The 65,148-nt window shown below is 44.8% G+C and overlaps 1 protein-coding gene across 1 annotated transcript; it reads right to left on the reverse strand.

Moving 5' to 3' along the window:
• Window positions 1–29,906: 29,906 nt before the first annotated feature.
• Window positions 29,907–53,854, reverse strand: LOC308669342 (cytochrome P450 2J2-like; the record flags this gene model as incomplete). Its single annotated transcript, XM_081329978.1, has 10 exons — window positions 29,907–29,950; window positions 31,412–31,537; window positions 32,771–32,912; window positions 34,397–34,581; window positions 39,634–39,775; window positions 45,428–45,604; window positions 46,845–47,005; window positions 48,803–49,024; window positions 51,746–51,850; window positions 53,617–53,854. 10 exons carry the CDS (start codon window positions 53,852–53,854, stop codon window positions 29,907–29,909), a joined length of 1,542 nt encoding a protein of 513 aa, XP_081186104.1.
• Between the last annotated feature and the right edge of the window lie 11,294 nt (window positions 53,855–65,148).

Below are 65,148 nucleotides of genomic sequence, written 5' to 3' on the forward strand. Positions count from 1 at the left end.
TGACATGTGTAACACCCGAGTACTTGGGCCTCGATAGCTTTATCTAGCCCTGGCCACCAGAGGTAGCTCCTCGCCAGTGCCTTCCCGGATGGCCTTCATGCAGAGACGGAAGAACCTTGGGCCAGAGTGAGCTGGGGACTATAACTCTACTTCCCCAAAGGATACACCCCTTATGAGCTGACAGCTCATTTTTTCACATAAAAAAAATTTGGAATTCCAGTCCCGGGCTATTGTCAAGCCATCCTGTGTGAAGCTAAGGGTTTTGTCAGCTGCGGTCTCCGCAGCTATGTCCCCAGCATGGAGAGGTAACTCTGGCAAATCCCGTATGACTAAAATGTGTGCAGCCGGAGCCGGATCTGGCTCCACATGTGGCACAGGCAATCTGCTAAGGTTGTCTGTGTGACCAATGTCTTTGCCCAGTTTGTGAACCAGCCTGTAGCTGTAGGCTGAAAGGAATATAGACCACCTCAACATTCTGGGAGACAGAATCTGAGGTCTCTGCCTGTCTGTAGTGAATAATCCTAGCAAGGGCTTGTGGTCAGTGAAGACCATGAATTGGTGGCCATACAAATAGTCATGGAACTTTTTAACCCCGGCCACAATGGCCAAGGCCTCCTTGTCAATCTGCGTGCAATTGCACTCAGCCAAAGACAGGTTCCTCAAATTATAAGCAATGGGAGACTGTATTCCATCAGCCAACAAATGGCTCAACACTACCCCAACCCCATATGGGGATGCATCACATGCAATGCAAACTGGCAGATTTTCACTAAAGTGCGTGAGCACCAAGTTTGAAGACAACAATGATTTTACTGCCTGAAAACTCCTTTCTTGGACATTTGTCCACTTTCACTGAGTGTTTTTGTCTAAGAGCCGGTGTAACGGCTCTGCCACTGCAGCCTTATTGGGGAGGAATGCGTGATAAAAATTTAGAAGGCCCAAGAAAGCTTGGAGCTCCCCTTTGGACCTAGGGCTTGGTGCCAGCTGAATCACCTTTAGCTTTGACTCTGCAGGATGGATGCCATCAGCATTGATACAGAATCCCAGGCATTCAGTCGACTTTACCCCAATCTTACATTTCACTTTTTTTAATTTGAGTCCCGCTGCGTGGAACTGCTGAAGGATGGCTCTAAGCCGTTCAGCCAGGACCTCTGTAGACTCCTTGGCAATGAGTACATCATCGAAGTAGGGGCAGACCCCCGGAACATCCTTGAGCATATGCTCCATCACTCCCTGGGAAATCTCTGGGGCTACACTTAACTGCCTGGAGACAGCAAGTCTAGCTCAGCTCAGTAACCATTACAATATACAGGAAGTAGGTCAACCATTAAGCAACAGTTTAACATAAGCAAGTGAATTATACATACAATGCCAATACATTACAGATACCATCAGTTAAAGAATTACAATTGGTGGGGCCCAGGAAGAGGACCTTCTTTGCCATTACCCCCACTCTCTGGAACACTTCCCCCCCCCGAGGTGAGGCATGCCCCCACTCTCCTGGCCTGTTAAGTGAACCGTGCAGTCATTAAGCCAATCCAGCTGTGCCCATTGACTTTGCTTGTCGGAAACTGGCTGGGAATGTATAAATGCCAATCAATGACTCGGGACATTGCAATTGTCGTAAATACACATGAGTTACCAAGCACTAAAATTTTGGTGTGACTGTGGAGATGCTATGATGGTCGTATGTGCAAGGACCAGTCTCACTTTTTTCAGATTGTTCACTTCGAACAATCACTAAATTGTGCCCTTTGGAACCAGTTACCCATAGAGCTCAGGACTGCCCCTGATTTTCGTTCGTTCCACCGGGACCTGAAGACCTGGCTCTTTGAGCTTTCCGGCCAGGACTGAGAATTTTAATTTTTAACTTATTGTAATTGTGTTTTAAGTAGAGTTACAGGGGTTTTATATTTTACTCAAGGATAATTTAATTATTTTAATTGTTATTAACTTTTTTGTATTGTAGTGTTATTTTTAATTGCCTTGTGAACCGCCCTGAGTCCTATGGGAGAAGGGCGGTATATAAGTTCAATAAATAAAATAAATAAATAAATAAATGGCTGTAATTGAGATTACCTATAATGGCACCCTATTGTTTCCTTATGCCTGAATGTTTACTTGCAGTAAATAGCACCGTATAAACAATCAGGGAAGAAACAATCAAGAAATTATTAAGGAAGAAATCAAGATAGACAGGACAGGCTGCTATAGATAAGCCATCAGAAAATTACATCTTTCCTTTACTGTTGATGTTCCTAGCCTGATGATGTCATCCTATTGCAATCTGAGATATTTGTATTAAATTTTATCAAATCATACACTCTTTCGAAATAGCTTAAATTATCACTGTATATGCTACAGGAAGCAAGGAGTTTACATTCCTTTTATTGGAAAAGACCTTTAATTCCCTTTTTTAGAAAAATAGCTAATCAAATTGTAGGCATATGCCCCAATGCCTACACTAGCTTGATGGAAACTAATCAAGGGGAGAAACGACCTAGAACTAAGGAGAAATTCCCTGACAGTGAGAACAATTAATCAGTGGAATGACTTGCCTCCAGAAGTTGTGGGTGCTCCAACACTTGAGGTTTTTAAGAAGAGATTGGACAGCCACTTGTCTGAAATGATATAGGGTTTCTTGCCTGAGCAGGGGGTTGGACTAGATGACCTCCAAGATCCCTTCCAAATTAGTTATTCTATTAATTCTAATTTTGAATTCAAAAAGTGAATCCAACTCAGAATTTAAGTTTGAATGGAAACTTTCATAATATTAAGCATGGAATTGTGTCATACCCCAAATTTGCTTTTAAAGTTTATATTTTAACACTGTATAATTAATAGAATTGGTAGAGCAGATTGTTTACTACTTCTGATTTTAATCATTTGAATAATGTTAACCAAATATTTTTCTAAAAGAAATTCAATAGGGATACTGCATTTTCACAGGCAAATGGGTATAAAAATGCTATAAACCTCTGATAATGAAATTTGGATATATTAGTGTCATGAAATTTCAGATTTGCTATTTATCCACTTGTATTTTGTATTCTGTACTTGATTTTTATCTGCTTATTTCTTGTACATGTTAAAGAACTTTTAAAACCCCTAAAATCAGTTCCTATAGAAAGAATCTTTGCACTGGTCCACAATTTAAGGATAATGCAAATTTATTTCTGTAATTTCTGAGAGAAATACTGGAATAGTGAGGGGCAAATGAAGAATTAAGTTACATGAAAAGTGTTATAATCTCTTTAGGCTTTTAATCTGAATGCAACATCATGTAATGCTGTTCTAGTTATGGTTGAAGGATTACTAAACAGAATGAAAGGAACAGCCTTGAATAGTGCTATCGGGCTTTACTTGTTTTTAATACTTTAATAGTATTTCATTCATTCATTCATTCATTCATTCATTCATTCATTCATTCAGTGAGAGAGAGAGAGAGATGATAGATTAATCAAATAACTCTGCCCAGCTAACCAACATAAAAATAGAAAACCAACTTGTTAAACCAAATTATTAAACTATAAAATCGTAATGGCAGGATAAAATTGAACAAAATTAGTTTACACATGTTTACACACAACTTACTTCCATTTGAATATATACGTTAATCATAGTGAAATATGCAGGCAGTCATTTTGTTACTTTATAAGAAAATAACTGATTATTGCTAGACAGGTAGAGTAGCAGAAGGGTCATTAAATACCGGTGGGAAGATAATCATGATTAAATCATGATTAAAGGATATGGAGCCATTTTATCACATTGGTTCAGTATCTGGAGAATGAAACAAGAAGCATTTCTGCTAAGCAAGTTCCCACCAGTAGCTTCCAGAAAATTTTACTGACCTGGCAGGAAAATAATATTCTCTTTGCTAAATAACATCATGATTTAAATCACTGGTTTAGAGACACAGTACCTTAGTTAAAAGTGTCGGAGTTACTCGGATTCCAGTCTGCCATGCGACTCCAATGAATGGAAGTGGAAAGGGCCCAGGAGGATAATTTCTGCGGGACCACAGTTGTTTCAGGAAATACAACATTACCCCAGTCAGGAACAAAGCAAACAACCATTTCCCAACTTCCTCCATTGTTTTTTTTTTAATCTCACTTGTTCTACCTCAAGCTGGCTAAGCTGGATCTCTATCCCCAGTAGATTTTGTCTTCCTGAGAGAGAGTGACTCTGTTTTTCAGCCTTTTATACTCCCTATGTTAAAAATGTAAATAACACTTCTTACACCATATTCAGTTATGAAAGGAATGGCTTGCCTCCAAACCTGTTATAATAGAATAAGATCAACAGCGTGGATGCTTGGATGATCTTTGCATAATTTGCATAATTGAAGGGAAGAGAATTTGACGACATGATTTCACATGCCAGGTACAGTTGGAAGAGTGACGTGATGCTACGTTTACCAAGCCCAAAACACTTGTGTCATCTGATCAGCAAATGGACCAAAATGCCAGCTAGGTGACCAATCCCTCTTGGTTAAAGACCACTGTGTTAGTGGACTTGTGATCTTCAAGTATGAAAGAATCAGATGAGCTGAGAACCATCAACCTCACTAGGGGGATGTCAAGCGCCAGGGAAAACAGAAGATTCAGAAAGTTCAAATGAGTATAAAGATTTATTGCAAGCTAAGGTCGGCAGTTTGGCAGGTCGAATCCTGAGTGCCGCGTAACAGAGTGAGCGCCTGTTACTCTCACAGCTTCTGCCAACCTAGCAGTTCGAAAGCACGTAAAAATGCAAGTAGAAAAATAGGGACCACTACGGTGGGAAGGTAATAGCGTTCCATGCGCCCTTGGCGTGTAGTCATGCCGGCCACATGACCATGGAGACATCCTCGGACAAGCGCTGGCTCTTTGGCTTTGAAATGGAGATGAGCACCGGCCCCTAGAGTCAGAAACTACTAGCACACATGTGCGGGGGAACCTTTACCTTTTACCTAAGTTCTCTACAAGAATCTGAACTACTAATGGCCGAAAGAAAATAGCAGGAGTTATGAAAGGAATTCATAGTGAGCTAAACTTAGATCTTTTGGGGTGCACAGGGACTCATAACTGATGATACATTTGACAATTCCCTCAGTCTCAGCCTGGTCATCTCCTCCATCAGACCAGACCAGGAAATCAATTTCACAGGATAGTTGAAACTACTTTTATTGAGACTGGCTATCACAACAGAGTGGGGCGCGGTGGTCTAGCAGTTTAGATGGAGGGTTTGCTGACAAAAAGGTTGGCAGTTTGAGACCCAAGCACCACATGACTGGGTGAGCTCCCATTCTTGCCCCAGGTCCTGGCAACCTAGCAGTTCGAAAGCATGCAAATGCAAGTAGATAAATAAGTACCACTTTAATGGGAGGTAGCAGCATTCTCTGTACCTCAGATGTATAGCCATGCTGGCCACATGACTATGAAAGCATCTTCGGATGATTCTAGCTTCCTTGGCTAGGAAACAGAGATGAGCACAGCCCCCTAGAGTCAGACATGAAAGACATTGCCTTTTTTTATCATAACAGAATCTTGCAAGTCTAATGCAAGACAAATGTCATTGCATTTCTCTTGCATGCCAGACAAATGCAAATGCATTCTTTCACCAGGTGACAAAATTAGTGGACCAGAGGAATGCTGTGGATATAATTTACTTGGATTTCGGTAAGGCATTTGATAAAGTAGACCACAAGCTACTACTTGACAAGATAGAAAAATGTGGGTTAGACAGCATGACTACAAGATGGATTCGTAGCTGGCTGACTGGCCATACTCAACATGTGGTCCTCAATGGAACTGCATCTACGTGGAAGGAAGGATGTAGTAGGGTGCCCAAGGGCTCTCTTCTGGGCCCAGTGCTCTTCAACATCTTCATCAATGATTTGGATGAGGGGATAGATGGGGAACTCATTAAATTTGCAGATGACATCAAGCTGGCAGGAATAGCCAACACTCCAGAAGATAGGCTTAAGATACAGGAGGAACTTGACAGACTTGAACACTGGGCGCTATCTAACAAAATGAAATTCAGTGGTGAAAAAAAGTAAGGTTCTACATTTAGACAAGAAAAACCAAATGCACAGGTATAGTATAGGAGTAATTTTCTCAATAGTAGCAACCATGAGAGGGATCTTGGAGTCCTAGTAGACAATCACTTAAATATAAGCCAGCAGTATGCTGCAGCTGCCAAAAAAGCCAACACATTGGCAGAGGGATAGAATCAAGATCACGTGAACTGTTAATATCACTTTACAATGCCTTGGTAAGGCCACACTAGGAATACTGCATCCAGTTTTGGTCACCACAATATAAAAAAGATGCTGAGACTCTAAAAAGAGTACAGAGAAGAGCAACAAAGATGTAGAAAGAGTACAGAAAAGAGCAACAAAGATGATTAGGGATTGGAGACTAAAACATATAAGGAATGGTAACTGGAACTGGGTATGTCTAGTTTAATGAAGAGAAGGACGAGGGGTGACACGATAGCAGTGTTCCAATATCTCAGGGGCTGCCACAGAGAGGAGGGAGTCAAGCTATTCTCCAAAGCGCCTGAAGGCAGGACAAGAAGCAATGGATGGAAACTAATCAAGGAGAGAAGCAACCTAGAACTAAGGAGAAATTTCCTGACAGTCAGAACAATTAATCAGTGGAACAACCTGCCTCCGGAAGCTGTGAATGGTCCAATACTGGAAGTTTTTAAGAAGAGACTGGACAGCCATTTGTCTGAAATGGTATAGGCAGTCGTGGGATTCAGATATGTGAAGTGTGGATGCCACTTCCAGAAGTCCATTCTGGGCCTGGGCAACAAAATATTAGCTACCGGTTCTGCTGAAGTGGTGCGAACTGGCTGAATCCCACCACTGGGTTCTCAAAGTTTGGTGAATTAAAGAGGTGTTTTACCAGAGCCTCTTTTGAATGTTATCTCCTTCTAGGCTTGAAATGTGTTGTAGCCTTTTGCCTGGTTAAAGATTCCCACATGTCTCCTTCAAGGTCATCTTCATTATTTCCTACAATTCCTTTGGTATCACCACTGCAAGCAATTTCATATCGCATCGCATAATGAGATGCAAAACAGCTTCAGCATCCTAAGTGCCCATGCCACAGGAAGCGTCTGATTATAAGATCAAAGGAAATGGGATTCAATTTAAAAGAAGACTATATTTAAATGAAATATAGTTAATCTGGTTTCTTTGAACCATGAGAACCGACAGTGCCACGAATAGGAGAGTTTCGTCTTTTTGTAGGGTTCTTGGTGCTCTCTGAGCTTCATGGTTTTCTTGAACATGTTTTACCCAACTAGGTAACGTCATCAACGCTAGAAGGGAGAAAGGATTTGTACTCTGTTTATATAAACGGGTTGCCCTCTCAGTGTTGGCGGCAGCATTGTTTTCTTCTTGGTAGTTCCTTGTTGTTTACTATTTAGTTGTCTAAGTTGATAGTTCCTTGACTGGGATATTATTTACTGCTTAATCGTCAGTCTGATATTATTTTTATTTGTTTATTTTAATTCCATTTATATCCCGCCCTTCTCCGAAGACTCAGGGCGGCTTACAAGCTTAGCAGTAGCCTTCATTCTATGTATATGCCTGCTTATTAGGGCTTTCGCGCCCCCCCCAGCGGCATTATTACAAAGTCAGCTTAATTGCCCCCAACAATCTGGGTCCTCATTTTACCTACCTCGGAAGGATGGAAGGCTGAGTCAACCTTGAGCCTGGTGGGACTCGAACCTGCACTAATTGCAGGCAGCTGGTGTTACTTAAGGAGGCATTAGCCCACTGCTCCACCAAGGCTCTATTATTAATCCTAGTGTTGATCCCTACTTACCCTGGTGTTTCTTTTTCTTTACTGGTTTCTTCTATTTATTTATTTCTGCTTGATTTCTCCTTTTTACTCGTTTTCTTTCTCTGGACATATTCTGGATTTTGAAAGGTTGCTAACACTATCGTGGTAGTTGGATTCTGATGTAGCCTTTCTAGGTGTATGGACCATTTCTACTTGTGCAGAGAGGATTAATTTTCCATCTAACTGACCACGTTTTTTTCTGATATTTCCTATGCTCAAGTAGCATCCAGAATTTTGTTGGCATCCCCTTGAGATCCTCGTGAAATATATCTCCGAATTTAGCTGAGGAAGCTGCCTACATTCTTCATAGTGTAGGTTTCCCAAGTCACATAAACCGAAAACTGTGCCATAAATAGATTTGGTCTACATCCACAGCCTCATTTTCCACAATCAAGGTTGTCTCATATGTCAAGCAGTGGTTAAAGATTTGGTCATACTTTCTTGTCTGTAAAATATCAGGCGTCAGGTAGCACTTTTTCTGACCAACGAATGCAATTAAAAGGCATAGACTTTCAGAGCTGCCACTGTCTTTATCAGATATCTGGAGTAGCTAGAGCAGGATTTAAATTGAGGTGGAGCGTAAAAATGTGGGAAGAGAGAGAATGATGGTTTGGTTATGCAGATGCTGGTTATCTTTTTTTAGGTTTTATGGAAAGTGCTATCCGCTGGTTGAGATGACAGAGAGGCCTAATACAAAAACGTTGCGAGCACAACCACTGTTGTCTCTCCCAGATAAAACTCTCTTCGTTGTGAGTTCAAAATCGAGGCCAAAGATACTTTTGTAAGCAGGTATTGTGGTCGACTGTTATCAGCTGAGATATGTAAGATCAATTTATTTTCATTCTTTGTTCCTTTTTTCTGATAGTCTCACACTGATGATACAAGAGGGAGATGCTTCATTAATTAGATGTAAAGAAGAGGAAAAGTCGGTTACCAAAAGCGCTGTGGCAATAATAGACTTTTGTGAAGATCTGAAGGGGTGCTTTACTTTGATGCTTCCAATAAATACAGCGTTGTGTTACCTCATCAACCCAACATCCAACCAAAACCGGCACACATGTGATATGACACACAAATGCTCCCGGGTGAAAACATCATGAGAAGAAACTCAAAGAATTGTAGATGGTATCATTTGGAAGGGACTTTGAAGACTTCTTGTCCCAACTCCCTGCTCCTATATTTACTGAATTATAGGTAATAAACAAATTCCTTTTTTGCAAATTTCAAGATAGTAGGGAGCCTCCCCTGTTTAGGGCCAGCTATTCCACTGATCAACAAGTCTTACTATCAAGAAATTCCTCTTCCTGTCTTTTAAGTTTAACCTCCTATTTCTGTTCATTGTTTCCATAGGACTATTTGTACATATGTGTGTAAGTTCTGTGAATATGTATGTGTGTGTGTACATGTGTGTGTGCTAATGTAATATAATATAATATAATATAATATAATATAATATAATATAATATAATATAATATAATATAATATAATATAATATAATATAATATAATATAATATAATATAATATAATATAATATAATATAATATAATATAATATAATATAATTAATATAATTAATATAATAATATAATATAATATAATATAATATAATATAATATAATATAATATAATATAATATAATATAATATAATATAATATAATATAATATAATAAATATAATATAATATAATATAATATAATATAATATAATATAATATAATATAATATAATATAATATAATATAATATAATATAATATAATATAATATAATATAATATAATATAATATAATATAATATAATATAATATAATATAATATATATTAGTATAGTATAGTATAGTATAATACACACACACACATATATATAGAGAGAGATGTAAATATAGATATAGATATTACATGTATATATAAGATACGTATGTATGTGTATATACATATGTGTGTAAATAAACAGTCCTGTTGATATATCAAACTGATGTCATATATCAAACTTCTTAACCACCCATCTTCCTCCTAGTTCAGGTAGGAATTACTTCTTCCAGATTGGAATTTTAAAAAGGTGTGGTCATGAAAGATACTGATAATGTGACTAACACTGTGAATTTCACAATCTTTTAAGTTATTCGATTTTATCATACAAGTTAGAGGTTCTACAATGATAATGAATGAAACCAAAGTGCGAAAACAACCGCATTTCTTCATTTAAATGGCTAGGAAATATGGCTATTATTGTTAATGCTGCTTCTACACCCCTTCTGAGGCATAGAAAAAGAAAGAAACGGAATACTCGAACTTTTTAAGTAAGTGAAAGAAGGAATAACAACTTTGAACGTTCACTAAATGGATGGTTGTAAGTTGAGAACTACCTTTGTATGCAAAGACCAAGCAGTGCATGTGATATTAGTGGGCTAATGCCTCCTTAAGTAACACCAGCTGCCTGCAATTAGTGCAGGTTCGAGTCCCACCAGGCTCATGGTTGACTCAGCCTTCCATCCTTCCGAGGTAGGTAAAATGAGGACCCAGATTGTTGGGGGCAATTAAGCTGACTTTGTAATAATGCCGCTTGGGGGTGTGTGTGAAAGCCCTAATAAGCAGGCATATACATAGAATGAAGGCTACTGCTAAGCTTGTAAGCCGCCCTGAGTCTTCGGAGAAGGGCGGGATATAAATGGGATTAAAATAAAATAAAATAAATATTATCCAGTGTAAGAGGAGGAGAAGGAGGAGGAGAAGGAGGGACTTTAAACTTCAGTAGTATGGATGCAGTCCAAATTAATAAATAATCCTCTAAATATAACCAACCCTTGAAGGTGGAACTTTTGTTCAAACAGAAAAATGAGGTGAGCTGTTTTAAAGCATTAAATTGATGTGTCTCATTCCAAGCTGGGACAAACAAACTGTTTTGAGATGTAAAAACTTGCATACCCATTTCCTTTATCAGATTCTTAACCATTCAAAAGTACATATCCATCTATGAAAATTATCTGGTTGAGTCATTGTTATGTTCCCGGTTCGGTGAGGCATTGATGAGGCAGAATGGTGAAACAGCAACACGTTTATTCAGTAACAACCGAAGCAGCCCCAACCGCTGCTTAGCTTCTATTTATACGGACTGCCCCTAGTCGACAGACAATGAGATTAAAATGGTAATTCCCATCTAAAATGCAAACTAACAACTCTGGAGACAAGCAGTCTGAAGTTTAACAGTAATGGCCGTTGTTAGGCATATGGTGTAAGCCTACAATGTTGGGTTGAAAATATATTAACCACGATGTTATGTCTTTAAGTTGTTAATTGGCCAATGGGTGTGTAAGTGTTCTCATGGCCATAAGAGGGAGCTAGTAACGTAGCTTCTTTCTCTCTCTGAATTCACTGCTCTCTACTATTACTGTTTTTGCTCTGTTACTGTGAACTGTGTATTGACCTCTGGACCGGTAAGAAGACTTTGTATTTTGGATTGCTACTTGGACTGTTTATTTTTGACTGTGCATTTTTGTTTTTACACCACCTCAAAAGTAAACTACTTTTTGCTTTTACAACTCAGTGTACTCTTGTGTTTACTGTGTGACTCTTGCTGCTCTCAGTACCCTTCCTTGTCTGTGCAACTCTTTGGTAGCACAAGAAGATCTCTGCACAACAAATTCCTTAACAGCCGTTAACCATTGTATAACAGTTTACAAGCAATTTATCTCAATACATAATACCCCTTCCCCCTAAATAGTGCAATTCTCAAGTAATGAACATAGTCCTGTAAATATGTTGGTGGTGCCTCAGAGTCACTGGGAGTTTCCAGTCTACCAGCTCGCCTGCCACGCTGGGTAGACCAGGGTTTTGAGACCTGATTGCTCCAGGTCAGCCCAAGTCCCTTTGGCTGGTCTGTCCCGGTAGACCCGAGCCAAAGTCCATTGGTGGCAGAATTTCTGCTGGGCTGGAAATCAGAGCCGTTTGCCGATTCACCTGCCACTAGCCCCCCCTCCACGGCCGGGAGTCTCATCAGTGAATGCAGATTCTGCTGTCAGGCCTTTGTCGAGCCACCCCTGGGGTTGGCCATCACAAGAGTCTTGAGCCAGCGATTGGTTCGCTAGCCTCCGGCACAGCTGCTCAATGTGCCGACATATCACTCTGCCATCTTCCAAGACCACTTCATAAGAAAATGGCCCTGACACCTTACCAACCACAGCTACCACCCACAGTGCCCCTTGACCATAATTCTGAGCCCAAAAACAGTCACCAACTTGCAAACTTCGTGGTGGTTTTGGCTGTGTTGTGTCTGAGGCAACTTGGTCTGGATGCAGCCGATCCAGCTTAGTGATTAAGTGCCGTCCCCATCTGAGTTCAGCTGGGCTTCTGCCTGTTGAAGTGGAGTGTGTTGTGTTTTTGGCAGGGTAAGAAATCTGCCAGCCTGTACTGCCAGTCGCCAGTTATGATCCACTTTAAGGATTCTTTCGTCGTTCGGACCATGCATTTCGCTTGGCCATTTCAGGCCAGGTGAAAGGGAGCCGAAGTGGCGTGCCTTATCAGGTTAGCCCTCAGAAAGGACTGAAATTCTGCAGCGGTAAATTGAGCCCCATTGTCTGAGACTAGCATGTCGGGTAACCCGTGTGTTGCAAAGATCCTGCGCAGTTCCTGGATGGTCCTGGCAGTAGTCATATTTGGGACGGGTGCGACCTCTAACCACTTAGACTGACTGTCCACCACAATGAGGAACAGCTGTCCCTGAAATGGCCCAGCAAAGTCAATGTGGATTCTTGACCACGGGGCGTGCGTGGCTTTCCATCGGTGGACAGGGGCTTGAGGCATTTCGGGCCTCAATTGCTGGCATGTGAAACAGCTATGTACTTGGGCCTCAATATCTTTATCCAGCCCAGGCCACCAAAAGTAGCTCCTTGCGAGTGCCTTCATCCGGACTATTCCTGGATGTCCCTCGTGAAGAGATTCTAAAACCCTGGGCCTCAAAGAGCTCAGGACTATGACCTGATTCCTCCAAAGGATGCAACCCTTATGAGCTGAGAGCTCATCTTTTCTCATGTAAAAACTCTGGAAGTTTGGCCCCGGACATTTGTCCAGCCATCCTGTGTACACCCAGTTCAACACGTGGCTAAGCATCTTGTCAGCGGCTGCCTCAGCAGCCACATCCCCAGCGTGAAGGGGAGACTCTGGCAAATCCTGGATAACCAGGATGCATGCAGCCAGAGCGGGGTCTGGGTCTAAATGTGGCAGGGGCAGCCTGCTGAGGCCATCTGCATGGCCCATTTCCCTGCCCGGTTTGTGAATCAGCCTATAATTATAGGCTGAAAGGAAGGTAGACCACCTCAGCATTCATGGAGATAGAATCTGAGGTGTCTGTTTGTTCGTTGTGAACAAACCCAGAAGTGGCTTATGGTCCGTGAAGACCGTGAAATGGTGGCCATACAAGTAATAATGAAACTTCTTTACACCGGCCACTATGGCCAGTGCCTCCTTGTCTATTTGTGCGTAATTGTGTTCCGCTGAAGACAGAGTCCTAGAATAATAAGTGATGGGAACCTGCCTCCTGTCAGCCATTAAATGGCTCAACATGGCCTCTACCCCATACGGAGATGCATCACAAGCGATGCAGATAGGCAGCTTTTCACCAAAATGGGTGAGTACTGAGTTTGAAGACAGCAGTGATTTGACTGCCGAGAAACTTTTCTCATGGACGCTCGTTCACTGCCATTGTGCCTTTTTGTCCAAGAGCCTGTAATGGCTCTGCCACTGTGGCCTTGTGTGGAAGAAAGGCATGGTAAAAATTCAAAAGTCCTAAGAAGGCCTGAAGCTCCCCCTTAGACTTAAAACTGGGAGCCTGCTGGATTGCTCTGAGCTTGGAATCCACCGGATGAATGCCTGTGGCATCTATGTAGAAACCAAGGAATTCAGTTGAATATACCCCAATCTTGCACTTTTCTCTTTTTAGCTTCAGCCCCGCTTCACAGAAATGCTGAAGGACGGCTTTGAGCCATTCAGCCAAAATCTCCACTGACTCCCCAGCTATGAGGACATCATCGAAGTAGGGGCACACACCTGGAATGTTCTTGAGTATGCATGTTGTGACTCAGGGTCAGCCTGTGGGTCCGACAGCCGGCTCCGATGTATCGGAGGACTCAGATGTGGGGGAGGAGGGAAACGAACCGGCTGATGATGATTTGGAGACTTTGCAGAGTCCTCAGCCGGGAACCTCTGCTCAGCTGTGTGAGCCCGAGAGTGCGGAGGATGATGACCCACAGCTGGCCCTGTTCAAGGACGCCCGACGCAGGAGGCAGTCGAGCAGGGACAAACAAAGGAAGGCTATGGGACTCCTCGGAAGGAGGCACAGGGAGACCACGCCCTGAGCTCTCTATAAAAGGAGTGTTTGGGGAGGGGCTGGTTGCTGAAAGCAACTCTTTTGCTTGAGAAGATAAGCTCTTGTGTGTTTACTATTAAATCTTGGCAGAAGCCTTTTAGCCTTGGACGCTTTCCAGTCTCTTCTTTTGATTAGGGGTGCGAGAAGAGGGCTGGTTCAGAACAGTTTGCTTTCAGCCACCCACCCCTTAATACTACGATGGAGCAGCTTCTTGCCGAGAATGCCCAGCTCAACCAGCAACTCACCTTGCTGGCCACTCAGGTGGCACAACTGCAGGCTCAGGTACATGCTGCCCCCCCACCCAGGAGGAAATGTCAGATAGCTATGCCGGATAAATTTGCTGGTAAACCAGAACTGTTTCCTGCCTTCCTGGGACAATGCCAGCTTTATATCAGCGTGAGAGCAGCTGATTTCCCCACTGACCGAGATAAGGTGGGATTCGTGTTGAGCCTTCTGTCGGGAGATGCAGCTCGTTGGGGCACGCCTCTGTTGGCACAGCCTAGCCCTTTGTTGGATAACTTTGGGGGGTTTTGTGACCATATGCGCCTCATGTACGAGGACCCGATTAAGGCGCAGACCGCCACCCGACGCCTGAAAGCTTTGAGGCAGGGTCAGCGCCCTCTACAGGCCTATATCAGCGATTTCCGGCTGCTTAGCCAGGATTCCGCCTGGAATGAGGCTGCGCTCGTGGATGCCTTTCAGGATGGCTTGTCAGAGGAGATGTTGGATGAGCTGGCCCGCGTGGACATTCCCTCAGACCTGAATGGGCTGATCCATCTTTGTCTGCGGATCGATGCCCGGCTGCAGCAGCGTAAGAGTCGCCGTGCCACCCCACAGACCCCTGCCGCCCCTGTTGTGCGTGAGCCCCCAGTCCAGAGGGAGGAGCCAATGGAGCTGGGTGCCGCCAGGTCCCGTCTATCGGTGACGGAAATGGACAGACGACGATCGGAGGGGTTGTGTTTTTACTGTGGGGACCCTGGACATTTGGCTGCTTCTTGCCCGAAGAAGCGTCAGCGGGCGTCAGTGACCAAGCCTGCCCCGAGAAAGTCCCCTGCTTTGCTATCGGGAAACGGCCCGAGCCCGATCTAGACGGTGTGAAAGATCGGGCGACCCACAACGATCACGCCGAGCGACGCCGTTCCGACGGTGCCTGTGAACCTCCACGGCATTTGATTCTGGAGGCACGACTGATCCTCCCTGGCAAGCCAGAGGGGATTCCGGTCCATGCCTTAATTGACTCTGGGGCTACCACTAACTTTATGGATTCGGCCTTTGTGGTCAAATGGGCTGTTCCCCAGTGTCCAGTGGATCCGCCCATGCTTGTGGAGACCATCGATGGTCGAGTGCTCCTGTCCGGGCCTATCACGGCCGCCACGCAACCCGTGTGTATGGCCATCAGTACCCATGTGGAGGCCATTCAGTTCTACGTCACTTCGGATCTGCACTTCCCCGTGGTCTTGGGACTGGCGTGGCTCCGGGCGCATGATCCACAGATCTATTGGTCTCAGAACTTGGTCACCTTCCCAAGTTTGCAGTGCGTGGACCACACCCGCCATCTCTGTGCCGGCCAGGTGGAGGGTTCCCCAGGGGTTTCCTTGCCTCCCGAACTGTCCGACTTTGCTGACGTGTTCAGCGAGTCAGAGGCGGACCAATTACCCCCGCACAGGCCCTACGACTGCTCCATTGACCTAGTCCCTGATGCGCCTCTCCCAGTGGGGCGTTTGTACTCCATGTCGGAGCCCGAGTTGGCTGCATTGCGGGACTTCCTGACAAAGAACTTGGCTCGTGGTTTCATCCGGCCCTCGTCCTCGCCAGTGTCTGCGCCCGTGCTCTTCGTCAAAAAGAAGTCGGGCGAGTTACGGCTTTGCTGTGACTACCGGAAACTCAACGCTATCACGGTGCGTAACCGCTACCCGCTGCCCCTCATCCCCGAGCTCTTGGACCGACTCCGGGAGGCTAAGATCTTCACGAAACTGGACCTGCGTGGAGCTTACAACCTCGTCAGGGTTCGGCCGGGTGATGAGTGGAAGACGGCGTTTGGTACTCGCTATGGACATTTCGAGTACACGGTGATGCCGTTTGGCCTGACCAACGCCCCCGCTGTGTTTCAGCATTTTATGAATGACATCTTTCGGGATCTGTTGGACCAGTTTGTTGTGATTTACCTGGACGACATCCTGATTTACTCCCCGTCGCGTGAAGCGCATCATCAGCATCTCCGTCAGGTCCTGCAGCGCCTCCGGAAACATCGGCTGTTTGCCAAGTTGGAGAAGTGCCAGTTCTACCAGGTGACCATTGATTTCTTGGGTCACCGCATTTCTCCTGAGGGCATCGCCATGGAACCGAGTAAAGTTGAGTCGTTGCAGAGTTGGCAACCCCCGCGTCGCGTGAAGGATATTCAGCGACTTCTTGGATTTGCCAACTACTATCGGACATTCATCCCTGGCTTTGCTGCCTTGACAGCCCCCCTCACCCGGCTCCTGCAGAAGAAGACTCGGTTCCAGTGGAACGCCCCCGAACAACAGGCGTTCCAAGCTTTGAAGGACGCCTTCATGAAGGAGCCCATCTTGAAGCATCCTGACCCGCAACGGCCGTTTGTCGTGGAGGCGGACGCCTCCGACATTGCCATTGGGGCCGTGTTACTCCAGGCAGCGACGCCCAACGGTACCCTTTTCCCTTGCGCGTATCACTCTCGGAAATTGAACCCCTTGGAGCGCAACTATACCATCTGGGAGAAGGAGCTGCTGGCCATCAAGGCAGCGTTCGAGGCTTGGAGGCATCATCTGGAGGGGGCGCGGCATCAGATCGAGGTCCGGACGGACCACAAGAATCTGGAAAGCCTGCAGACCGCTCGGAATTTGAACCAACGCCAGATCCGGTGGTCCCTCTTCTTTGCGAGGTTTGACTTCCGGGTGCGGTACATACCAAGCGGGCACAACCAGAGAGCGGATGCTCTGTCCAGGAAGCCCGAGTACACCCAAGTGGAAGACAAGCTTCCGCCCAGGACAGTGATCCCCGTCGAGTCTTTTGCTGCGGTGCGGGAGCCGGTGGATATACGGGCTCGGATCCGGGAGGCGCAGCAGCAGGAGGCGTGGGTGGCTCAGCGGAAGGAAGAGGTGGGGCCAGATTCGCCTTGGTCGGTCACGGATGGACTCCTGTATTATCGTGACCGGCTCTATGTTCCAGGAGGGCCACTCAGGGGACTCGTCCTCAGCCAATGTCATGATAACCCGGCTGCGGGGCATTTTGGCCTGTTCAAGACTCTGAACCTGGTCTCCCGTACCTTCTGGTGGCCCCGAGTCCGACACGATGTCCAGTCTTATGTCACCTCCTGCGTCCCATGCAGGCAGGCCAAGTCAGCGACAGGGGCCCCGCCTGGTTTACTGCAGCCTTTGCCAACGCCCAAGAGACCCTGGGGGGCTGTGTCCATGGACTTTCTGACGGATCTACCCCCATCCTCCGGCTTCACGACAGTGGTTGTGGTGGTGGACATGTTGACCAAGATGGCGCACTTCATCCCCTGTCGCGGCTTACCGTCAGCTCGCGCCACTAGTCGCATGTTCATCCAACAGGTGTTCCGGCTGCACGGCCTTCCCGATAGAGTCGTCTCCGATAGGGGGGCCCAGTTTACAGCCCGCTTCTGGCAGGAGTTGATGCGGGCGTTGGACATTAAGGTTTGCCTCTCGTCCGCGCATCATCCTCAGACCGACGGGGGTACCGAGAAGGTCATCGGCATTTTAGAGCAGTATCTGCGCTGCTACGTTAACCTGCAGCAGGACAATTGGGTGGACTACTTGGCCATAGCCGAGTTTGCCTTTAACAACTCGCAGCACACCTCCACGCAGATGACACCGTTCTTGGCCAACGTGGGTTATCACCCCCGGTTTTTCCCCCTTTCTCCCGTGGACTCACCGGAGCCGGCAGCGAACGAATTCATGGCGGAGTTACAGGCAATCCATCGGTTGGTGCGACGGCAGCTGGAGAAGGCCAAGGCCGACTACAAGAGGTTCGCCGATCGGTCGAGAAGGGATACGCCTCCACTATCGGTGGGGGATCGGGTCTGGCTGTCCACCAGGAACCTACCATCCACTCGGCCGGCGAGGAAGCTGGACCACCGTTACCTTGGACCGTTCCCAGTCGAGGCCGTCATCAACCCGGTCGCCTATCGTTTAACTCTGCCACGTTCCCTGCGCGTGCACCCCGTCTTCCATCGGTCCTTGTTGGTCCCCGAACAACCGGCTTGTCCACTTCGCCAAGCGGAACCTCCCCCATCAGGACCTCGTGATGGCGACAGCACCCCCGAGTACAAGGTCGCCAGCATCAGGGATTCCCGCTGGCTGAAAGGTCGCTTCCAGTACCTGATCGAGTGGAAAGGGTACGGGCCGGAGGACTTCACATGGGAAGACGCGACCGCCGTTCATGCCCCTGCGTTGGTGACTGCGTTTCACGAACAGTTCCCATCCCGACCGCATCCGGATCGGCAGACCCGGGGGAAGGGCCCTGCGGTGCGGGATAGTGTTGTGACTCAGGGTCAGCCTGTGGGTCCGACAGCCGGCTCCGATGTATCGGAGGACTCAGATGTGGGGGAGGAGGGAAACGAACCGGCTGATGATGATTTGGAGACTTTGCAGAGTCCTCAGCCGGGAACCTCTGCTCAGCTGTGTGAGCCCGAGAGTGCGGAGGATGATGACCCACAGCTGGCCCTGTTCAAGGACGCCCGACGCAGGAGGCAGTCGAGCAGGGACAAACAAAGGAAGGCTATGGGACTCCTCAGAAGGAGGCACAGGGAGACCACACCCTGAGCTCTCTATAAAAGGAGTGTTTGGGGAGGGGCTGGTTGCTGAAAGCAACTCTTTTGCTTGAGAAGATAAGCTCTTGTGTGTTTACTATTAAATCTTGGCAGAAGCCTTTTAGCCTTGGACGCTTTCCAGTCTCTTCTTTTGATTAGGGGTGCGAGAAGAGGGCTGGTTCAGAACAATGCACTCCATCACTCCCTGGAAAAGCCCTGGGGCTACACTGACCCCGAACTGCAGGAACCTAACCCTGAAAGCTCCTCTGTGGGTGACAGTGGTCTGAGCTTCTGCTGTGACATCATCCATGGATAGTTGCTGGTAGGCTTGTGCCAAATCAAATTTGGCAAATACGCAACGTCTCTGTAGTGATGCCAAAATGTGGCTGACTACAGGCACCACATATACATGTTGTTATAGTGCTCTGTTAATAGTGCACTTATAATCCATGCACCTCACCATTGCCTTTAAGTGGCGTGACTATGGGGCTCTCCCACATTCTACTATCTACTGGCTGAAACACCCCTTGTTGCACCAGCTTGTCTAGCTTTGCATTGATTTTGGGTTTGACGGCAAAAGGCACTCTAAGAGGCTTGATCCGTATTGGGGTAATGGAAGGATCAAGGTGGAGGGCAAGGTGAAGTACTTAGGTGTACTTCCCTAAGTTTGGGCTGAACACATCAGCAAATTCCTGGCAAAGTGCCAACAGCTGCTTGTGTTCTGTGAATGCCAGTCACTTGGATGCCCAAGGCATCAAACCAGTCAAGGCTGATGAGGCTTGTGCGGTGGCCCTCGACAACCACGCATCCAATGGACCCTCAAACCCCTTGAACTGCACATTGAGCATAGCTTCCCCTTTAACTGATATGTGGGAGTTTTGGAAGTCCATCAGCAACAGGTTAGACGGCCTGAGTTTAATTCGTTTGCTGCTGCGACTGCAGATGTGATTAAAAGTTCCTTGGGAAACTATAGATAGGGCTGATCCTGTGTCCAGTTCCATATTGCATGGAACTCCCTGAAGCTTGACCTTTAGCCTAAGCTTCTGAAAATGCTCTTCGGCTGGAGCAATAGCCAACTCTGTGTTGTTCCAGGGCCCCGGTATCTTTCCTGAATACTTCTTCTTGCAGTATGTCCCGCTGGCAACCTCTGCAGATGGCGGCAATGTGGCCTTGCTTGCCACATGCCCGGCACAATGCTGTGCAGAACCTGCACTCTGAGTGTCTATTTCAGCCTCCATAGCCCGCACATCGAGTCAAGGGAACTGCCTTCTCAAATGGCTGCTGGTTCCTCTCTGGTTGCTTCTGAAACCAATCGACCTCAAGGTCCATATCGGAGTCTTCTGTTCTTTTGGCGTCCTCGTGGTGGACAGTTTCTGGGCTGGGAATGTTCTTGGAGGGCCGTAAGGCCTTGACGGCTCCTCCGGCAGCTTCGGCGGCCATCACCTCCTTCAGGACATCTTGGAACGTGAGAGTCTCTTTTGCAAATACCTTCTGCTGGAGATCTCAGTTCCTCAACCCACAAACCAATCGGTCTCTCAGTCTTTCTTCGAGATCTGCAAAGTTGCAAAGCCGGAACACCTGTCGTAGAGTGGCTATGAACTCGGCGGCAGACTCTCCTGGCTGCTGCTCCCACTGCTCGAACACATGCCTCCATGCAATGACAGACAGTTTTGGCTCAAAATGGTCCTTGAGCTTCTTCTTAAGATCTGTGTAGGCGACTGACTCGAGTGTAGCCGGACCAACTAGGTTTTCAGCTATATCAAACATCGCCTGGACACACACACACAGGACCATTGTGGCCTTCAAGCTGTCTTCACTAACTTGGTTAGCTCACAGATAGTTGTCAACATGGGAGATGTAAGAACTCCACCTCTTGGGATGTGCCAAATTGAATTCCGCCAATTTGCCGACCTTGGACATGGTGAGTTTTCTTCGTCCTCGCTATCCCTTGTGCTGCTATGCTTCTGTTCTGGCCCTAGGATTGATCCTTGGGGTGTGGTTGTCCCCAGCATGGCTTGCTGGCAGACAGAGGGGGGAACATAGTTCTTGCCGGGGCTCTGATGCCTGGCTTCACCCCCTAGTGACTTCTGGCTGTCTTCTTTAAGCAGCACATCCCACCTTCATCACCACTGTTATGTTCCTGGTTCAGTGAGACATTGACGAGGCAGAATGGTGAAACAGCAACACATTTATTCAGTAACAACAGAAGCAGCCCCAACTGCTGCTTAGCTTCTATTTATACGGACTGCCGCTAGTCGGCAGCCAATGAGATTAAAATGGTAATTCCCACCTAAAATGCAAACTAACAACTCCGGAGACAAGCAGTCTGGAGTTTAAAAGTAACGGCCGTTAACCATTGCACAACAGTTTACAAGCAATTTATCTCAATACATAACAGTCATAAGGAAACCCTGATAACACATAAGCACATTGTACAGACCCATTTTGTAATGTTAGCAATTAGTTGTACTCACTAATTTCTTCTCTCCAAACAGAATAATCTTCAAATAATGTCCTAAAACTTGGTTTCTTTTCACTGTTCCTTCTTGTCCCTTGACTTGTCCCTTCTCACAAAATTCTTCAAAGCTTTAACAAGGATCTTTTCTATATCCAACATAAGATTAGCTGGATCTGTCTGTTGTTGTTTTTCTTTGCATGTCCCATTTAATTTTTAAGACATCAGCCAGCTTCTTTTGAATGTTCAGTGTAGTATCTTTTTCCATGTCATTCTTAAAGCCTGTCATTTTTTTAAACCACTTTCAGATCAGTGTCAATCTTGTCTAGTAATACCTGTTTTTCTTCCTTATCATCTTTTAAACACACTCTATCTATAGAGGCAGAAAATCTTAAAAATAACTTATCTGGGCTTTGCTGGTTTCTACAGGGAGTTTGTCCCTAGTTTTGCAGACCTTATACTGGTAGTCCTCAACTTATGACCATAATGGAGACCAAAATTTCAGTTCTGGTCGTAGGTTGAGGAATACCTGTATGTGGAAAGAAGGATGACATAATAAGAAATGGGTGTCTAGTTTGTCTATAAAGTGCCTAAGCACATTGACTTTGTTTACAAAATAGCAGAGCTGTTGCCTTATTACGATGGGAATCCTAATGGACAATTGTACGCTTTTAGGAAAGATAGTGATAGAAACACCATCTTGAAATCCACACATTTTCAAGATTGAGAAACACTGAGCTCAGGCATCCAAATAAGCAGACTGACCAACTATTCTAGTCATCAATCTTTCTTCCTTGTATTCTGGACTCAAAACACTTAATTTAAGGAACAAGAATCTCAGACCTCTGGTTATTAGTATCCAATGGAAGGAAAATTTAAATTATAACCGATTTATTTATTTAGTGTATATGGCATACCATACATACCATATATTAACATTTCACCCAGACTAGTAAAACACAATAAAATATAAATGTTTAAAAAGATCTATGTTAAAATACCAATGTCTAGGCTAGTGATGGCGAACCTTTTAGAGACTGAGTGCCCAAACTGCAACCCAAAACCCACTTACGTATCATTGGGTGCCAGGTGGGTGTGGCCCATTGGGTGGGCGTGGCCCATTGGGTGGGCGTGGCTGTGGTGGTAACAGCAGACTGGGTGGGACTAAAAAATTCAATCAATTCGAACTTTGCAAGATCTTTTTTTTTTCCTGCGAGAAGTTGAAATTTGATTGATTGATTGATTGAACCTTTTTTTTTTGCACACGGCGGCGGAGGCCTAAAGTGAAAAGGTTTTATGAAACCCAGCTGAAGGCCCAGGACTGGGGCCCCAGGACTGGGGTGAAGGCGCGCGTGCCCACAGAGAGGGCTCTGTGTGCCACCTGTGGCACGCATGCCATAGGTTCGCCACCATGGTTCTAGGCCATCTAAACATTGAAGCACAGCATCATTTATATTTTTTTTAAAAAATCAGATACTGGACTGTTTATATGCCCTCAGAATAACAGAGTTGGAAGGGACCTTGGTGTTCTTCTAGTACACCCCCTTGCTCACTAGGAAACTCTATATCATTTCAGACAAATGGTTGCCAATCGTTTCTTTAAAACCTCCAGTATTGGAGCACCCACAACTTCTGGAGGCAACTGTTCTCCCCTAATCATCCTTGTTGCTCTTCTCTGCACTCTTTCTAGAATCTCAGCATACGGCCAGTCATGATATCCTCTACAGTTTGACATGGGACCCCGCAGTCACATTGAGGGGATACTATGCCCCATTTATACAGAGAGTTCTGGCACTTGGGAGGCAAACTCTGCACCAAGTGGAAGATCAAACAGATTCCTGACAAACCTAGCAGACACCTTTGTCTCCCAAAAGAGATAAAGAGAAGGGAACTAGGGGTTTAGCCATATTGGATTGAATTCTCACTAACAGAGATGAAATGATAGAAGGTGTTGAAGCCACAGGAACCTTGGGCGGAAATGATAATGCAATATTGGAATTCAACATTATGGAAGCACAAGCAATAGAACACAGTCAAACTAGGGCTTTAAGAGCTAATTTCAACAAACTCAGAGATGGCTTGGGAAGGATTCCATGGATGAGAATCCTCAAGGAGAAAACAACACAAGAAGCTTGGGAAATTTTGAAAAGTGAGATAATAAAAGCCAGAAGAATGCTGTGGATATAATTTACTTGGACTTCAGTAAGGCATTTGATAAAGTACAGTAGATCACAACCTACTACTTGATAAGATAGAAAAATGTGGGTTAGATAGCATCACCACCAGATGGATTCATAGCTGGCTGACCAGCCGTACTCAGTGTGTGGTCCTCAATGGAACTGCATCTACATGGAAGGAAGTGTGTAGTGGGGTGCCCCAGGGCTCTGTTCTGGGCCCAGTGCTCTTCAACAACTTCATCAACCATTTGGATGAGGGGATAGATGGGGAACTCATCAAATTTGCAGACGACACCAAGCTGGCAGGAATAGCCAACATTCCAGAAGATAGGCTTAAGATACAGGAAGATCTAAACAAACTGGAACACTGGGTGCTATCTAACAAAATGAAATTCAATGGTGAAAAAAGTGAAGTTCTACATTTAGGCAAGAAAAACCAAATGTACAGCTATAGTATAGATGGTACCTTGCTCAATAGTAGTAACTGTGAGAGGGATCTCAGAGTCCTAGTGGACAATCACTTAGATATGAGCCAGCAGGGTGCTGCAGCTTGCAAAAAAGCCAACACAGTGTTAGGCTGCATTAACAGAGGGATAGAATCAAGATCACGTGAAGTATTAATACCAGTTTACAAAGCATTGGTAAGGCCACAGTTGGAATACTGCATCCACTTTTGGTCACCACGATATAAGAAAGTTGTTGAGACTCTAGAAAGAGTGCAGAGAAGAGCAACAAAGATGATTAGAGGTCTGGAGGCTACAACATATGAGTAACGGTTCCTGGAATTGGCTTTGTCTAGTTTAATGAAGAGAAAGACTAGGGGTGACAACGCTAGAAATTAGATTTTAGGGAACAGATGGAAGCTGCCCTTCACAAACCAACAAGCTCCGAGCCTGATGTACATTTAAAAAAAAGTGGAGGGAGTTTTGACACTTGCTGGAGAGCAAATTTATAACTTCTCTTTTTTTGAAATTGGGTACTTACTGGAATTCTGTTATAATGCCAACCTTCCTCCTTTATCAGCCAGAAGACTCAAATCCAGGAGGCCCCCCACACTGGCATTTGCTGGCAGGACCCCAAAGCCTCTGTGTTTCCCCTTGCGTATATATTCTACTTTGGGGGCTTGCCATTCTGCTGGGGGGAGGGGGAGCCTGGGATAACTTTTGCTTTCTACTTTCCCTCTCCTACCTTCATCCTTGAGAAAGGAATCATCTCCCTTATGAGGGAGACGGTTACAGAGAAATGAAAGCTGGAGAAGACCTTGAGATGCGCGCCAACCGTGCCAGTCACCCGCACATCATACCACCTGTGGAGTGGCTGAATTTCAAAGGGACATTTATGACTGTGGTGGGAGGAGGAATATTGCTTGCTTAACCATACCGTTTGCATGGGATTTTCCCCAGATCTTGCCTTGACTTCCCTACTGTCACTGACCCCTAATAAAAGTATCCTTTTGAGACGATGTCTGTTTCAAGAGTTCTGCTTTCTTGGGTGCTTGAAGTGAGTCCTTACACTTGTTCAACATCTGTCCAAGAACTTTAACATCAATTCCTAATGGAAAGCCAAATGGGTCGCTGAACACCCAGTCATAGGAAGACATATAAATGCCCCCACAAAAAGGCGTTAGGCTTTGAATTACATCAGCAATGGTCACTCCTCAAATGGCATCTAATAATAAAGTTGGAAGGGACCTTGGAGGTCATCTAGTCCAATTTGCTCTCCAGCAAGTGTCAAAACTCCCTCCACTTTTTTTAAAATGTACATCAGGCTCGGAGCTTGTTGGTTTGTGAAGGGCAGCTTCCATCTGTTCCCTAAAATCTAATTTCTAGCGTTGTGGGAAACTATCTAAGCTATCCAGAAATGCTGGTTAGCATTTTTTGGATAGCAGAAACCTGTGGTTGTGTCTCTGGAGGTTGTCTACTGTATATAGGGTACCTGAACTCTTTCATTAAGTTGTGTACTTCCTTTGTTATTTCTGAGCGAGATCTGTTTTGACAAAGCATAGCATTAAAGAGTTGACTCATGTCATACAACTCGATAAGAGCTACTTTTATGTTAATTTGAATGCACTTGATGTTTTCCCAGCATCCCAGAAATAATTATACAATAATGGGACACCTATTTAAATTGCAATGATAAGAAACATTGCATTTTAATGATTTAAATAAAGACCCTACACAAAAAAGTTTTTTTAAAAAAATATATATCTAAAAAAAGGTTAAATCGTGGCAACTGGACCAAAGTTTGTTAAGCTGAGACGTTTCGCTACTCATCCATGTAACTTCATCAGTCAAAATTTAAAAAAATAAAAAAATAGGCAGAGTCAGAGAATCGTTGGAATGTACCAATTCTTGCCACATCAACTGCAGGGATTTCTCTCCAAAATATATTGCAGCATGTCAATGAAAACTCAATCATCCAGGCCAAAAGTATCTTTAAAAAGCTAAATGGACCAAAGTTTGTTATTCTGAGATGTTTTGTTACTCATCAAAGTAACTTCATCAGTCAAAATACATTAAAAAAAAGTAATTGGGGTGCGTAGGGAAACCCTTCGGATGAAACTTTTCAGATTAACAAACTTTGGTTAAGTTGCCATGGATTTAACTTTTTTTTTAGATACTTTTGGTTTTGACGATGGAGTTTTCATTGACATTTTTTTAAATGACAAACTAAACAAGAAAGAAATGACAAAGGATTAAATCATAAGCCTTAAACCTTAAACCATACCTGATTAAATCTTCAGTTTTTTTCAGACTGCTGTGGCTGGAGAATCCATTAATGTTGCTCCATTCACATACCACACTTAACCAGGTTACTGAATTAACCTTTTTTTCAAGACTGGGCTAAATCCTTAAACCCCAACCAAAGGGATCGTTTTGCACAGCACCCTTAGCAGAAAAAAGCTAAGATTGACACAGCTTAAGTTGACATGTTACGCAAATGCAGCTTCTAGGTTTTTATTGGAATGGGTAAAACATGTTGCGTGATTCCAATTTTTTTTCCATAAGTTCACTCTCTTGTTTTTCCATTTCTGTGCCTCATTTCACCCTTCAGCTCCTCGTCACTTTTTCATCTTTTCCACCTCAATCTCTATTTTGTTTTTTTTTTGTTTTTTTTTAAAAAAAAGTTTAACCTGTGGTCTTTCTTCTCCATTCCACCTTTGAATTGAATTGAATTGAATTTATTAAATTTATATGCCGCCCTTCTCTCTAAGGACTCAGGGTGGCTCACAACAATAAAAAGTTAAAAAACATAAAATACAAAATTTAAAAAGAATTAAACCATAAATGTAATAAATACATAACAATTAGCCCAATAAAACCAAATTTAAAACTATAGTCAGTCCAGGCCCGATTGTTGGAACATCCATGTCTTCAGGTCACGGCGGAAGGACCGAAGGTCAGGGGCCGTCCACAAGTCCGGAGGCAGTTCATTCCAGAGGGTCGGTGCGCCCACAGAGAAGGCTCTTCCCCTGGGGGTCGCCAGCTGGCATTGCTTAGCCGACGGAACCCTGAGGAGGCCAACTCTGTGGGAGCAAACCGGGCGATGGGAAGTTGACAATGGCAGCAGGTGGTCTCGCAAGTACCCCAGGCCTAAGCCATGTAGGGCTTTAAAGGTAATTACCAGCACCTTGAATCGCACCCGGAGGGCAACTGGAAGCCAATGCAGCTCGCGCAGGAGTGGTGTAACATGGGAGTATCGAGAAACTCCCATAAGCACCCACGCGGCCGCATTCTGTACCAGCTGATGCCTCCGGGTGCACTTCAAGGGCAGCCCCATGTAGAGAGCATTGTCCCATATTCCATAATGTTAGGATATTAAATTTGAACAGGCAGTCCTCGAATTATGACCACAATTGAGCCCAAAATTTCTATTGTTAAGTGAGACATTTGTTAAGTGAGTTTTGCCCCATTTTACATTTCTTGCCACTGTTGTTAAGTGAATCATTGCAGTTGATAAGTTAGCACCACAGTTGTTAAGTGAATCTGGCCTCCCCATTGACTTTGCTTGTCAGAAGGTCGCAAGAGGGGAATCACATGACCTCTTGGGACACAGCAGTGGTCATAAGTATGAACCACTTTGCCAAGCATCTGAATTTTGATCACATGATCATGGGAATGCTGCAAAGGTCGTAACTGTGACTAATGGTCATAAGTCACATTTTTTAACATTGTTCTAACTTTGAACGGTCAATAAATGAGCTGTTGTAAATCAAGGACTACCTGTATAATGGGCCAGAACACAGAACAATAGTTGATTGGTTGGAGAGTGCTGTCTCCTGCATGAGGCAATCTATGCTATGATTGGTTGCTGTGAGTGCCAAGGGGGAGTTTCCCTTTTTTCCACCTTTTTCTTCTGCGGGCTCTGTATGCTGTTAAGATTTACCTCAGGATGTTTCTGTGTTTCTGACTATCTTGTCTGCTGTAAATACAGACGTTAAATATATTGATGTATATAAAACTACAAGTTTGTGCCAGTGTCTCTGACTTCATTTGACACCTGCTGAGCAATTCCTTGACATATAACATTCCAAAATCTTGTGGAACATCTCAACCTCTTCCTTTAATTACTCATCACAGATAAGCTCTGTGACTCAGATTCACACCCATCGCCCCACAGATAGTTTGTTCCCATTCTAATGTATTCCTCACCAAAAATAATTTGGTTGGATCTTTCAGGATGCCTACGCTCCTTGGTGAAGACTCTTGAAAAATACCATGGACAGGCAAGAAACAAACCAATGGCATTATCGACCAAATCAATCCAGAGTTCTTACTTGAGGCGCAAATCACCAGGTTCAAATTATCCTATTTTGGATACATTATGTGAAAACCCAGGTCGTTGTTTGGTTCAAAATTTAATATTAAAGCTGGCTTTAATTAATCACCCTGAACATAGTAATATGGAGGACGAAGCATTTAAAATAAAATGAAATAAATAAAATGCTGATGCTTTCATCTCAGCTTAGTATAATGAATATATATATATAACATTCTTTGAAGAATTCCTTGCTACTAAATGATCAGTGTGCCCTGAATCCTGGTTCAGTTTTGACTGCAATGGTGTACTTGAAAGACAGGTATTCTGGAAATCAATCGTTTGTCAGCAACAATCCTAATGACATGTTACGTTTGACTTCATTCATGCAACAGGAAGAATGTGTGGCTATATGCAGGTGCCACTGACTTGGAATTACAAGGAACATTTCTAGAATTGTGCTATATAGGAATAGCGCTTAGACTTATATACTGCTTCAGAGGGCTTTATAGCCCTCTAAGCAGTTTATAGAGTCAGCATATTGCCCTCAGCAATCTGGGTCCTCATTTTACCAACCTCAGGAGGACGGAAGGCTGAGTCAATCTTGAGCCAGTCAGGAACGAACTCCTGGCGGTGAGCAGAGTCAGCCTGCCATACTGCATTGTAATAACTGCCACTATGGCTTGCTTGCTTGCTTGCTTGCTTCCTTCCTTCCTTCCTTCCTTCCTTCCTTCCTTCCTTCCTTCCTTCCTTCCTTTACAAGCAATAGCACTTAAACTTATATACCACTTTACAGCCTTCTCTAAGCGGTTTACAGAGTCAGCATATTGCCCTCAGCAATTTGGGTCCTCGTTTTACCAACGTCGGAAGGACGGAAGGCTGAGTCAACCTTGAGCTGGTCAGGATCAAACTCCTGGCAGTAAGCAGAGTCAGCCTGCAATACTGCATTGTAATAACTGCGCCACTATGGCTTGCTTTCTTCTTTCCTTCCTTCCTTCCTTTCCTTCCTTTCCTTCTTTCCTTCTTTCCTTCACAAGCAATAGCACTTAAACTTATATACCGCTTCAGTGTTTCACAGCCCTCTCTAAGCGCCATCAGGATCGAACTCCAGACTGTGGGCAGAGTTTACCTGCAATACTGCACTTTTTAATCACTGCACCACCTTGACTCTGATAGGTAGGTGCTGGTCATGTTGACATGATCAATGAGAAAGTACCTTCTTCACCTGAAGTAAATTAGCTTAAAAACAATCACAATTGTGATTATGAAATGACAAACAGGACACAACATCCTTCCTGAGGTACCTGGTGAGCAAATAAGTCGCAACGTTTATTTGCGGCATGGACATAAGCTGGGAGAGTGGAATGGTCAGAAATTAAGCCCTGATCGGAAGGCAGTCCTGCTGACTCCGCTATGTAACTGGTCCTCTGGAAGCACTCTCAGCGACATTGATTCAATTGAACCTTACAGCCCTGTTTGCATATCATGGCCAGCTGGCCAAGGGAAGATGGTAGGGATGCAAACACTAGTTCAGTTGACCCAGCTGATTACCTCTGATGGAGTTACATTTAGCTCTGCAGAACCACAAGACTTTAGGGCAGACACGTCAAATTCGCAATGTCACGTGACGTCGCGCAACGTATCAGGACGGTTTTGCCATTGCCAGCAATGGGGTAGGCGCAGCTTCCATGTGATGTGTCCGGCCCATGGGCTGGCAGTTTGACACCCCTGCTTTAGGGGATTGAACTAACTCTCCCTGGTTAGTCATATCATCCTAGCACGATGAACCAGTCCCCTATCTCTGGCGAGAACAATTTCCCAAAGGTGCTCTTTCAAAAGGCAACTGGATTTTCTTTGTGCACCCATTTGCACTATTCAGGTGACCCTGAGGGCACAGATGAACCCCCAGCTGGCCTCAATGACTCTCAGAAAGAGTGCTAAGGACCAGATGACTACAAAGAATATAAATCCTTCCATCCTCCACCACTGAGTCAGAACTAAAGAAGCTTCTTGGATGAGAAGCAAAATGTCTTCAAGGAAAAATCCCACCCCAAAAAAAGTCCAATTGTTTTTTGAAAAAGCACCTTTAGTAAAACCATGACCTAGGTGACAATTTCCCAAAGGGTATCTTTAGGCACTCCATCTTTGTGGCCATTTCCACTGTCATCTCGTAGCAGCCACGAGGAAGGTCAAAACAGATCTGGAGGATTGAATACAACTCAACCCCATGATATTACTATGGGTGGGGGCTTTTTTTTCAATTACTTTTCACTCCAAAGGAAAACATCAAGACACAAGAAGGGAGATGCCAGACTCCCATCTTCTGCACAATGATTCTGGGATTGACTAATTAGGGATGCGGTGGCTCAGTGGGTTAGGACGCTGAGCTTGTCGATCAGATGGGCAGCAGTTTGGCGGGTCGAATCCCGAGTGCTGCATAGCAGAGTGAGCGCCTGTTACTCGTCCCAGCTTCTGCCAACCTAGCAGTTCGAAAGCACGTAAAAATGCAAGTAGAACAATAGGGACCACTACGGTGGGAAGGTAACAGCGTTCCGTGCGCCTTTGGCGTCTAGTCACGCCGGCCACATGACCACGGAGATGTCCTCGGACAAGCGCTGGCTCTTCGGCTTTGAAACGGAGAGGAGCACCGGCCCCTAGAGTTAGAAACGACTAGCACGCATGTGCGGGGGAACCTTTACCTTTACCTTTTAATTAGGATATTCCTGACTCCAGTGCCTGGAGTTTAGGGAATGGAAGGATGTTGTAGCCAGCTGTCTCATATTAACGTAGTTACTAGACAATCACCTGTCTGAGATGGTGTAGGTTCTCCTGCTTGAGCGGGGTGTGTGGGTGTGGTAGGGGGTGGATTAGAAGACATCCAAGGTCCCGTCCAGCTCTATTCTATTCTAAGACCAATCAGAGATTTAGAATTTCACGGTAATAAATAAGCAACAGTCATTATTTGGATATTTACAATGAATTGTGGCGGGGAATAGCACAGACTTTAAAAGAATGGGGATGCACTGTAAGCCCACTTATAGGTTCTTCTCTGAATTGTTTAACTCCTTTAGGCAGCTGAAACTGGAAATTCCTCAGCAAGCTGGTAAAGACAAGGAAAATCTCCATCCTCGCCATCTGTTCCCCCAGACAAATACGTGCTCCTGTGAATAGGAAACAGAGGACAGCGGCAAGTAAGAAATTAACTGATATTTTGTTCTGAGCAGTTGTCTCTATCGATACAGATACTCCTCGCCTTAGGACCGCGACTGAGTCCAAAACCTCCATTGCTAAGTCAGACGCCTAAGCGACTTGTGCCCCATTTTGTGACTTTTTTTTTTTGGCCACGGTTGTTTAATTTAATAATAATTTAATAATTTAATTTGTATACCGCCCTTCTCCCGAAGGGCTCAGGGCGGTGAACAGGGCAATACATAATAAAAAACAGGATACAAAAATTAAAAAGTAATTAAACAACTATGCCCGTAATAAATTAATACATATTAAAAATTAAAACCAATTTATAAAACCCAACCCCATCCCATCAGACCAGGCCAGCTTGTTCAAAAAAGAAGGTTTTGAGATCGCGCCGGAAGGAGCAAAGGTCGGGGGCCATCCAGAGCTCGACCGGCAAGCGGTTCCACAGGTCTGGCGCGCCCACAGAGAACGCCCTCCCCCTGGGGGCCACCAATCGGCATTCTTTGATCGGAGGCACCCTGAGGAGGCCCTCTCTGTGGGAGCGCACTGGACGGAGGGAAGTTGACGCCGGCCGCAGGTGTTGCCGTAGGTAAGCGGTTGTGGAGTGAATCTTGCAGTTGTTCAGTAAATCTGGCTTCCCCGTTGATTTTGCTTGTCAGAAGCCAGCTGGGAAGGTTACACATGGTGATCACGTGACCCTGGGGCACCGCAACTGTCATGAATACAGACCGGAAGCCAAGCGCTTGAATTTTGATGGCGCAACCACGGGGACACTGCAACAGTTGTGAGTGTGAAAACCAGTCGTTAAGTCACTCTTTTTCAGTGATGTCCCTTTGAACCAGTGCTTTTTTTGTAAAAGAAAAAAAGGTGCCGGAACTCACACACGTCATACAGCCCGCCTTGCCCTACCCTACAAGGTTCCATCCAAAAAAAGGTGCCGGAACTCCGTTCTGAGCGTTCTATGAGGAAAAAAAGCCCTGCTTTGAACGGTCGCTAAACGAACAGTTGTAAATTGAGGACGACCTGTAATACGTTTGATACTAAGAAACATGTGGCAACATGTTGGCTCTGGAGCCGTAAAGACAGGACTCAGAGGCTGCCTGATGGCCACAAAGGGAAGCTTTGAAACAGCTGGATGTTATTTATGCTACTTCCAGGCCTTACTTAAGGTTATAGTTAGAGCAAAAGAATACTTTTACCTGCTCCAAACGGAAGAAATTCTTCCCTCAGCACAAAATGTCCATCTTTGTCCAAAAAATGATTAGGGTTGAACTTTTCAGGGGTCTCCCACTGCATGGGATCAAGAAGAACTGAGCGGAGATCCGGTACAATTATAGACCCCTGTAAGGAAAAAACAACTCAGTCAGAAGGCTTCTAAGTCAGAGGTCTTCACACTTGGCCCTTTTATGACGCTGGCTGAGGAATTCTGGGAGTTGAAGTCCACAAGCCATAACAGGTCCAAGTTTGAAGAGCCCTGTTCTAAGTCAACACAACACTATACTATTCTTAACCAGAATGTTTTTCAGGGATATGACTAAAATTACAGAGTGTTTGTGACAGCCAACATTCCCGTCAAATGGTCATGGCAATATTATTTTATTGACCAAGAAAAAAAAATAGCACAATAATACTTTAGATTGCTTCCTGACAACCAGCATTTCCATCTACTAATCTTTCTGATTCTGGTATCAGGTATGCATGAAACTAATTCAGACCGTAGTGACATTCTCAACAATCTTCAAATACCATGTTGGCATAGCCATAGTCATGGACACATTGACGTGCTTGCAAGCTTAGGTGTTCTGCTCACAGGGAATTATTAGCCAATGTGTACAGGTAATCCTTGACTTACAACCACAATTGAGCCGAAGATTTCTGTTGCTAAACAAGACAGTTGTTAAGTGTGTTTTCTCCCATTTCACAACTTTTCTTGCCACAGTTGTTAAGGCAGGGGTCTTCAAACTTGGCCCTTTTCTGACCTATGGACTTCAACTCTCAGAATTCCTCAGCCAGCATGCCTGGCTGAGGCATTCTGGGAGTTGAAGTCCACAAGTCATAAAAGGGCCATGTTTGAAGACCCCTGTGTTAAAGGAATCACTGCAGTCATTTAAGTTGGTAACAGGGTTGTAAAATGAATCTGGCTTTCCCCCCCCCCCCCCCCCCCATTGATTTTGCTTGTCAGAAGGTCACAAAAAGTGCTCACGTGAGCCCAGGATACTGCAACGGACATAAATAGGAACTAGTTGCCAAGCATCCAAATTTTGACATGTGACCATGGGGATGCTGCAAGAGTCATGTGAAAAGTGGGCATGTCCTAAGAGATGGAAAATCAGAATGTTGCACTGAAAATGGGCATAAGTTTCTGAAATTGTCATATGTTGAAGAGAATTTTATTCAAATAATTTTACATTAACATATGGCATTTATTTTGCATCAGTAACTTCTCTTCAACTTTGGAATGCAATTTTTTTTTTAGTACAGCAAACTGAAATGTTAGTTCCCACAACATTTTTTGAAATTTTACTTCTCTGCATCATGCAATATCTCAAAACATTGGTTTGGGAGTCTAAAATTTCATTCCCAGATAAAAATACAAATTGATGGTGCCTTTTAGCTAGCATACTGTAGTTTCTTGCTCTTCAGATCTCTGGGAGGAGAAGGAACAGGATTTCTCATCTTTCAGGTTCTGTGCCAGATCAGAAATTCCTAAGTATCTAAAAGATAGATCTAAGTATCTGTTAAATTATTATTATATTAAATATCTAAACACATATCTAAAAGAGCACGCTTTGATACAGGACTGTAATGGTATAAATTATCCGTACCTTTGGAATGTAAAAACCAAGTATGGTGACATCCTTCCTGCATCTTCTGGCAATACCAAAACTTAAGACATAATTGATCCGCTGGATCTCATGAATCACAGCATTGGTATAGGGCAGTTTCTTTCGATCCCGATAGCAAATGAAGCCCGAGGAACAAACATTTTGTATCTCCTTGTACACTTTATCTGAGAAAAATAAGAGAACAAAATGGTTTCTTTAGCTATGACTTCAACTTATATTTATTTATTTATTTACTCATTTGTATCCCAACGTTATTATTTTAACAAATAACTCAAGGTGGTGAACACCCTTCTCCTGTTTTCCCCACAATAACGCTATGAGGTGAGAGGGACTGTGTGAGCTACATGACTTATTTCATCATACAGATCACTTATTTCATCATACAGATTGCTGGAATTGGGTATGTGTAGTTTAATGAAGAGAAGGGTGAGGGGTGACATGATAGCAGTGTTCCAATATCTCAGGGGCTGCCCCAAAGAAGAGGCAGTCAAGCTATCCTTCAAAGCACCTGAAGGCAGGACAAGAAGCAACGGATGGAAACTAGTCAAGGAGAGAAGCAACCTAGAACTAAGGAGAAATTTCCTGACAGTTAGAACAACTAACCAGTGGAACAACCTGCCTCCAGAAGTGGTGAATGCTCCAACACTGGAAGTTTTCAAGAAGAGATTGGACAGCCATTTGTCTGAAATCGTATCGGATTTCCTGCCTGAGCAGGGGGTTGGACTAGATGACCTCCAAGGTCCCTTCCAACTTTATATTATTATTATTATAGATGTTGTCAGTCTTCTAAATATTTTTTTTTCCAAATGAGAAAAAAATGAAACTGATTTCGGCTTTTGACAATCAAGTAGGTTACTGTTATAGAAATGGCTAGTGTTTATTGTTTTATATAAAAATGAGATTATATTATGCATCTTGCCACACTGAAAGAATTTGGACGTCACTGCTTTTTGTATCTTTTTTTCCCCTTTGCTTTGTTCTCTTTCCCCTTTCCCATGTTTTTCCATTGTCTTTATTTTCATTTGCTTTTTACATTAAGAGGGGGGAAAAATCTTTTAGTAAGAACCATGTAAAAATACTGGGGAAAGAACCATGGCCATTTTGGTAAAAGTCACAAGTACAGTAAAAGAGTGGAATTCATTGTGTAGATCAGACTGGGAATAGCAATAACACTTAGACTTATATACCGCTTCACAGTGCTTTACAGCCCTTTCTAAGCTGTTTCCAGAGACAGCACATTGCCCCCCAACAATCTGGGTCCTCATTTTACCGACCTCAGATGGATGGAAGGCTGAATCGACCTTGAGCTGGTGAGACTCGAACTGCCGAACTTTTGGCAGTCGGCAGAATTAGCCTGCAGTACTGCATTTAACCACTGGGCCATCATGACTCATAATAACAAGGTTAGGTTCACTTTTCTTTCCAGATTATTGTCGAGTAGTTATGTTTAAACTTGATTTTAATAAATCCTTTCTGAGGATATGATAATATATAGAGGTATCCTTTCCAAATACAAATCACATGTTTAAAAACATCTCTCTTACATATGCACTCGTCTAAAAAGAAAACATGGTTAATAAATTAAGTATTGCCAATCATTACATATTAAGCAAGGAAAATTGTGATTACGGGGTAGTGTATGGCAATGTGTGTGTGTGTGTGTGTGTGTGTGTGTGTGTGTGTGTAGGTAAAGGTTCCCCCGCACATGTGTGCTAGTCATTTCCAACTCTAGGGGCCAGTGCTCATCTCCGTTTCAAAGCTGAAGAGCCAGCGCTTGTCCGAGGACGTCTCCGTGGTCATGTGGCCGGCATGACTAGATGCCAAAGGGGCATGGAACGCTGTTACCTTCCCACCATAGTGGTCCCTATTTCTCTACTTGCATTTTTACGTGCTTTCGAACTGCTAGGTTGGCAGAAGCTGGGACAAGTAACAGGCGCTCACTCTGTTACACGGCACTCGGGATTCGACCCCCCAAACTGCTGACCTTCTGATCGACAAACTCAGCGTCCTAACCCACTGAGCCACTGCATCCCGATAGATAGATAGATAGATAGATAGATAGATAGATAGATAGATAGATAGATAGATGATAGATAGATGTGTAAATTTTCTGGCTTGCTAACAAAGAATAAAGGGAGACCGATATGATCATTTCAAACTTAAGTTTGAAATGATCATATCGGTCTCCCTTTATTCTTTGTTAGCAAGCCAAAAAAATTTACACAAATACTGTATGAGCTGCCACTGCTGTGGCTACTGCCTATAGATAGCCTTGGGCTAGGCTGAAACAGGAAATAAGATTTGTCCCGTGTCTGGGACTAAGCAAGTGTATTCTGAATGCTTAACAAACATTTAACATATATATATACACACATATATACATATATATACATACACACACACACACACACACACACACACACATACAGTATATGTATATATATATATATATATATATATATATATATATATATATATATATATATATATATATATATATATATATATATGTAGATCTAGAGTCTCGGGTTTCTTCCCGCGTTCCTTTCATCTTCAGAAAGTTGTGGCGACGTTTCGACGAAATCCCATCCGTCATCATCAGGCCGGAGTGTTCCTCCTGTCCTCCGACTGGGTGGAGGCGTGGTTGTCTTCTGATTGAGTGGAGGCGTGGCTGTCTTCTGATTGGGTGGATGCGTGGTTGTCTTCTGATTGGTTGGAGGCGTGGCTGTCTTCTGATTGGGTGGGGTGTGTTCTGAATGGGTGGGGTTTTTTGTTGTGTTGTAATATCCTGAGTGTTGTGATTTGGTGTCCTGAGGAGTGGGCTGTGTAGTGGCCTCCAGAGCTTTGGTTTGGCTCCGAGTTTGAGGACTCTGATTGGGTGGGGGTGTCCTCCACCCAGTCGGAGGACACCCCCACCCAATCAGAAAGCAGCCACGCCTCCACCCAGTCAGAACACAGCCCCACCGGCAGTTGGAAGGAAAGGAACAGCCAGACCACGCATTGCTCCTGGAAGCAGCAGGAGGAACACTCCGGCCTGATGATGACGGATGGGATTTCGTCGAAACGTCGCCACAACTTTCTGAAGATGAAAGGAACGCAGGAAGAAACCCGAGACTCTAGATCTACACATACAGACACCCGCGAGAATCTACGAAAACATATATATATATATATATATATATATATATATATATATATATATATATATATATATATATATATATATATATATATATATATATATATATATATACATATATACATATATACATATATACATATATATATATACATATATATATATATATACACATACACACACACACACACACACACACACACTACGCGGGTTTTTCCCCGCGTAGAACTAAAGGTGTAGGGGCGACGTTTCGACGGAATCCCATCCGTCATCATCAGGCTGGTGGCTTCTGCTCCCTTCCTTTGGAGGGGTTTAAAGTGGCTGATGTTGCAGCTGTAGTTAGGTTTCTGTTTTGTGGTTGTGCCTCGTTATCATTGTGGGTTCGGATTTGCTTTTTGAATGGTTGTGTGGTGGTGATGTCCTGTGGTGTTATCATGACTTTGGGTCTATCATTCTTGGTGGTTGGGACTCGTCTGTCAATCAAGGCGGGTTTCCAAATGGTTGGTAGGCGAGAGGTATCATCTCGTTTGTTTATGCTGTGGGGGCATTTTTCTATCTCAATGGCTTCTCTGATTATTCTGTTGTTAAAATGTTCAATTTTGGCGATAGTTTTGGTTTTTTTAAAATCAATTTCATGTCCCGTGGCTTCAAACCCCTCCAAACCACACAATAAGCAAACTGACACCCACTATAAAAACATGGCACCACCACAAACACGAAGCCGAACAAAAGCAGCACAACTCACCATCTCAGGTCTAAGGCTGGCAGCTGAGACCAGCCCATCCACTCAAAACACCCCCCCACCCAATCAGAACACACCCACCACATATATATATATATATATATATATATATATATATATATATATATATATATATATATATATATATATATATATATATATATATATATATATATATATATATATATGTGTATGTATATATATATATGTATATATATATATATATATATATATATATATATATATATATATATATATATATATATATGTATATATATATATATATATATATATATATATATATATATATATATATATATATAAGAACCTGTGACTCAGGAAGTTAAAACAACTGCCTAATATATAATCAGCCCAGGTTCGAATCTCAGATAAAGGGTATGACTGACTGATGAGAACATAAGAAGTTCGAAATGATCATCTCAGCCTCCCAAATTCTTTATTAGCAATTTGAATAATTTACACAAATAATGAGCTGTCATAAGTTGACTATATCCTGTGGATAAGCCTTGAGTCAGGCCAAAGCAGGAAAAAGCCTTGACAAATTCTTAATATATATATATGTGTGTGTGTGTGTGTTTTCTAAGGTTTTCACGGGTGTTTGTATGTGGTCATTCGGGTTTTTTCCCGCGTAGAATTGAAGGTGTAGGAGCAACGTTTCGACGGAATCCCATCCGTCATCCTCAGGCTGGTGGCTTCAGCTTCCTTCTTCTGGGAGAAGCATGTGGTAGTGGCTGTTTGTTCCTCTTTTTTAAACTGCCAGAGGGGGTGTGTTCTGTGGGTGGAGGTGTGCTCTGATTGGGTGGGGCATTAGGTGTGTTCTGATTGGGTGGGAGTGTGTTTTGAATGGTGGGTGTGTTCTGATTGGGTGGGGGGGTGTTTTTGAGTGGGTGGGCCACCAGCCTGAGGATGACGGATGGGATTCCGTCGGATTCAATAGGACCTATATGTCAGTAGACACGTCTAAAATTCCACTAAACATAGTAACACAGAAAATGTATCACAGTTGACTGGACAGAAGGAGATGTGGTATACCCCTTCGCTCTTTGGATATATAGAATAACAATGTTATCCCTCTGTCTCCCAATGCTTCTCAAATAAATAATAATAATAAACCCACCCTGCTTGAATTAGATTCCATTAAAGGTCTAACTTGGATGATTAAGGCTCAAGGGCATCTTTTCCCCAACTTTCCTTATAATAGCTGTTCCTCACCCATCCTGTATGACTTCAAAGAGAAATTACAACTCCCAGGCTACAGAACCTAAGTTCCTCCCCATGGAATGAAGTTCACCTCTTTAATGACGTAGCTCTCACCTTGGACATCTGGATGATTGCTGATGAAAAGCAGCGCCCATTGCAAACTGGTGGCACTTGTCTCCGTCCCAGCTATAAAAAAATCAACAATGCACTCGGTCAGATTCTCCTCATCATAGGTATCGCCGGGATCATCCTTGCTCTGTTCAAATTGTTGAAAGGAAACACCATTAGAAGGAAGGTATAGATCAACTTTTGTATCGTTCCAATTTTAGTATATGTGCTGCCGAAGATCAACTTTTTTTTTGTAGAGAAGCGTGTCTGCAAAGAGTTTTGAGCTGGGATAGTAATCCGTAGTGCCCATTAATGGGGAGAGAGAAAGAAAGAAAAAAAAGATCATTTTGAAGCTCCTCTAAGGATCCCTTTTCCTAAACTGGACCTAATCCTTTCAGGAAAGCAGAAAAGTCAAAATGGTGGATGCAACCCTATGATCAAAGCCCCACACTTTGTAACGCGTCCACGGGGATGCTGCAAGGGTCGCAAGTGTGAAAAACGGTCATATCACTTTTTTTCAGTACCGTGGTGACTTCAAACGGTCACTAAATGAATGGCTGTAAATCAAGGAATACTGTAATGTCTCCTGTTCCTTGACCTTTTCTAAAGCTAGCTGGGACATCTCCCATCCAAATGCTAAACCCCATCAAGCTTTTTCTGAGATAGCTAGGATCCAATATACTGACACAGTTGAAAATGACTTCATAGAGATTATTCATATGATAGGCAAAATACAGAATACTGAATAATATAATTGGAAACGGCCTTGGAGATTTTCTAGTCTTTTCACTAGACTAGACATCTCCAGTTCCTGAAACTGTTCTTCATATGTTTTAGTCTCCAGGCCTTTAATCGTCTTTTTTTTTTTATTATTATTAAAGAGTTTTACAAAAACAAAATTTTACAATATATCCCCAAATCCCTCCCACCCCAAACCCCCCCACTTCCCCCCCCACTTCCCAGAGCTAAATACAGGATTATAGTTACAATAATCATATTCTAAATAAAAATTATGCATAATATACAATTAACCAAATTCATAATGTGCTTTAACTCCCCTTTAACATAACTACAGTACAAACAAAGTACCAATAACAATATCCCACTAAAATCTACTCATAAGCTAAATGGAACTTTTTAGTCCCATATTTGTTTTGAATATAATTTATCCATCTCCTCCAAACTGAAATATATCTTTCCTGTGAATGATCCTTCAGATAAGCAGAAATCTTAGACATTTCTGCAAGATTCGAAACTTTAAACACCCATTCTTCTACAGTGGGCAAACTATCCTTCTTCCAATATTGTCCCACCAGTAACCAGTAACCGTGCTGCTGTTATCATGTTCAACATCAAGTTAGTTTCTTTAACATCACAATCTACAACAATACCCAATAAAAACAATTGCGGGGAAAACTTTATCTTTCTCTTAAAAATCTTTTGAATGTTCCACCAAATTTTAATCCAAAAAGCTTTTATATTTCTACAAGTCCACCACATGTGGAAATAAGTAGCTTCTAAACTACCACACCTCCAACATTTAGACTGCAAATTAGGATACATGTTGGACAACTTCTTGGGATCCAGATGCCATCTATAAAACATTTTATAAAAATTTTCTCTTAAATTTTGAGCCTGAGTAAATTTAACATTTCTGACCCAAATTATCTCCCAGGTGTCCAACGAAATTGGTTCCTGAATATTTTGTGCCCACTTTATCATGCAGTCTTTAACCAGTTCCGTTTCCAAATCCAATTCAATTAAAGCATTATATATCCTCTTTATATGTGCACAATTTAAATCTCTAATTTGCTTTACTAAATTTTGATCTGTAATTGTAACAGTTTCAGGAACTGGAGATGTCTAGTCTAGTGAAAAGACTAGAAAATCTCCAAGGCCGTTTCCAATTATATTATTCAGTATTCTGTATTTTGCCTATCATACGAATAATCTCTATGAAGTCATTTTCAACCGTGTCAGTATATTGGATCCTAGCTATCTCAGAAAAAGCTTGATGGGGTTTAGCATTTGGATGGGAGATCTCTTAGAGATCCCAAGGTCAGTGGGCTACACTGAAAAGTTTAAAAATAACCCGGAAGAAGACAATGGTTTACCAAAAATGTTACAGGAAAGTTATGTTTCCATGTAATCTCTTAATTACATATGCTGGCAAAGTGGTGTTTAGGATAATTCAATGCAGATTAGAATTCAAATTGGAAAAGAGGTGCCAGGTGGGACACCTGGCACCTCTTTTCCAATTTGAATTCTAATCTGCATTGAATTATCCTAAACTAGCTTTAGAAAAGGTCAAGGAACAGGAGACATTACAGTATTCCTTGATTTACAGCCGTTCATGTAGTGACCATTTGAAGTCGCCACTCTAAAGAAAAATCAAAGTCAGCTGTAGCAAACTCTACTGAGATATCAAGGAGTATGAATGAGGCCACATTTTTCTCCTGTCTAGAAAGGGACATCAGACCTTGGTTTTTAGTTAGGAGGACATTTACAACTACAAGGTGGTGTAAGAAGTTGTGAGGAGGCTTGGAGAGGAATGGAAGGGAAGTTAGATATGAAACTAGATAGTAGGTGAGGCAATATCTCATTAACATCAACATTTTGCCTTCCCAGGTGCAAGATATCTGGGAAGAACATTTCAGAGCCTTCAAAGAGACTTACTAAAAAGAATGCTGGGAAATTCCATTTATAGTTTTCTGAATGTCTATATTTACCAGATGAGCATTCACAAAACCTCACTATAATAATCTATGCAGTCCTTGCTTCTTTGATCTTGCCCATCGGTGTGGGGCTTCATAAATACATTATTTATACCTGTTTACCTCTTTGACAAGAATGTGATAACAATAGTCAGATTTCCTTGAAGTGGAAAAGGGAAATGGGTTGTTGTTGGGTTTTTTTAAAAAAAAAAGTAAAAGCCAAAGTAAAAAGCTCAAATCCTCACGACTTTATGGTGATGACCATGTAGGTTTTCTGCGCAGCAATACAAGCAGTCCTTGACTTACCAAAAAAGCTAACACAATCCTGGGTTGTATAAACAGAGGCATATAATCAAGATCACATGAAGTACTAGTACCGCTTTATAAAACCCCAGTGAGACCACACCTGGAATACTGCAGCCAATTTTGGTCACCGCATCACAAAAAAGATGTTGAGAGTTTGGAAAAAAATTCAGAGAAGAGCAACTAAGATGATTGAAGGCCTGGAGACTAAAACATTTTAAGAATGGTTGCAGGACTTGGGTTTGGCCAGTCTAAAGAAAAGAAGAAATAGGGGAGACATGATAGCAGTGTTCCAGTATCTGAGGGGCTGCCACAAGGAAGAGGGGACCAGGTTGTTCACCAGAGCACCAGAGGGAAGGACGAGAAACAATGGATGGAAACTGACCAAAGAGAGAAGCAACCTGGAATTAAGGAGAAACTTCCTGACAGTGAGGACAATTAACCAGTGGAACTACCTGCCTCCAGAAATCGTGGGCACTCCGTCACTGGAGATTTTTAAAAAGAGACTGGACAATCACCTGTTTGAGATGGTATAGGTTCTCTTGCTTTGAATAACATTTTCTGCTGTGCGACCTGCCAAGTTCCTCCACGGAAATTTTGCTCATTGCTTCACATTCAGGACTTGGTGGGAGCTTTTTCAATAGCTTTTACCTTGGTGATGACTTTTTATGATTTTTTTAAAAAGTTTATCTTAATATAAAGCCCAAATGATGTTTCAAATCAACAAAGGTGGAAGTTGAAATGGAAGGAAAATTTTGATTCCCACAAGGGACGAATGGCTGCAAAAGTTAGCAGAGATGGCTAAGCTGACTTCTTTGATTAAAGAAAAAAAAAAACCCAACACAATTCCTTTTGTTACTATTTGGAAACTGCTTCTGGACTTTGTGTTTGAGGTGGAAAAAAACCCGAAACTTTGATTTTGGGTTTTACCGATTAGATAGGTTTGTTGTAGTAGAAATGGCTACTTTATACTATTAGGTAAAAGTAAAAAGTTAAGGCTTAAAGTTATTATTTATTTATTTATTTTAATTCCATTTATATCCCGCCCTTCTCCGAAGACTCAGGGCTGCACCAAAGGGAGTTGGACGTCAACATCTTTTCTTTATTTCCCTCCTTTTTTCTACACTTTCCCCTTCCCTTTTCCCTCCCCGATTTCTTCTACTATTTCCTTTTGTATTTTATAAACTAATAAAAAATGAGGAGGAAATTGAATTGGTTTCAGAATTTATCTTCCTTGCATCAAAAAATTGTTCAACACCTGAATATTAACAGGATAACCTTAGGCTGCATTGCATTGGTTACCATAAATAAGATCTGGGAAAGCAGAGATATTGACATAAATACAAAAAGCAGGCTAGCTAGAGCATTAGTCTTAAGAACGGCTGATTGAAGAAGAATTGATTGCCATCACTGGAGATTTTTAAAAAGAGGCTAGACAGTCACTTGTCTGAGATGGTATAGGTTCTCCTGCTTGAGCAGGGGGCTGGACTAGAAGACCTCCAAGGTCCCTTCCAGGTTCTATTCTATTCTATTCTATTCTATTCTATTCTATTCTATTCTATTCTATTCTATTCTATTCTATTCTATTCTATTCTATTCTATTCATAAGACGGGCTTTAAATGGGTGGCAATTTCACCCTGTTTTTAATAATCTTGGTTTTCACCTGATTATATCTGTCTTGCAAAAGATCAAGAACCCACTTGATGTCATAGTTAAGCCGCTAGGCTAGAAGCTGGGAAAACGTGCCAGTCGCCTTCTCTCAGCCCTATGAAGGAAGTAACAGCAAACCACTTTTCAAACCTTGCCAGGAAAATCGCAAGAGTGTATCCAGGTGGTCACCAGGAGTCAGGATTGACTCAAAAGAATGCGTGCCTGAAAACTTCATAATCTTTACTGTTTCATTTTTATACTGTGGATCGTCAAGAGACCTCAATACCCAGCAGTCTAGAAGGACAGATAGATCATAGACAAATAAAACACGAGGCTGAGAAAAAAAACGTATGACGGCTTTGCAACTGTTATGCTTTAGTCATAGCAGGGCACGCAGCTGTACAGGTGGTCCTCGATTTACAACTGCAACTGAGCCCCCAGTTTATGTTGCTAAATGAGACATTTGTTAAGTAAGCTTTGCCCAATTTTACGACTTTTCTTGCCGCCACTGTTAAGTGAATCACTGCAGTTCATATGTTAGCAGCGTGGTTGTTAAGTGAATTTGGCTTCTCCACTTTTCACACATATGACCCAAACTGCAGCATCCCCATGGTCACGCGGCCAAAATTCAGATGCTTGGAAACTGGCTCATATATTTATAACAGTTACAGTGTCCCCCCCAGGATCATGTGATCATCTTTGAGGACTTTCTGACAAGCAAAGTCAATGGGGAAGCTGGATTCACTTAACAACTGCAGTGCTTCGCTTAACAACTGTGGTTAACAAAATAAAAAGGGCGTAAATGACTCTGCTTGACCAGCCAAGTCAACGGGGAAGACGGGTTCACTTCACAATCTTCTTAAGTTCACAACTTCACAGCTGCAGTGATTTCGTTAACAACTGTGGCCAGGAAGCTTGTAAAACAGGGCAAAATTCACTTAACCAATGTTTCACTTAAGAACAGACATTTTGGGCTCAATTGTGGCGATAAGTCCAGGTCTACTTGTTCGGATGAGGAGGGGGAGAGAGTAAGCTGAACGATGCAACTGCAGTAGACTGTTCAAGTGGTTGGGCTGTTGGTTAGGTTCCATAAGTAAGCAAAGGAAGAGTTCCAATGAGGGATGATACTCACTCTCTTCAGCTGAAAAAGATAGTAATCAATGAAATCCTGAGGTTCGTGCAAGGACTGATTTTCCTTGTGCTTCTCTATCTCCTCCTTTGCCAGATCATAGATAAACTTAATGTGGGACAGTGTCCTTTGATGAGGCCCAGGAACGTGTCGCATCAGCCAGGGAAACACTTCATACAGCTAAAAGAGAGTAAAGTCACTGTCACTGTTATCGTAACACAATCTATTTTCTACTCCTTGCAATTAAACTTTTTGCTGACGTTAGGAGCGTTGACAATAACACTATCAAGACTCCTGGGCTACCAACCCCTACTCCTTTTTGCACAGGGGAACCTCGCACCTACAAAGGGATAGATCTTAGATCAGGGGTCTCCAACCTTGGCCACTTAAAGACTTGTGGACCTCAACTCCCACAAGGCTGAGGTATTCTGGGAGTTGAAGTCAGCTAGTCTTAAAGTAACCAAGGTTGGAGACCCCTGTCTTAGATCTAGAACTTAATGAAGAGAAGGACGAGGGGGGACATAATAGCAGTCTTCCAATATCTGAGGGGTTGCCACAAAGAGGAGGGAGTCAAGCTGTTCTCCAAAACACCCGAAGGCAGGACAAGAAGCAACAGATGGAAACTAATCAAGGAGAGAAGCAACCTAGAACTTCCTGACTGTTAGAACAATTAACCAGTGGAACAACCTGCCTCCAGAACCTGTGAATGCTCCAACACTGGAAGTTTTCAAGAAGAGACTGGATAGCCATTTGTCTGAAATGGTATAGGGTTTCCTGCCTGAACACGGGGTTGGACTAGATGACCTCCAAGTTCCCTTCCAACTTATTATTATTATTATTATTATTATTATTATTATTATTATTATTATTATTATTATTATTATTATTATTATTATTATCCATTCCCCATTTTGCCTGTTTCGGAAGCTGCTGAAGGCCCCTCCTCCAGGAGGGTGAGGAGTTCTTTATTTGTTTAGTGACTGTTCGAAGTTACAACGGCACTGACAAAAAGTGACTTGTGGCCATTTTTCTCACTTAACAACCATTGCGCCATCCCTGTGCTCACGTGATCAGAATTCAGCCGCTTGGCAACTGGTTTCATATTGATGACGGTTGCAGTGTCCCAGGGTCATCTGGATCACGTGTTGTGACCTTCTGACTAGCACAGGGGGAAGCCAGATTTGCTTAACCATATTACTAATTTAACAACCTGCGGTGTGATTCACTGAACGATTGTGGCCAGAAAGATTGTAAAAATGGGGCAAGACTCAGCTAATTGCTGTCTTGCTGAACAACAGAAATGTTGGGCCCAATTGTGTTCATACGCTGAGGATGACCTGCATAGGTTTTTAGGCCACCATACTATAGGCTTTTAGACCAATCCGAATCATATCTAGTAAGAAAATAAAAGTTTACTCACAACGTGAAAGAAGCTACCCACAAATTCTGAGCTGAAAGCTAGGCCTTCTGTTATTTTCTGGAAGTTTTCATCTTCAAGGGAGCATCGGTACCCAAATACCAAGACGGCTATCACGTTGAAGAAAGCATTGGTGACTGGCAACGAAGGATCCAAGGGTTGACCTGAAAATTAAGAAACGGAGGATGAAGTTTCGTTCTCTGAGCTTGTGGGTTGGTTTGCGAACGTTTTGTTACCGGGCTAAGTAACATCTTCAGCTGACTTTAGGGGGGACACCTGTGTCAGTGCTCTTCTATTTATAAGGGCTTCAGGTGCGGGTGTGTCAAGTGAGGGTCTTGTGATGAGTCATCAGAGGGAGGCTTGAGATGGGCCTTGTGATAGGGAGGTTGCTTCAGATCAGGGTTGTTGGAAGATGTGAATTATCAGTGGGTGAGGGGTGGGTCATCAGGGAGAGGCCGGTGATGGGACTTGTGATGGGGAGGTTAGGGTCACTGGGAGGTGAACTGCTGGTGGGAGGAGGGTGGGGGGGCTTGCGTGGGATGGTTGTGGGTCAGCACTGTCTCTGATTGCAGTTGATCTGGATCATGAGGGGTTCATAGGCTGGCTGTAGGTTTGATGTGTCTGTGGATGGAATTGCTTGCGGAGTGCCTGGCTTCAACGAACTCACGAGCGTGGTGAGTGGTCACATGGCCGATGATTTTTGTGTTGCTCCAATCAAACTCATGTTGTTTGGTGTCATTGTGGGTCACAATTAAAGATTTGGGATCATGGCGTTTGACTGCTAGCCAGTGTTTGTGGATCCTGGTTTTTAATTGACGTGATGTTTGCCCCACATAGAAGTGGTGGCAATCATAATGATAATGATAATTTGAAAGGCAAAGACAAAAAGGACAAGTATAAAAAGTGGAAAGAGGGGCACATAGCTAAGGCAGAATATCAGCAAATAGCCCGAGCCTACAAAGGTGAAGTGAGGAAAGCTAAGGCTCAAAATGAACTAAGGTTTGCGGCAAAAGTCAATATATAACCCAAAAAAAAGCTTCTTTCAACATGTAAAAAATAAGAAAAAAGTTAAGGAAATGATTGGTCCATTATTGGGAGAAAGTGGCAAGAAGGTGACAAGCAACAGGGAGAAAGCAGAACTACTCAACTCGGGTTTTTTGCACCCGTATTTACACAAAGGGAAAAAACTACTACTACTACTACTACTACTACTACTACTACTACTACTACTACTACTACTGTTGATTTTGTAGATTACACTGTTTTCTCTCATTCTTCTGTGTCTTGTCTTTGGAGTCCGGCTGTGGGTTTGTGGACTATCGTTATTCCTAGGGGTTGGAGAATTCTGGCTGTCATTTCCGACACCCCTTTTGTGTTTGGTAGGGTTAGTTTTTGCATGGTGGTCGACTGTGTGGTGTGGTGTGGGTGCCATATGTCAGAATATGAAGAAACTGATTGTCAAATGAATGTAATACAAAATAATAGAAGTATTTCATTCTGTTACCCGTAGAAATAAAATGTATAGGTAGTCCCTGACTTATAGTTACTTAACAACTGGTCAGAATTACAACAAGCACCTAAAAACATACTTATGAGCTGGATAAAAAGTTCTGATAGCTGCACACACACAGCCACCATCACACATCTGTATTTTCGGCACTCAGCAACCAGCCTGTCTTTACAGTGGTTGCGAGGCTGCAATTTATGACATTTTGCTGGAAACCAGCATTTCCAGGTATCCCTGATTTATGATCCTAATTGAGCCCATAATTTCCACTGCTAAATTGTTAAGTGAGTTGCATCTCATAAAAATCAAGTACAGTCATATGGTAACCAGCTTAATGACTACCACATCTTATGACCATAATTACAGGCTCAATTATGGTAATAAGTCAAGGACTTCTTGTAAAGATTTAGGCAAGCTGGCTTTTGTGCTGGCAGCTTTCGCTGGTCTCACCTACCATTTGCATAAGCAAAGGTTTCCACTAGCTGACTGGCTTCCTCTTGTATTTGATGCTCCATGCCTGTCCTCCCCACTCCAAGTTTACGCATAGTGAGTAGGCTGAATCGCCTCTGTTGCTTCCAGGTGTGGCCGTTGGAAAGAATAATACCTGAATCAAACAGAAATAAGTGCGAAATTGTTACCCGCAAAAGGAGATGTTCCAAAGATATTAAATCATAGGCTTGAGGTGTCCTTGGTTGTTTTCTTGCAGACATTTCATTACCCTATCTAGGTAACATCATCAGTGCTGGTAGGGAGTGGGGTGTGCTCTCTGTTTAAACACAAGTGGCTGCACAACCAAGCTCAGAGAGGACCAAAGACCCCCATCATTTCAACCCTGAGCTACAAATAGTCTCCTTTATTGGAATTATCGGCTTAGTAGAGGCCACATTCAGCAAATCATACTGGTATACTCTTGCAAGAATGAAGAGTGTTGCAGAATGAAACACAACCCTTAAGGAAATATCCTTTAACACAAAATGTTAAAACTGGATATTTCATTTCAGCTTGGTTGTCTGAGACAGGCCCCAGCTTAAAAATCATAGCTAATTTTTAAGCCATAAATTCTCAGATATAAATATTTAAAATATTTGAAAGCTGGGACTGTTTCTCAAGGCACTGCTGAGAGTGAGATGGGGTTGCCCTATGGGCTTATTATATTTTCTGTTCTCAAGTTTCAGAACAAAATGAAATAACACAGTTGGAAGGAACCTTACAGGTCTTCTAGTCCAACCCCCTGCTCAGGCAGGAAACCCTATACCAGGGCTTTTCAACCAGTGGTACGGGTACCACCTGTGGTACATTGGCACCTGGCAGGTGGTACACGGCCATCCTAGAAAAGTAGTAGCAGGGGAAGGGAATGAGCTGAACCGGTGGCAGCACCGCACAAGCCTGAGCGAGAGACAGCTGGAGCTGCAGGGCTGTCAGGGCTCAGTGGAAGCGCCAGGCTCCAGCTGAAGCTCGGTGCTGATCCTGGTGCTTCTGCTGAGCCTAGAACAGGGGTGTCAAACTCAATTTCATTGAGGCCCGCATCAGCATTGCGGTTGCCCCTCAAGGGGCCGGGTGGGTATGGCCAGGGTGGGCGTGGTCTGCTGGGTGGGCGTGGCTAGAGTATGTATGGCCTACTGGGTGGGCGTGGCCAGCTCTACATCGTTCGCATCAAGGGTGCCTATGGGGGCCTGGGCAGGAGTGGGACAGATCTGAGGGTCTCTGGCAGGAGGAGGGTCTCTGAGCCAGGGCCAAGGCAGAGGGGGCCGTTCCCTCACTGTTTCCAGGATGGCTTCGCGGGCCGCATGAAACTACTTCACGGGCCAGATCCGGCCCCCGGGCCTTGTGTTTGACATGTCTGGCCTAGAAGAAGCGCCAATCAGCTGGAACGTTGCAGCATCTCCAGGGTCTTGTGATTTACATTCAGATGCTTGGCAACTGATTCATATTTATGACGGTCAAAGTGTCCCAGGGTCATGTGAAGGGACCAAAACCTGCCGCAACCATCCAGCAAATGGGGAGGGAATAAAAACCAAACACCCCACCCCACCCCACTCCCACTGCAGGCTTTTCAACCTTTTCAGCCATTGTACCACTTTTAGGATATGGCAACATCCGAGTACCACCAGTCGCCTAGCAAGGTGTCCAAAACTTGATGACCAAAAAAAAAAGGAAAAAAAAGATAAAGTACAGGTAGTCCTCAACTTACAACAGTTCGCTTCGTGACTGTTTGAAGTTACAATGGCACTGAAAAAAGTGCCCCCCAAGCTCTTCCTTCTGTCCGAGGTTTTAATTGTTGTGAGCATTTCTGTTGAGGATTGGCAGCGGGGGTGGGGTGGGGGGTGTTTGGTTTTTATTCCCTCCCCATCTGATAGGTGGTTGCAGCAGGCTTTGGTCCCTTCACATGACCCTGGGACACTGTGACCATCATAAATATGAATCAGGTGCCAAGCATCTGAATGTAAATCACAAGACCCTGGAGATGCTGCAACATTCCAGCTGATCGGCGCTTCTTCTGGGCTCAGCGGAAGCACCAGGATCAGCGCCGAGCTCCAGCTGGAACCTGACACTGATCCTGCAGCTTCCACTGAGCCCTGACAGCCCCGAAGAAGTGCTGATCGTGGCGCTTCCTCTGAACCCTGACAGCCCTGCAGCTCCAGCCGTCTCTCGCTCAGGCTTGTGCGGTGCTGCCACCGGTTCAGCTCATTCCCCTCCCCCGCTACCACTTTTCTAGGATGGTCGCGTACCACCTGCCAGGTGCCCATGTATCCCAGGTGGTACCCGTACCACTGGTTGAAAAGCCCTGCCCTATACTGTACTATTTCACACAAAAGGCTGTCCAATCTCTTCTTAAAAAGCTCCAATGTTGGAACGCCCAAAACCTCTGGAAGCAGGTTGTTCCACTGATTGATTGTTTTCACTGTCAGGAAATTTCTCCTTAATTCTAGGTTGTTTCTCTCCTTGATTAGTTTCCATCCATTGCTTCAGAGAATAGCTTGACTACCTCTTCTTTGGGGCAACCTCTGAGATTTTGGAAGACTGTTATCATGTCCCCCCTCGTCCCTCTCTTCATTAAACCAAACATACCCAATTCATGCAACTGTTCTTTACATATATGTTTTAGCCTCCAGCCCCCTAATCGTCTTTGTTGCTCATTTGTTTCTCTTTTTTAAAAAGCAGTTGTTGTTTAGAAAGCCTCTTTGAGTCTTTCTGGCTGAATGGCATGGGGTGTCAAACTGCCGGCCTGCGACCCCAGCGTGTAATACCGAAACCACCCCGGCTACCCCAGCTCCGGCAATGGGGAAAAAGTCGCAATATGTCGCAACATGTCACGTGAAGTGGCAAGTTTGACACCCCTGGCATATATCCTTCAGTAAGTAAACAGAATGGAAAAGAAGTACATTTCACAACTTACCTTTTCCTTTGGACAGAGCCCTTAAAAAGGGGGTCTCTACTCGCTCAGCGAGGTCTTCAGAATGGTTGACCAATCCATGTTTTACAACTTTGTAACCTGACAGTACTATTATGGGTAAATTCCACACCAGTAATGTGTAAATATTTCCATAACGTTTTGCAAGCTGCCGTTAGGGGAAAAAGAATTATTATTATTATTATTATTATTATTATTATTATTATTATTATTATTATTATTATTATTATTATTATTATTAGTACATTCAGATGAAGAATGCAACAACAACCATAAATCAGCCTCAAATTTCTGTGGCTAAGCACGACAGTTGTTAAGCGAATTTTGCCCCATTTTGTGACCTTTCTTGCCACAGTTGTTCAGAGAATGACTACAGTTGTTATGTTAGTAGCCCGATTGTTAAGTCAATCTGAGGTCTTCGTTTTGTTTGTCAGAAGATCACAAAACGGGATCACAACATCCCGGACACTGTAAGTATCGTAAATACCTGCCAGTTGCTGAGCGTCTGAATCTTGATCGTGTGACCAAGGGGATGCTGCAACAGTCGTTAAGTGTGAAAAACAGTCATAAGTCATTTTTTTCAGTGCGGTTGGTCACTAAACAAATGATTGTTAATGTAATGTATTGGGCTTGCTTGTTAACACCACGTGGTAATGGCTGGTAGGCTGCTGGAGCAGGGAGCTAGCTAACGGCTCCTAGCATCTCAGACAGCCCGTCTCCAGCGCTGCTATTGGTTGCCCCTAGGCGGCAATAGGTTGCTTCAAACCTATTGGCCGCCACCTAGGGGCCAGGGTATAAATTGCTGCATCTGCAGCCCTGTTCTCTAGTTCAGATCCTGCAAGCAATAAACCATGATCTTTGCTGAACTCACTCGCCTCATCTTCATTCCTGCGCAACGAACCCAGTACACAACAGTTAAGTCGAGAACTAGCTGCATTTGGTTCCTTCTTTCACAGCAAGTAGGGTGCAAAAATGATCATCACCATCACCAACAAACCATGATCATCATTTCGAAGAGCTGCTATTCACTTTCTGTATTTGACTCACAATCATCTTTCCCAGCCTGTTCCTCCTCCAATTTTTGTTTTTCAGCCAATGTTTCCTGCTGCTTACCCTTCTCACTTTCCTTTACCTCCCTGTTTTGTTTCATTTTTTTCCACCCATCCCTTTCTGTCTCATTGCTGGAAAGGACTAAATTGCTCTACCAGATCGTTGCAGTCCATTTTCTGGGACTGAGCTGGGCAAAGTCACCCAGTTTGCTTCAATCCAGCTTTCTGGGCTGCCAGAAGAAAAAAAAAGAATTGCTTTGGACAAGTTCTACATCTTTGGACAACTTCTCATCCTAGCCTTGTCTCCTACTCCAAACTAAAAAGCTACCTGGTCAAGTGATTTCCAGATTGCCTACGCCAGGGGTCTTCAAATTTGTCCCTTTTATGACTTGTGGACTTCAACTCCCAGAACTCCTCAGCCAGGCACGTGGAATTCTGGGAGTTGAAGTCCACAAGTCACAAAAGGGCCATGTTTGAAGACCCCTGGCCTATGCTGAAGCTGATCACGTGGAAGTCTTCAGAAAGTAACAGAATAACAGAGTTGGAAGGAACCTTGGAGGTCTTCTAATCTAACCTCCTGCAGGAGACCTTATACCATTTCAGACAAGTGGATGCCCAATCTCTTCTTAAAAACCTCCAGTGATCCTTCCACATGAGTCAAGAGAGCTCCAACCTGGATACCTTCAGAGAAGGAGAAACTTTAGGCTCCTCTCGAGGTAACAACTGTCCTCAATCTTCTTCTGCAGGATCCAGAAACATGAGGTTTTGATCTCTTCTTGCTGTTGGTCCCTATTATTCACCCATCACCATGGACGCAATATGGAGAGCCCAGCAGTCTGAAATAAGCTTTTCCACACCACTGGCTACTTTCAAATGGCTTGGAAGAAGCTTCCCTGCAGCCCAATTTGAAGCCACCCAACACGGGAGACTGTAGTTTGTGCCAAGAGCTCTCTAAGTTGGCCTCTTTGGGATGCACACCGGATTCTTCACAGGCTGGGTTGGAGCTGCATCGCCTGGGAATATTTTTGTCAGTCAAAGTTTGCATATGCTGGAAGTCATTCTAATTCCAGTTTTCATAATACAGGGGGCCCTCGATTTGCAATCTCAATGGAGCCCAACATTTCTGTTGCTATGTGAGATGGTGGTTAAGTGACTTTTCAAACTTTCTTGCCCCAGGCATTAAGTGAATCACTGCCGCTGTTAAATTAGTAACTCGGTTGTTAAGTGAATCTGGCTTCCCCCACTGACTTTGCTTGTCAGTAGGTCACAAAAGAAGATCACATGACACTACAAGCATCTTAAATACCAGCCAGTGGCCAAGCATCTGAATTTTGATCACATGACCAAGGGGGATGCTTCAATGGTCAAAAGTGTGAAAAACAGTCATAAGACCATTTTTTCAGTGCCGTTGTAACTTTGAAGAATTACTAAACGAATAGTTGTAAGTTGAAGACTACCTCTATAATAAAACAAAAGCTTATTGTTGGAGTTGTAAATAAAGAGAAGAGACTTCTTTCCATATTTCTATATAAACACGATGAATGGATGGATTGATTAATGTTGGATTAAAAAAAATAGCTTCCCTTTGAATACACAGCAAGATTTCTTCCCAGAGGCAGACAGCTTGTAAAATCAGCAGTTTTCTTTATCACATATAAAGATGGATCTCGTATAGAGATTGCTTTGTTTAACAATTCCCAGGTTAAGACACCCATGACTTTATGACTGATCCTTGCATTTATAACAGTCCCTTGGAGGACTGTAAAAGAAAGAAAATCTGAACAGAGGTCTTCAGACTTGGCCCTTTTAGGACTTGTGGACTGGCTGGCTGGCTGAGGAATTCTGGGAGCTGAAGTCCACAAGTCCTAAAAGGGCCAAGTTTGAAGACCCCCTGGTCCATAAGAACAGTCCCCCGGTTCACTCAGAGAGCAGTCCCACTTGTGATCACTAAATGAGGACTACCGATATCATTATCCATTTCTCTACTAAACAAATTCTCAATCCTCTAAATATCATGCATTCAACAACCTTCTCCATCACTGGCTCAGAAGTCAAATGACCGCAGTCTTCTTCAATAAGCTAAATAAATAAAATAAGTTTAAATAAATAAATAAAATAAAATAAAATAAAAATAAACAAACAAACAAATAAATAAATAAGCTTCATAATCAAGGAACAAAATACACAGTGGAAAAAAATACCTGAATTAGAAGATCAGGAGTAAGTCTAAAACCAGTCTGCCAGCTGATTCCAATTAAAGGAAGTGGCAAAGGTCCAGGTGGACATTTTCTGAGTAACTGGAGTTGTTTCAGAAAGCACAGAATCGAAAGACCCAACAGCAGAAGCAGAAACATTGAGAACATCCAGAGTTGCTGCATTATTTCCACTTTTTTTTTCTTTTCCCTCTTTCAATGTCTCCCAAGACAGCTGGGTGGATCAACTCTGTTTTCTCCAATGCCTTCCACAGAGAAGTGACTGGCATTATTGCTTATATTTTAAAAGGTGCTTTATATAACCCACTCAGGAAATGTTTGCAACATAAAGGCTTGTATGATATATAATTTGTGTAGGAATGCGTTCCTCCTTACAAGAGTCGAAATGGCATTTGTGGTTAGGAGGATGGATAAATCTGATAAGTGAATTGAAAGGAGCTGAAAGCAAAGGGTATAGGACAAAACAGCCTGTGATCAGCTGGGCAGGGATGCAGCATGGATTAGTACCATATACATCACACTCTGTTCTCACTGAAGGGGAGGGAACACATTGATCAGCATGGATTAGTACCATATACATCACACTCTGTTCTCCCAGGAGGGGAGGGAACACGTTGATCAGCATGGATTAGTACCATATACATCACACTCTGTTCTCACTGAAGGGGAGGGAACACATTGATCAGCATGGATTAGTACCATATACATCACACTCTGTTCTCCCAGGAGGGGAGGGAACACGTTGATCAGCATGGATTAGTACCATATACATCACACTCTGTTCTCACTGGAGGGGAGGGAACACATTGATCAGCATGGATTAGTACCATATACATCACACTCTGTTCTCCCAGGAGGGGAGGGAACACGTTGATCAGCATGGATTAGTACCATATACATCACACTCTGTGCTCCCAGGAGGGGAGGGAACACGTTGATCAGGGCAACATGACCAGCACCTACTTATCAGGGTCAAGGTGGTGCAATGATTAAAGTGCAGAATTGCAGGTAACCTCTGCCCACAGCCTGGAGTTTGATCCGGATGGGGCTCAAGGTTGACTCAGCCTTCCAACCTTCCGTGGTTGGTAAAATGAGGACCCAGATTGTTGGGGGCAATAGGCTGACTCTGTAAACTGTTCTGTTGACCCGGAATTAGGGGACAGTATAGGAAATATCAATTGTGAATGTGCAGATGGCTCTACTGTCTTTGGGCTCTTGCAAAGTCCTGGATGCAGGGTCATGAAAGGCCAGCAAGGAAAATACTCAATGTCCTAACCCCACCCCCAAGAACATAAGATATCTTTAGGGAAACACCCAAAAGGGAACGAACATGTTTGTTACTTCTGCTCTCTTATGCAAGATGTACTGGGTGAAATCTTTATCGTATGTGTGTCAGCTTTGCTGGATGGCTTGCTTGTGTAACCAGAAAGAATAAATGCAAGGATTTCTTGTCTTTCGGTGCTGCTCTCATTTACAGGGGGCCGTCTTTTTGTTCAGCTGAATAAAAAACGTAAAGCTTGAAGGCAACTTCTGGTTTCCTGTATTTTTTTACCAGCAAAACCTCAGAACCTGCATATCAGTTCAGAGAGAGCTGTAAAGCACTGTGAAGCGGTATATAAGTCTAAGTGCTAGTCTAGATAAAAGGAGGACTAGGGCGGGGGACATGATACCAGTGTTTCAGTATTTGAGTGGCTGGCACAAACAGGAGAGGGTCGATTTATTTTGCAAAACACCAGAGGGCAGGACAAGAAACAATGGATGGAAACTAATCAAGGAGAGAAGCAACCTGGAACTAAGGAGAAACTTCCTAACAACAAGGACAATTAACCCGTGGAACAGCTTGCCTTCAGACGTTGTGAGTGCTTTATCACTGGAGGATTTTAAGAAGAGACTGGACAGCCACTTGTCTGAAATTACACAGGGTCTCCTGCTTGAGCAGAGGGCTGGACTAGAAGACCTCCAAGGTCCCTTCCAGATCTATGCTGATTCTGATTCTGATTCTGCTTTATAAGTCTAAGTGCTTTTGCTATTGCTATCAGGAGCCATTTTGAAGACAGTTCCCCTGTTTCAGCACAGGATGAGCCAAACTCAAACTCTTCCAGACACAGCAGGCCATGGCATTGGTTTTTTTTTATTGAAAAGTTTTACAAAATTTTTAATAATAACCCCCCCTCCCCATCAACCCTTCCCCCCTTCCCTCCCCCCCCCCCGGACTTCCCAAAGCAGAATACAGGGTATTACATATAGCAATCTTATGCAAACATATGCTAAATATCTATTACAACGTTAACAAACCTTCCACCCTTTAACTCCCTTATAACAAAACTAAAGTAATTATAATAACACTTCTATAATTGTTAAGAATTATTCATATGCTATTTGAAACTTTTTAGTCCCATATTTGTTCCGAATATAATCAATCCATCTTTTCCATTCCAAAATATATTTTTCTTGTGACTGTTCTTTCAAATATGCTGAAACTTTTGCCATTTCAGCTACGTCCATTACTTTAAGTATCCATTGTTCTATTGTAGGTAAATCTTCTTTCTTCCAATGTTGCGCCACCAAAAGTCTGGCTGCCATTATTAAGTGTAACATTAATTTAGTTTCTATAACAGTACAATCTGAAATAATCCCCAATAAGAATAGCTGCGGAGTAAATCTTATTTTTTTCTTTAAAACTTTCTGAAAAATCCACCATATTTTTATCCAAAAGGCTTTAACAATTGTACACGTCCACCATATATGATAATAAGTTGCCTCTTCACTACCACATCTCCAACACTTAGGCAGTTGATTTGGATACATACATGCTAACTTTTTAGGATCTAAATGCCATCTATAAAACATCTTGTAAAAATTCTCTCTTAGGTTTTGTGCTTGCGTAAATTTTACATTTCTAACCCATTTTTTCCCCAAGTATCCATCATTATGGGCTCTTGAATATTCTGAGCCCTTTTTATCATACAATCTTTAACTAACTCCGATTCTGAATCAATCTCTATAAGAGCATTATATAACCTTTTTATATGCGATTGACTTTGATCTCTAATTTGCTTTATCAAATTTTCATCAGCTTTTACTATACCAATTTTCTGATCTTCTATCCATCTAGCTTGTAATTGTATAAACTGAAACCCAGTGGCGTAGCGTGGGTTGTCAGCACCCGGGGCAAGCACCCGGCCGCTGCACTGTCCCTCCCCCAGATAGTCCCTTGCTCTCTTTCCGCACCGCACCGCACGCCTGGCACCCCCCCTCCACAGTGGGCGGCGACCCGGCGGCTCGGATCGGATTTGCACAGCCAGCACTGCAGTGAGAGAGAGTGAGTGAGCCAGGCAGGGGCAGAGAGCTGCGAGTGCGCCCCCCCCCAGATGTTGCGCCCGGTGCGGCCGGCCCCCCCTGCACCCCCCACGCTACGCCACTGCTGAAACCAAGTCTGTACTATCTTTTCTTCCTTTAAAACATTTAAAGGTTTCAGTTTCAAAATATTCCCTTCCATCCTAAGAAGTTCTTGATAGGTAATCACATCTTGTTTCTGCTCCACATTTATGAGCCATGGCATTGTTAACTTCCCACCATCTGGGAGAAGGAAAAAAAAATTGGAAGGTCCAGTCACTTAGATGAGTTCTACAAGGGGATGTGATTTACTGAACCAATTCTTATTTATTTATTTATTTTTCCACATCCAGGCAAAAAGCTCCAGGTATAAGAGTTCCTTCCATCCAACATTTCTCCTGTTTCAACATTTAATACATCCTCTCATGTCACTACATCCAAGTATATTAGTTACATTCTATCATTTTTAACACATATACATCTTAATCCATATCATTTAAGGAACTCAATATTTCAATGTTAGTATTCATACATCTGTGTTTTATTTTTATTTTTTTTAATTAGTCAATATTTTTTATCTACTCATCAAAGCAATCTCTCGTAATCCAAGTACAATCCTGTCTATTTTGGTATTATCTATTTCAGGCCTCTTAAGAATGTCCATATTTCTTCAATCTTATTCTTGCTTTCTTCCTTTGCCATGTCATTTTTCGCTTCTTTGCCTAAGAATCATCAAAGCATTCTTGTGTTGTTATATCATATTGAAGTGGCCCTCCAGTCTCCACTTTTGAAGGATTCGGGAGTCTGTTAACAGCACCAAATCTTCTCATTATTTTCACCTCTTGATATAATTGTCCTGGTCTGAATAGATTTTTTTCCACCTCTTTTCCATTATAATCTTCAAAAGTCTATATTTTTTTTTTTTGCCGGCTCCAAAGATGGCGGACGCGCTGGGGAGAGCTCCGTAGCCCCCAACAGTAAGGCGTCCCCCCAGGAGCCCCCCAGGGATGTCAGCGGACCCCTGGGGTGGGGCCAGAAATTCGGGCAGATGAGCTGGGCAATGGTACCGCCCGCTGCCTCCCGAAACAGCTGCAGGGGTGCCGGGACATCTCCGCCTCGCCACCTGGGCCGTTGGCAACCGTTATAAACGGGGGCCAGCGCCTCTGCCCGGCCTCTACCTCTGTTCACGCTGCCGGGCAGGGGCGGCGTCTCCGCGGATCAGCTGTGCGGCGGAGGCGCCTACAGCTGCGATGGCGGCGACTTCCAAGCTCCAGCTCGGTCGCCTATTCGGGGAGCCGGCAGCCACGATGGCAGTGGCGGCAGGGCTTCCCCAGGCCCGCACCCTGGCCCTTGGCAGGCATCCAGGAGGGGCCGGAGGCTCTGCTCTGCCCCGGCCCCCTGATCGGCTCCTGATCGGCTCCCGGGCGGCAGCGGCGTCTCCGCGGATCAGCTGTGCGGCGGAGACGCCGGCGGCGAGGACTACAGCGGCGACTACAGCGGCGATGGCGACGACTCCCCAGCTCCAGTTCGGTCGCCTAGTCTGGGAGCCGGCAGCCACGATGGCAGTGGCGGCAGGGCTTCCCCAGGCCCGCCCCCTGGCCCTGGGCACGCATCCAGGAGGGGCCGGAGGCTCTGCTCTGCCCCGGCCCCCTGATCGGCTCCTGGGCGGCAGCGGTGTCTCCGCGGATCAGCTGTGCGGCGGAGGCGCCGGCGGCGTGGATGACAGCGGCAGCAGCGACGACTCCTCTTTCCCAGTCTGGTCGCCTATTCAGGGAACCGGCAGCGACGGTGTCGGTGGCGGCAGGGCCTCTCCAAGCCCGCCCCTGGACCACGACAACCATCGCAGCCATCCAGGCGGGGCCGGAGGCTCTGCTCTGCCCCGGCCCCCTGACCGGCTCCCGGGCGATGGCGGCAACATCTCTGCCCTGCCCCAGCCCCCCCACCTGTTCGACTCCGGCGGCGTCCCCAAGCGACCAACGGAGGCGCTGCGGACCAGCTGGGTAGCGGAGGCGGCGGCATCGTCGGCAGCGGCGACGGCGAGTACCCCGCAGGGCCCTAGCCTGTCATCTCCCCACGGGCCCGAACACCGGTGGGGGCAGTGGCGATGGGGCGCCTCTAACCCGCCTCCGAGCCGCTGCAACTGCTGCAGCCATCCGGAGTGGGGCCGGTGCCTCCACCCTCGGCTCCCTATTATGCCTCCCTGGGCAACAGCGGCGCCAGGGATGATCAGGAAAGACCCCGCAGATCAAATGGACCAGCTTGGCGGCGGAAGAGACAGCCGCAGCAACCGCTCTGAGCAGGACCGGAGTCGTTGCCCTCCTTCGACCTCCTGGCCTGCTCCTGAACAACGGCGGCATCTCCCTGGGATCAAGGAGATGCCGCAGACCGGCTATGCGGACCTGATCGACCACCACCGAGGGGCCTTGACAGCGGCGCTAAACTTCTCCAGGCCCCGGTCAACCAACTCACCGAAAACCCCTCGACGGCAGCACCACTAGATGCGGCGTGGCGTTCCCGGCCCGCACCCTAGGTGCCGACGGTATCTCCGTGCCGATCAACACCCCTAAAGGCGCCAGGATGCAGCTGACCGTTGGAGATGACGGCGACTAGACCACCGAGGCCATCAACATCTGGCCTCCACCAGCTCCGAACCCCCCTGCCCCCCCTCGCCCCACAGGACATGATGGGCCTGGGTGCAAGCCACGGTGGCAGAGTGGCCTGTCCTACACTTGCAGCCCCATAGAGGTGAGAGCTCTATGGGGTATGCTTCACCCAGAGTGGGTCCTGGACCACCCCCAGAAGCAGAATCACAGGCCCATCGTGAGAGGATGGGGAGTGGCCTGCTTCTGGGGTTCACCCAACCAAGTGGCAGTGGCTGGGTGGCGGCCCAGATACCCACCTACCCGACTAGACCCTCCTTCTAATGCTCCACCCAGGGGACCGCCTTCACAATGCTCCCCAATGCACCCTATGCGTCTTCAATACTCTTGCATAGATCTACTCGCCCTCAGGAGTTCCCCCCTCTCCTGGGTTCGTCCTGCCTTCAATACATCAAACCTCGATGACGGGCCCGACCATTGGGCCTCTGAGAGATGGCCAGGCAGGGTCAGGGGCCTCCATCACAAGACCAACAAGAGGCCCCTGGTTAAGTTTCTTGTTAAGTTTTTTGTCGGGTTAGGGAGGGGGGCGGGAAAAGAGTATGGCTGCTCGGGGAAGGCAGGCCTTCCGGGTACCATAACGCAGGCCAGGCCTACGGCCATTCGCGATGGTGAGAAACGAGGGCCAGTCGCCGACAATAACCAATGGCGTACTGACGAACATCCTATTCCCAGGATGGTGGGGAACGGCAGAAGGTGCACAAACAGAGGGCCATATCGTCACCGGGAGTGTCATCTCCGCTCTGTACAAGCGGTGAGACGCTCCGACCCTCTGTACTTCCCCGGAGGACCCGGGAGCGAAGGTGTGCAGCCTCCTATGCACAGGCTGGTCTACCTGAATGCCAGGTCCGTAGCTAACAAGGCACACCTTGTTCGTGACCTAGTGGAGAGCGAGCACGCGGACCTGGCTTGCATCACGGAAACCTGGCTGGGCCAAGAGGGTGGTGTCCCTCTGGTTGACCTCTGCCCGCCAGGTTTCCAGGTGCTGCACCAGCCTCGGGCCCATGGGAGGGGCGGGGGAGTGGCAGTTATCATCAGGGAATCCCTTAGCCCGCGAGAGATCACCGTCCCTCAGATGGTCGGGTGTGAGTCTCTCCTACTGAGATACGGCCCGGGGGCGCAGTTGGGCCTGCTGCTGGCATACCTACCACCTAATCGTGCAGCGGCAGCCCTGCCCGAGCTACTCGATGTCCTCTCAGGGTTGGTGGTTGAATTCCCAAGACTCATGGTCTTGGGCGACTTTAACCTACCGTCCCTGGGAGGAGCGTCCGATCTGGCTCGGGAGTTCATGGCTTCCATGGCGGCCATGGACCTGTCGCAAATAATTTCTGGACCGACTCATGAGAGAGGCCACACCCCAGACTTGGTGTTCTTGTCTGGACGGTGGCGCGATGATTTCGGTGGGGGTGCCACGACTGTTATGCCCCTGTCATGGACCGATCATCACCTCGTGCGGCTAGACTTCCCCTTTGCCACCCCCCGCCGTGGGTGCGCGGTGCCAACCAGATGGTACCGCCCTAGGCGCCTAATGGACCCTGATAGGTTCCAGGCAGCGCTTGGGGACGCACATGCACTCCCTGCTCACAGCTCGGCGGATGCCTTAGTGGAAGCCTGGGAAAAGGCAGCCACGGAGGCTCTGGACCGAGTTGTACCCTTGCGGCCTCTGACCCGGCGCAGATCCCAGCGAGCCCCATGGTTCACCGCGGAGCTCCGGGAGATGAAGCGTCGGAGACGGGGCCTAGAGAGCCGTTGGAGATCCGGTCGATCCGAATCCGACCGATTGCGATTAAGAATCCTCACCAGGTCTTATCTCGCTGCGATAAGGGTGGCAAAATCCAACTACTTTTCCACCCTCATCGCGTCCGCAGATAATCGCCCGGCTGCCTTGTTCAGGGTGACTCGCTCCCTACTGAACCAAGAGGTGAGGGAGGAACCCTTGCAGGGACGAGCCGAGGAATTTGGTCAATATCTGCTGGATAAAATTGCTTGGATCCGAACCGGCCTGGACTCCAACTGGGCTGAGCTGGAAGAACAAGGCATGGACAGTCTTGTCGACGTCATCTGGGAGGAATTTGATCCTGTGACTCCTAAGGAAGTGGACAGGATTATGAGGAGGTTGAGCTCCTCCACATGCTTACTGGACCCGTGCCCTTCCTGGCTGGCATATGCAGCTCGAGAGGGGACACGAGGCTGGTTCCTGGCGGTCATCTCCGCTTCTTTGAGTGAGGGTCACTTCCCCACCGCCTTGAAGGAGGCGGTGGTGAGACCTCTCCTTAAGAAGCCCACCTTGGACCCATCCTCATTGAATAACTTTCGTCCAGTCTCCAATCTTCGCTTCCTTGCGAAGGTTGTTGAGAGCGTGGTGGCGCACCAACTCCCTCAGATCCTGGATGAAGCGGTTTATCTAGACCCGTACCAATCGGGCTTCAGGCCGGGCTACAGCACGGAGACGGCATTGGTCGCTCTGATAAATGATCTCTGGAGAGCCCGGGACAGGGGCCATTCCTCTGTCCTAGTCTTATTAGACCTCTCGGCGGCTTTCGATACCATCGACCATGGTATCTTGCTGCGACGCCTCAGGGGACTGGGAGTGGGAGGCACGGTTCTGCGCTGGTTCTCCTCCTTTCTCCAGGGTCGCTCGCAGTCGGTGTTGGCAGGGGGACAGAGGTCGACCCCGAGGCCTCTCGCTTGCGGAGTCCCTCAGGGGTCGGTTCTCTCGCCTCTCCTGTTCAACATCTACATGAAACCGCTGGGCGAGATCATTCGCGGTTTTGGAGTAGGGTACCATCAGTATGCTGATGACACCCAGCTTTTCATCTCAACTCCAAACAACATCAGTGATGCCCTCGACGTGATGTCCAGCTGCCTGAAAGCGGTCCGGGAATGGATGGGGAGGAACAGGCTTCAACTGAACCCGGACAAGACTGAATGGCTGTACGTACCGGCAAGCCAGGATACTCAGGACATCCCATCCCTTAACATCGGGGACAAGTTACTACCCCCTGTTGATAGGGCCCGCAACCTGGGTGTCCTCCTTGACTCGCAGCTCTCCCTGGAAGATCACATAGGAGCTGTGACCAAGGGGGCCTTCTCCTGGGTTCGACTAGTTCGCCAATTACGGCCTTATCTGGACCTGGACGCCTTACGTACAGTCACCCATGCTCTTGTGACCTCTCGCCTAGACTATTGTAACGCTCTCTACATGGGGCTGCCCTTGAGATCCACTCGGAAGCTTCAACTGGTGCAAAGTGCAGCGGCACGGACACTCTTGGGAGCCTCCCGATACTCCCATATCACACCTCTCCTCCGTGCGCTGCACTGGCTTCCGGTTGCCTTCCGTGTGAAGTTCAAGGTGCTAACAATGACATACAAAGCCCTACATGGCATGGGTCCGGACTACCTACGGGAGCACCTTCTGCCAATGTCAGCACCCCACCGTCCTGTGCGCTCCCACAGAGAGGGCCTCCTCAGGGTGCCACCGCTCAAGGAATGTCGGCTGGTGGCCCCCAGGGGGAGGGCATTCTCAGTGGGTGCGCCAGCCCTCTGGAACAGCTTACCAACCGAAATCCGGATGGCCCCCGACCTCCGCACCTTCCGACGCGAATTAAAAACTCACCTGTTCCAGCAGTCCGGCCTGGCCTGATAGCTCTAATTGGGGTCCCAGTTTGTATTTTACTATTGTTTTTCTTCACTATTGTTCATTCTGTATGCCCACCTTATTCTGTACACCGCCCCGAGTCCCTCGGGAGAAGGGCGGTTTATAAAAACAAATAAATAAATAAATAAATAAATATTTGTTGAATATTTAATTCTTCTGCCAATGTATTTGTTTGTTCAATTTCTTCTGTTAAGTTCTGTCCCAATAAAATATTAGTTGTAGTCACAGTTTGAGTTTGTTTCTTCGAGATGCTAATTCTTTTCCAAAAGCTCTTATTTCATCGCCAGCTGTAGAAAGGAACTGATAGGTTTGGTAAGATATTTCCCACATAGCATAGATTTGTTTTTGAAACTCTTCCATAGTGAAGTTTCACATCTGGTGTTCAAGGTTACTCTTATCTTGTTTTTCTTAAATATTTTCTTGATTTTTTTAAAGAGAAAGTCAGATTGCAATTTCAGGTTTAGCCACTGGGTGT

Source organism: Vipera berus, assembly GCF_964194415.1.
Source record: "Vipera berus genome assembly, chromosome: 5".
NCBI lineage: Eukaryota > Metazoa > Chordata > Lepidosauria > Squamata > Viperidae > Vipera > Vipera berus.